The 66,521-nt window shown below is 48.1% G+C and overlaps 13 protein-coding genes across 15 annotated transcripts; 11 read left to right on the forward strand and 2 right to left on the reverse strand.

Annotated features, from left to right (window-relative positions):
- The first annotated feature begins 2,194 nt into the window (after nt 1–2,194).
- Nucleotides 2,195–7,907, forward strand: LOC128723451 (uncharacterized). 2 transcript variants are annotated; one of them, XM_053817193.1, is made up of 4 exons: nt 2,195–2,300; nt 6,870–7,119; nt 7,188–7,321; nt 7,414–7,907. In XM_053817193.1, the coding sequence occupies exons 1-4, from the start codon at nt 2,195–2,197 to the stop codon at nt 7,716–7,718; spliced, it is 795 nt and encodes a 264-aa protein (XP_053673168.1). In that variant the 3' UTR covers nt 7,719–7,907. The 2 variants fall into 2 exon arrangements, with proteins under 2 accessions (XP_053673168.1, XP_053673169.1); XM_053817194.1 differs by lacking the exon at nt 2,195–2,300 and adding an exon at nt 6,123–6,349.
- Nucleotides 7,908–10,495: 2,588 nt separating this feature from the next.
- LOC128723041 (protein takeout-like) lies at nt 10,496–13,132 on the forward strand. The gene is made up of 4 exons (XM_053816746.1): nt 10,496–10,792; nt 12,124–12,361; nt 12,433–12,566; nt 12,658–13,132. The coding sequence occupies exons 1-4, from the start codon at nt 10,735–10,737 to the stop codon at nt 12,957–12,959; spliced, it is 732 nt and encodes a 243-aa protein (XP_053672721.1). The 5' UTR covers nt 10,496–10,734; the 3' UTR covers nt 12,960–13,132.
- A 1,695-nt stretch (nt 13,133–14,827) lies between these two features.
- On the forward strand, nt 14,828–16,964 carry LOC128726524 (uncharacterized). Its single transcript, XM_053820338.1, has 4 exons — nt 14,828–14,903; nt 16,039–16,279; nt 16,347–16,477; nt 16,556–16,964. The coding sequence occupies exons 1-4, from the start codon at nt 14,828–14,830 to the stop codon at nt 16,858–16,860; spliced, it is 753 nt and encodes a 250-aa protein (XP_053676313.1). The 3' UTR covers nt 16,861–16,964.
- A 1,079-nt stretch (nt 16,965–18,043) lies between these two features.
- LOC128727756 (uncharacterized) lies at nt 18,044–19,182 on the forward strand. The gene is made up of 4 exons (XM_053821694.1): nt 18,044–18,140; nt 18,214–18,496; nt 18,606–18,736; nt 18,804–19,182. The coding sequence occupies exons 1-4, from the start codon at nt 18,044–18,046 to the stop codon at nt 19,118–19,120; spliced, it is 828 nt and encodes a 275-aa protein (XP_053677669.1). The 3' UTR covers nt 19,121–19,182.
- A 2,485-nt stretch (nt 19,183–21,667) lies between these two features.
- Nucleotides 21,668–24,665, forward strand: LOC128722965 (clavesin-1-like). Of its 2 annotated transcripts, none has more exons than XM_053816660.1 (4): nt 21,668–22,013; nt 22,897–23,358; nt 23,682–24,261; nt 24,525–24,665. In XM_053816660.1, the coding sequence occupies exons 1-3, from the start codon at nt 21,789–21,791 to the stop codon at nt 23,868–23,870; spliced, it is 876 nt and encodes a 291-aa protein (XP_053672635.1). In that variant the 5' UTR covers nt 21,668–21,788; the 3' UTR covers nt 23,871–24,261; nt 24,525–24,665. The 2 variants fall into 2 exon arrangements, with proteins under 2 accessions (XP_053672635.1, XP_053672636.1); XM_053816661.1 differs by having other exon boundaries at nt 24,486–24,542.
- A 751-nt stretch (nt 24,666–25,416) lies between these two features.
- On the forward strand, nt 25,417–27,420 carry LOC128723028 (clavesin-1-like). Its single transcript, XM_053816731.1, has 3 exons — nt 25,417–25,885; nt 26,250–26,711; nt 26,784–27,420. The coding sequence occupies exons 1-3, from the start codon at nt 25,655–25,657 to the stop codon at nt 26,967–26,969; spliced, it is 879 nt and encodes a 292-aa protein (XP_053672706.1). The 5' UTR covers nt 25,417–25,654; the 3' UTR covers nt 26,970–27,420.
- Nucleotides 27,421–28,998: 1,578 nt separating this feature from the next.
- On the forward strand, nt 28,999–30,491 carry LOC128722528 (retinaldehyde-binding protein 1-like). Its single transcript, XM_053816197.1, has 3 exons — nt 28,999–29,270; nt 29,347–29,808; nt 29,877–30,491. The coding sequence occupies exons 1-3, from the start codon at nt 29,052–29,054 to the stop codon at nt 30,051–30,053; spliced, it is 858 nt and encodes a 285-aa protein (XP_053672172.1). The 5' UTR covers nt 28,999–29,051; the 3' UTR covers nt 30,054–30,491.
- A 587-nt stretch (nt 30,492–31,078) lies between these two features.
- On the reverse strand, nt 31,079–32,091 carry LOC128725501 (retinaldehyde-binding protein 1-like). The gene is made up of 3 exons (XM_053819254.1): nt 31,873–32,091; nt 31,328–31,789; nt 31,079–31,255 (listed from the first exon to the last, which is right to left on the reverse strand). Exons 1-3 carry the CDS (start codon nt 32,089–32,091, stop codon nt 31,079–31,081), a joined length of 858 nt encoding a protein of 285 aa, XP_053675229.1.
- A 2,196-nt stretch (nt 32,092–34,287) lies between these two features.
- LOC128725749 (alpha-tocopherol transfer protein-like) lies at nt 34,288–37,442 on the forward strand. Its single transcript, XM_053819516.1, has 3 exons — nt 34,288–34,723; nt 36,128–36,583; nt 36,690–37,442. Exons 1-3 carry the CDS (start codon nt 34,288–34,290, stop codon nt 36,728–36,730), a joined length of 933 nt encoding a protein of 310 aa, XP_053675491.1. The 3' UTR covers nt 36,731–37,442.
- Nucleotides 37,443–37,565: 123 nt separating this feature from the next.
- LOC128726953 (clavesin-1-like) lies at nt 37,566–38,906 on the reverse strand. The gene is made up of 6 exons (XM_053820803.1): nt 38,726–38,906; nt 38,539–38,633; nt 38,318–38,471; nt 37,937–38,241; nt 37,668–37,818; nt 37,566–37,609 (listed from the first exon to the last, which is right to left on the reverse strand). Exons 1-6 carry the CDS (start codon nt 38,904–38,906, stop codon nt 37,566–37,568), a joined length of 930 nt encoding a protein of 309 aa, XP_053676778.1.
- Nucleotides 38,907–39,936: 1,030 nt separating this feature from the next.
- LOC128725851 (alpha-tocopherol transfer protein-like) lies at nt 39,937–46,450 on the forward strand. The gene is made up of 6 exons (XM_053819620.1): nt 39,937–40,120; nt 42,554–42,648; nt 42,719–42,872; nt 45,570–45,874; nt 45,943–46,093; nt 46,163–46,450. Exons 1-6 carry the CDS (start codon nt 39,937–39,939, stop codon nt 46,198–46,200), a joined length of 927 nt encoding a protein of 308 aa, XP_053675595.1. The 3' UTR covers nt 46,201–46,450.
- Nucleotides 43,676–45,382, forward strand: LOC128725850 (cytochrome P450 9e2-like). The gene has a single exon (XM_053819619.1). It carries the CDS (start codon nt 43,676–43,678, stop codon nt 45,260–45,262), a length of 1,587 nt encoding a protein of 528 aa, XP_053675594.1. The 3' UTR covers nt 45,263–45,382.
- Nucleotides 46,451–47,216: 766 nt separating the features above from the next.
- LOC128726686 (probable cytochrome P450 9f2) lies at nt 47,217–49,044 on the forward strand. The gene has a single exon (XM_053820506.1). The coding sequence runs from the start codon at nt 47,217–47,219 to the stop codon at nt 48,810–48,812; it is 1,596 nt and encodes a 531-aa protein (XP_053676481.1). The 3' UTR covers nt 48,813–49,044.
- The last annotated feature ends 17,477 nt before the right edge of the window (nt 49,045–66,521 follow it).

Raw genomic sequence — 66,521 nt, forward strand, 5'->3', positions numbered from 1 at the left:
TTTTGGAAACAGGTCCTACTATCAAATTTAGCTAAGTGTTTGTAACTAATGTATTCTCGTTCTGTACGTACTAGTACACATTCTAACCCGGTGTACTATTCTCTGTTCATGGATAAAAGTTAAGTGGCCTTGTAATAAGTGACGGACCCATCTTACTTTCGTTCGCTCTGTCTTGGAAGACATTCTCGTCCTCAGTTCATTCCTTGCTTTCGATTGTTTGTGCACAAAGAATCGACAGATAGGAAATAAGGCATTGTTTTTAAGAAGCAACCCGCAACCGCGTTACTTCCGGTACACTAATGGCCAAGAGTAGAGAGTTTATTTTTGCGCTAGCTTGTAAGTAATGGAAGGCGTATCAAATTAACCCGTTCAATAGCGTAAGGAAGAGAAATGAGTTTTTTTCCTTTTTCTACTACTTTTTTCGGGTCCTCCTCCGTCTAAGGAAGTCTAAGACAAATGCAATAAAAATACACACATACAATACAAATGGACGGAAGACGGAACCGAACGGAGATGCAAAAGAGGAATAAATTTTTACATTTTCCTACAAAGCAGAGCGTCCATTTGACCGCATTTCGGTCACCAGAAGCTTAACGTCCGAATGTAGCCAACAGATTGCTCGACTTCATACCGATAATGATCGCTCCGCAACAATACTCTTCGTCATTTGCAGGTTCAAATTTTCTACGGCATCCAAACCGGAATGTCATTGGCCGCGCTGCTCCTGCGAAAACGTTGCGGATCGTCTGACCCCGGGCAAGGTGCCACCAGCGCAACAAAGCAGTCGTGAAGGTCGCCAACAATAATTGCACATCCATCTACACCGGCAGGTCGCTTCGAGAACGATCGACCGAAGATGCCTTGACGACCTCGGAACGGTTCTGAAGCGTCATGCCCGTCATTGAGACGACCTAGCCCGGTTGGCCGGAACCACAAGGCGGCTCGTGGGCCGTTTTGCGGATTCGATCGCAGGTACGTACGCCTGCGAAATAATTGTAACTCCTCACCTCGCGATCGATTCAACCAACGCGCTGCCAATCGCTACCAATCGCCAACGTGCCAATGGGTTTTTCAAACAAATGTTTGCTCTCCTTCGGTCTTCCGGATGCTGTAGGTCCATGTTTGCATAATTGCCAACGTGGCCCCGATTTGGTGGAACGTGGCGATCGTGGCCAGAGAGATTGTGCGTGATCCATCCGTGGCACGTGCTGGCACTTAGATACTAGGGAATGGAGCCCTTTTTGACGCATATTATACGCGAGCCCTCGCACGCCTCCCGGGTCCAGTTCGTTAATGAATCGCCTATTCTCCTCTGGCTAATGATGCACCGGTTCCTCCCTTCTGCCCTGGCCGGAGTAGCAACCTGCGGGGTGGAGTGTGTGTGTGACGTTAAATGGGTTCTTTTTTTTTTCAAACACCCGAGGCCAGTTTTGAAAACTATAATTCACTGCGCACCCTCGAGGTGGGGGGATAACATTCTTTACGTGCTTCTGGGAACGGGATGAGTACCGGCGTTATCTCGCGTCCAAATCATTCGATTGCGCAATCCGTGTAATCGTGTACGCATCGCTATTTCGATTACCCTTGTTAGCTCAATGCGCCCTAAAATTCATCCGCGATGGGAAACCGGTAACAATGTCCGGGTTTGGCCAATTAATGGCTGTGTTTGAACTGTTTAACTGCCAGCGTATCAGCGTGTCAGAGGATCTTTTTCAAAGAACTTCTCATACCCATCCAAAAAAGCCATCCTTCAAAAGCTCACGCAAGGCGCATTTTATGGACGAGTCCTTTGGTCAACTCTTACCTTGCTTGGGGTTGAAATCTTTGCAATGAAATAAGTACGATGCACGCAACCAACCTCAAGCAATAACTTCCTCCCACCGGACTTCGGGGTGTTCTCCTCCGCACTCCTGCCTTCACCCTCAACGAGCCAATCACACCCGTACACTATAGATAAATAGAGTAGTCGACCGGCTAGAAGGCGTTAGTTCGTGCTCAGAACTCCACCGGTGCTGTTCTAAGGTTTCGTCTAGTTGTCTGTCCTTCACGCCGGCGCTAGCACACACGTTGCAGGCCAAGTTCAAATCAGCCTCAGCTCGAACAGCTCCTGCAGCTCCAACTCGAGAGTCGTCTCCAAACGGCACCTGACACTGGAGATCGTGTACCGGATCGAGGCCACATTGTAGGCATCGGAATGAGAGCGAGTGCGGTGAACAAGGCCACGATGGATCGGGCTCTGACGGTGGTCTACATTCTGGTCACTGTCGGGGCCATGCTGGGTCTGGTCGGTGCCGGTTTGCGTGAGTACTAAACCCCTCCTCATATAGGTGTCTCTGCTAATTGGTACCGCGTGTGGCGCAAGGTGATGGGGAGGGTTTTGTCGGGTGACATTTAGTTAGTGATTTTAGTCGTCGTATCGGTCACATCTCTTCGTTGGCTGGCTGGCTTATCGTCAGAATGAAAGTTCAAATGAGGAGATTTCTTTGAACAAAGACCCATTAATCGTAGGGGTTAGTGTCGTTTTGATGCCCTAAGATGGAGGCACTTAGGGGTGGTTTTTGTGGAGCATAATTTCATTCGAGAACTCGTTGTACTTTGAGTGCTGGGAAAAAGATTTTGAAAAAAGGATAGCCCAGAATCAGCCACAAACCTATGCCAGTTCTAAAAAGAATACAAAAAAGGGATAAGAATGAACTTACGTCACAGACGACATGATTGACGATTATCGCTTCTGACAACCGTTTTGTTGGGGTAACCTTTGACCTAGTTCGACCGGTTTTAAGGTAGGTGGTGTTGATTGATCGATGTTCGAATATGAATGCCATTTTCCATACCGGCTCTTCGTACATCACTTAATTGCTGTCGCAAAATTACACCCGTCTGGTGCTTCCACTCGACCTTCCCATCCATAGCTGGTTCCATCACATAACGTGCTAAATATCTGTTAGAAATAATATTTAAATAATCAACATGGGATGGGTGTGACGGCGCTCTCGTTGCGGTACGCGTGGTAAAAAGATGACTAAGCCCGGCTAAATGCCACTTGCACTCCGTCCGTATTATTTCAACTCACTCGGAACTTCATACATCTAATTGTGCCCCATTCGCTTATTATCCCGGGACAAGTCTATCGTCTCCCTGCTGATGAAAAGTCAACTCAATTACGGCCCAATCAGTCACACGGATCAATGGGGATAATTTCTTATCCGCAAGATCACGATCACACACCCACATGGGCTCGTGCATTCAAAGGCAATGCCAGCGAACGAGCGCGTTTGTCGGGAAAACCGCATTTCCACAGGAACTGCCCGTTCGGGCCACAGGGTAATAAAAAGGTTCAATTTGTGGCCGATTAGAGGGTCATCGGGCAGGTGGCTTTCGGAACGATGGCGAACGCATATCATCCACCGCTACTACCGTTTGTCTAAGCTGCACGTTCACGAGAAGGCAAGGCCTAACAAGCCAACAGACCTCGTCGGCTTCCCAGCATGATTTGGAGCTCGTTATTATTAGGTGCACGTCAGCGAGAGCAGGGTTGGCGCATTTGCAAACCAAACATTAGCGAAACCGTTGCTTCATCATTGTTATTCGCGATCGCGATCGTGGGCATGTGCGGTGGAACAGTTTTGAGAAGATGTTCCTCCCTATGGGGTGCTCTCTCGATCTTGATCGTTAGTGATGAATTTCACACGGTGAAGCTGATAATAACCGCAGTTCCTGGTTCGATAAAAAGGGCTCGCGCTTAATTGGAACGGCAATACTTTCGATGTTTGCCGCTCGGTTTAGGGTGAGGTGTGAGTCTCGATCATCATCATCAACATCGTCGTCAACAGGGGCACTATTCCAGCACTATTTGAGACCGGCTCGTGTAGCTTTAGTTTCACGTAACGCAGGCACATGTCCGCTGCTCGTGTGTCTTATTTTTGTTGCGTTTTTGCAACCCACCGATGTTTCACCGGCGCATCCGGTTGACGTGATGCTTGTGGTGGGCTTTTTTTTCGGGGGGCATGCTTGTTACAAGAGAGGGATATATATATATAGGCTTGATTTTCGTTTCCAGGAAGACCAAAGTCAATGCCAACATGTTCGTCCGAGCACGTCGGCGTTCTGACGTAAGGCGCATATCTGTCCGCTCAAGATAGACAAGCAAAAAATCCAACCGGGATTTATATAGTCCCAAAAACCGTCGAGTCAGTCGTAATAAGCGCAAAAACTAGATCATGTTTGTTTAGTACAGACCTACACGTTTTCCATCGTACTTAAGCGGTGCGGGAATCCCACAACACCGAAGTGGCATTGGAGCACATAAGCACGGTTGACATGATCATACAAATGCCATGAAAAGCTCAGCAGAATGGCGAGCAACAATTTGTTATCAAACCCGTCCCACCTGTCGATCGTCCTGGAACGGGTTTTTGCTCTCCTTGTAGCTAATCCCCTGTCGTCGTCGTCGTCGTTGCCGTCGACGTTGGGGATAATCTAAAATGCGAAATTAACCATTAGGTGAAATACCTGTCTGATCAGGCTCGTCGAGGGGAATTCTCACTGATTATGCTATAAACTGGTTGCATTCCGGTGAATTCCTAAACTGCAACCGATACGATAGCAAAGCCGGCAAAGCGAACGCATTCGAGTTAATAGAAGCGCAAATTGTGGAAGCAAAACAAAAACCATATCCTCCTCGATATCGGACCGCGGGTTCGTCGCTTGCTGCGGCGTTGAAGTCTTTTGTATATTTTTGAACACACAGCGCCCGAAACGCTCTATTCGTCTATTTCGACGAAAATCAGTCAAGTTCAAGGGCACCTAACACAATTTTCCTTCCAACCACCTCCACCTCCCCGGCGGCGGAATTTGAGCGAAACCGTCGGAGTTGGCTTTTCCGCGAGCACTAGCGCCCAATTAATCGATCTTACAGGCGGAAGAGACTGCCCGGTGATACCGCGCGAGTATTTTGCTTCCTCCCATCTCTTGATTCACATGCACGAGTGGCGGGGTTTGGCGGTCATAATCGCTAGCAAAAACCCACCCCTGTTCGGTTCTCTGGCTTCTCTCGTGATTGACGCCCGGAAACAAACCACACCACCGGTGGGCAGATGTGTTAGAAATTGCTGTACGATAATCGATCGTCGGCTCACGGGGCAATATCCATCATGTGCTGCTGCTGCTGCTGCTGCTCGTTTGCTCGTTCTCACGGATCATAACAGCCTCCTCCCAGGGTGTCGCTTCCCGGTTCGTTGCTTTCCCCGTCTGCAAAATGAGAAATGAAAAAGGAAACGAGGCGTCACAAACAAAAGCTCGACGGGTCAATCGCTTTTCTGGAAAGAAGGTGCGATCATTGCGGCTCGAGAATTCCGCGATCGTTCCCGGAAGGGGTTGACATAAAAGGAGAAAATTAAATAAAACCCGCATCAACAACAGCAGAGAGACGTGAAACCCCTGAAGAGACCCGATGGAGCTTCTTTTTGTCTTCGTAGGGCTGTGCAAATCATTACCAAGCATAAAGCAAGCTAACGCGATGTACAAACAAACGCTCCGGCTTCCGTGGAAGAACCACCAGAATGTCGCACGTTTCTTCCTAGGCTGGTTATTTACCCATTTTCGCCCAGAATCCCAGCAGGGGAAGATTCTTTCTTTCAATCATGACACATGAAACCGGTTCCTTTGGTGCGGCTTCTTTTGTCTCTCCTCTGTCGGGTGTCCTGACCAGGATGGCTTCGCCCGTTTCCACCCACTAATGGACACACACACGATCGACGAATAAAAAAAAGGGCACAAACTCGTTCCAAACGACACTTAAACCCAGGCGCCAACTGATTAGCACCACTCGGACGTGACCTTTGCGACGTTTCATCCTTTGATCGGTCACCGAAACGGCTTCTAATGTGATTCCTTCCCTCGGTAAAAAACAGATCGCTCGGTCAGTGGGTTGGTGGTTTCTTGACTTCGGGGTGATTCACGCGAATTGCGATTAGCCCAGCATGAGCGCTCGGTTTGCGTGCGTGTGCGCGAAAAACCTGCGAGACGGAATATTTAAACCATCATCATCATCCCCCCTGTGGGGTGGTTTGCGAGCCACCATTTGTCTATAAATTGATGAGAACGCGCGTACGATGCGCAACATTCGTTCGGTGGGCGCGTGACGGGCAAGTTCTGGTGTTTTCCTTTTTGTGTGCGTAAAGCGCCGCTCGCTCGTTCTCAACACCTCGTTCGGTCAACGTGCACAAGTTTCGGTAGGCGGCTTTTGGGTCCCTTTTTTCGTCCCTGATGGATAGCTTGCGGTTGGTTCCGGTGGCTTTAGCGGCCGTTTTCGTCCTGCTAGCGATCAACTACAGTGATGCCCTGTTTCGTACGTATCCTTACCGTGGTGTGTGTGTGTGTGATTTTTCCGAACCTTTTACAATGCGGAAATGTGTGCCCTTTAACCCTGAAACGCTGTGTCGATCAACGTTTGAAACAATCGTGCAATCGAGCGACCTTTTCCCCATTGTTTGCCATTCCGAGATGGTAGGGTGGTTGGTTTGTTCTCGACCAACCCTCGTCGAAGGGTCGATTAGGTGTTAATGGTGTAATAGGTCCAACGGGTTTGAGCTAGAATTAGGAGCCGATTATCGGCCCAAAAATTACGCCTCATAAAAACCCAGTGTGTGGTGATGAAACAAAAAAACACATGCATTTAGGAAATTTAGGAAAAACAAATTTCCTTCACTTCCGTGACGTGAGGGGCTAATAAATATTCATCCACGCGAGGTGTTAAGCGTGTGCGAGTTGCATTCATTTGCCATTAATTAGTGTTGTTGGGAGGGAAAATCACAACAAAAATGGGAGCCTCCATTGTAATTCTCCTTTCTCGTTCCTCGTCGTTAAAGCGTCGGTTTTGCGCGCATGCCCACGAAACTCGACCGATCTGGACCAGTGCATCATCGATGTTGTAAACGAGCTGCGGCCACGTCTCGCGACCGGTGATTTTGGTGAAAACTTTACCATCACCTCGCTGGAACCCATCAAAATCGATCGGTTGACGATCGAGCGGGGTGAAAACTTTAAGGCGAACTTTACAAACTTCCGGATCAGCGGTGCGACGCACGAGAAGACGGGTTTCATCGTGAAAAAGCTGAAGTAAGTCACGAGTGGGTGTTTTGGGGTGATTTTTCCGAATGTAATGGTTTGATTTTCCTTCCTCCCAGGACCGATCTGAAGACGCGTCAGATCAACGCCACACTGCTGCTGCCGAAGCTGCAGGTCAACTCGAAGTATTCGCTGAAGATGAGCATCCTGGTGTTGCAGATCAACGGTGATGGAAACCTGCAGGTGAACTTAAGTGAGTATCCTTTCGGCTTGCACAAAATTCGTTGATCTGGTTGGTGGTTTTACTCACACACGCTTCCTCTCTCTCGCTATCGTTCCTCACAGCCGACACGAAAGTGAGCCTGAAGTTGACGTTCTTCACGGAGATGATTGACGGAGAGGAGTACTTCCGGTTCAACCCGATCGTGCTGCGGGTTAAGTTCGGCAAGGCGCGGTTCTACCTGAAGAATCTGTTCAACGGTGACCCCACGCTCGAGATGATTGGCAACCAGGCGATCAACGAGAACCCGGACGTGCTGCTGGACGAGGTGAAGGGCGGTATCGAGGAAAATCTGGCCAAGCTGTTCACGAAAATCGCCACCGAGGTGGTGAAGGACGCGCTGTTCGAGGAGGTGTTCCCTTGGAGTTGAGAAGCGTTCTCAGGTCGCGTGATAATGCAACGAAATGATAGGAAAAACCACGATTCAAAACAAACGGTTGATATTTGAGAGGGTTTATGTTTAAAATGCGTTTGGTTGATGTTCCTTGAGATCTGTTGCGGTTGTTGTATCGATTCGAGTGCAAGAAAGCAAAGCAATAAATATGAACATCATTTTTCTACTAAATATCAGCTCTTATTTTCGTGTTTTATTCATTACATTCGAAAGAAAATTTCGGTCGTTTTTTATACAGATGAATTTACAAAAGAATAACAAATCATTCAAAACAAGCAATTTCAATCGTAAATAGTCAATACAAAACATCCCCATTGAAAGAGCATCCGTCGCAGCGAACGACAAAAAATTAAGCAGATCGAAGAAATTTGGTCGCGCACAGGTCGGCCAAAACAGCGAAAATTTTTCACAAAAGTAACAGGAGAACATACCAGTCAGGAGGTAGCACCAGGCGCGAGCGATCGCATACAACTTTTTCGCTCAACATTGCGTAATATGTCAGCGCTCAAAAAATCCCCGTCTGAAAAACTCACTCATAGATGGCGCTAACAAAAATAACATGCCATAATTTGATTTTTCGTTTGCATTAGCGCCATCTGTTTGTCAAAGTTTGAATAATTGTTAAACAGCGCCATCTATGAGTGAACTTTTCAAACTTGGATTTTCAAATCGCGACTAAACATGCGGCATTATACAAAATATTTTTTGTAACACAATTTGCGCCTGGTGCTACCTCCTGACTAGTATGTTCTCCTGTTACTTTTGTGAAAAATTTTCGCTGTTTTGGCCGACCTGTGCGCGACCAAATTTCTTCGATCTCCTTAATTTTTTGTCGTTCGCTGTGACGGATGCTTTGCCCGTGCTGGCCGCGACCAGGTTTTTCATCCGGTTTTACCTCTTGATTAGTATGTTCTCCCGTTACTTTTGTTAACAATTTTCGCTGTTTTAGCCGTGCATTTCACGACCAAAATTTATTCTCTTTTTTAACTATGCTTGCTTTTGCTAATTTGCTCTAAATAAGCATGCTCTTTGCATATATTTTTGCTCGTGCTATCTACTGCTTGAATTGAGCACCTATTGCTCGACCAATTCGCAATAACATCATCGATTTGTTTACAGCTTTCTGAGTGAATAGGCATGCTTACACTTACTGTAGTAGCACGTGTTATGTAGTAACTGAACTTATATAAAAACTAACGGCTGTAGTAAAAGCTCTAGGCATTATTATTGACATAAATTCATCTAAAACGATAGATTTTGAATTGAAATGAGGTTAAAGACTATTTATAAAGTAAACTTTTGACTATTTTTGGTATACTCATGTTAAAATCGTTGTTTTTCCATTACACAGATAAACAAAAAGTAAACAAAAGCCAAGGATGCTCTATCATTTAGTAGTTTCTTCGCTTCGCAGGATCGTGAGAAATGAAATATTCTCCTAATCAGCTGTTTAAGGGATTAAGTGATCTTCGTTGATGTTTTTAACGAAAAAAATAAATACCGCATGGTAATAGAGATGTGATCGTGCCAATCCAGGAGAGTGTGTAGTTCTAACTCTCTATAACTCTCTTTAAGCATGAAATTATCTGCTCTACAAGCATGGAATCATATCGATTCCTCATCAGTGAGAAGGATAAAACATCCCTAAAAAATGGCACTGGTTTGGCATTAAAAAACAAAAAAACTTGCACTGTGCATGGAAAATAAATGCTACTCACAAAATCTAGAAGCCTACGTTTCCGCCTCAAGGTATTTGAGCAAGTGGCAACATTAATTTAAGATAATTTGGGTGATTTTTTCGTTCCAGCGATGTGAACCTCTGGCATTTATGGACAGTCCAGAAACTAAAGGGTTTCCCACCTTCAAATCGATCGCACCATTGTCACGATCGAAGTCTTTCCTTTCACTTTAAGCGGGAAAAACCTCGATCAACGTGTCAAAGATGGAAAACTTACCCCAGAACTACCCCACATCATTCCAATAGGGACTTTACGTCGCTGCAGGGATATTCAGAAGCCACCGTCGCGGCAAAAATGCGGCAGTCTTTTCTGTGTGCTGATATTTACAAATTCCTTCATGCCATCTTAAGCTACCGGCACGAATTTGTTTGTCCACAACCGCCGTTGACATAAAAATACAAACAACTTCCAACGCTCGTCCAAACTCGTCCGAAAACAACCCAAAAAACTACCAGTTTGGGTGCGATTCTTGCCCAAACTCATAGGGCGTCATCACCTGTCTCGATATTCCTCCAATCGGACGTCCGGAAAACTCCACCCCAAACATGCACCCTAGACAGAAGCAACAGCAACAACAATAAAACCACTTCAAACCGCGATCGCGAAAACGAAGGGTAGAAGAAAACGATCACTTGGAACGAATCGAAGATCACCTCCAGGTGTTGGAGCTGGCGCCCGGAACTGAGCGCGTCCTCCCTGTGGGTTTCAGACCACTCGTTGACCTACCCCAGGAACCGGTGGTAGAGGGCGCTGCAACAACGATCGCACACGCACGAGTGTGGGTGCGTGTGTGTGTGTGTGTGTGTGTGTGTGTGTGTGTGTGTGTGTGTGTGTGAAGCGTCGTCTATAAAAGCCGGCCGGTTGACGATCGCACCTAACAGTAGCGATCGTTGTGCGTTCGATTTCGCAGCCACCTCTCTCAGTCAGGCCTCTCTCGTTCTTTGTGCTTTGTGTGTTTGGGTTTTTATTTCTCCCACCCAAACCCCCCCCCCACACCCAGAAGGAGTCATCCCACCCCTGCGGGAAGGACTCCCCAACGAAAGGAAGCGAGCAAAAGAAAAGTGAGAGCGCCTTTCTCGAAACGTCGCGTGAAGTTGGAATCGAAATCGAACCGAGGATCGCATTTTGTGCAAGTTCACGGTCAAGGCTAACGGTGTGCGAGTGTGCGTACGTACGTGTGTGTGTGTGTGCAAGTCGCAACTGGTGAAAAGAAAGTGAAACGAGCCCCCCAAAATACGCATTGCTCGATCGCAATGTTGCCAATTGTGGTGATGATCGTTTGTCTGATCGGTGGAAGCTTCGCGGATATCGGTAAGTACTCCTGCACTGGTCGTTTGGTGTTACCTTCAGCTCATCAGACATTCAGGACGTGTCACATAACGTCGCTGAGCGATTGGGTAATCCGATCAGTCTGTAACGTAACGAGAGAGAGACTCCCACGGACGGTAAATGGCAGCTTCCGAGCTTCCGAGAGGGCGGAAATATTTCTCGACCCAATTTGCTCGGCCCCGAGGGTGGAATGCATTCGGGAAAATCGCAACCCATCTAGGTGGGAATGTGCATTTAATTTCACGATTGCGCAAAAGATACGATCACACAGGCCCACTTACGATCGTATCGGCGCACGGTGGTTTGCATCAGAAAAGGAACCGTGGCGCAGTTGCATAAGCGCGATGCATTGATTGATTTTTCTTTGTGTATGTGTGCATCACTTTAGAATGGAGATGCACTTAGGGATGGGCTTTCTAAGGGCACGTGAGCCTAATTTCAACCAGAGAAGGCTTTCAATCACACAAGTCATCACTCAATTAGCGACTGGCAATTGGTTTCTAAAATATACGCCTCGATCTCGATAATGATGCACAATTTCATCGGCAGGTAGATCACCTGAGCTCCTCAGTTCTAGAGGGTTGAATATCGGCCCTAACTCCCCAAAAAACGTGACTCCAATCTCATGCCACAAGAGACAATAATCCACTCCGCTAAACTCGAGCTTGCGCACTATAATCGGACGCCCCCTTCGGCAGGTCGAAAGGTCGTGTTTATTTTGCATGATCGCGAGTAAACGGGTTCCTGCCACGGGGTGTTTAGGCTTCAACATCCACCCCCTAACGGCATCCTTAAACCCGGTAGAGCTCTATTAACCCACCGAAGGGCCCCGTCATTAGGGCGTTAGGAAGTCCTGAGCTTCTGAACGCTCGGAATTAGTCCGGGGCATTTGGACCGGTTCACCAGCTGATCGATTGACGTCAGGGTCACACGATTGTCTAATTATCGGGCAGGTCGGGAAGCACACTTAGGGCCCTGCCCAAGGTCAGGCGCGCGTAGGCTCGAGCAATTTCTACGCTTTTCACCTTGGCACGTGCGGTAAAGTGGTTGGAGCTGGTGGATGCGCCATTCCGAGCACGCTCGACGACGTCCTCGATGGTGTACGCGGCAGAACCTTCCACACGATCGCGATCGTGAAGGTCTTTAGTATTCCTGGAGCATCCTCTTCGATGATGGAACACCTCCAAAGCTGGACCGTCATTGTCTGGGTGGCATTCGATGAATGGAATTAGACTTGCCTTTTAAGGGCACTCCGGTTCCGGTGGACATTTTCTTACTCTCTCACTCTCTCTCTCTCTCTCGCTCTATCACAGCGTCTTCCATCAAGGTGTGCTCACGAAATGACCCCGACTTGAGCCGTTGTATCATCGATTCGGTGAACGATTTGCGGCCTCGATTGGCTACGGGGAAAATCTCTGATGAGTTCCGGATTCCGCCATTAGAGCCACTTGCCCTATCCACAGTGAACATGGACCGAGGTGCTGAGTTTAAGGCCACCTTTAGCGAGCTACTTGTGACGGGACCGAGCAAGTTCAAGATCGACAACCTTAAGTGAGTCCACAGCACCACCTAGAACGCGTCCTACTGACAGATCAGCTCACTTATCTACTTCTCATCCGTAGGGTTAACATCGAGAAGCTGATCTTCGACTTCAACATCTTCCTGCCGAAGCTGTCGTTCAAGGGCAAGTACGATCTGAAGATCAAGCTGTTGTTGTTGAACATCGCTGGCGTAGGCGATCTCACTGGCGTCGTCGGTAAGAGTCAACTCTTAGGACCCTCTAAGGGTCTTAGAGCTCGAGTTCCTCATTCCGCGACATTAACTCCTTTCCATCATTTCACCCGCAGAGAACAATCACGCACGTGTGAAGCTGATGTGCGAGAAATATATGCGAGATGGCGTCGAGTATATGCGCGTGAAGAAGATGCTCGTGCGCATCCAGATCGAAAAGGGTCGGTTCGATATGAAGGACCTGTTCCGTGGTGATCCCGTGCTCAGTCAGGCCGGCAATCAGTTCATCAACGAGAACTCGCGGCTTTTCCTCGACGAGCTGACGCCTGGATTGGAGCGTAGCCTGTCCGATACCTTCAAGGCGACCTCAAACGAGATCATGCAGCAGGCCACCTTCGATGAAATCTTCCCGGCGTAGGCCAAACGACCCGTAAAGGACCTCCCGAAGGGCATCCCGGGAAACGATCTGTGATGTGGCTGAGCGTCGAGTGGCGTACGTCAGCGGTTGTAGCGTTTAGTTGACGATGGTACCTTCTTTAAGTAGCTCTAGCTCTCGGTCAGAGGGAAAATATACGGTTGTTTGCAAATAAACTCTTGATCCGGAGACCAATAGGGTGATCGGAACTCGGAAGCGGAAGTAGTGAAACTCGGAGTCATCAGTGTGTCATCAGGTCTGTCATCAGCCGGACATCACGGGAAAATGGTTGAGAAATCTTCCCATCAAGTTGCGGGTGCCGGAGTCGTTTCCGTCTGTCGGATGGATGATGATCGCGATGATCATGATGATGATGATGATGATGCGGCACTTATACCGATTAGCGTACGGCGCCATAAGGAAGGAAGATCAGTCGGAGAACCTGCCAAGGCGCAATTCCACGCGGTCAGAACATTCCAGACAGCGGCCAAAGAGCGGCCTAAGTGGTCCTCGATCGGTCGGCATTAATTATATTGATCTCTCGGGAAGCTCCCAACCCCGTGGAGTTGGGAGTTGAGAGAGCGAAAAAAAAGGCCCGTCTCGAATACGATCACCTTGCGGCTACGTTGGCGGCGTTATGGCCTGGGAATTATTCTCACTCTATTTGCGTAAGAAAGCAGCCTCGTTGAGGGTGGATCATAAACGTGTTACAATCCATACAAACGCACGTCACGATCGGGAGAAACGAGCGAGCATTTAGATGCAGCTAATTCAATTTCCAACCTGATTGCGTACCGATCCCGATCTCAGGTTCAGGAGTAGATTCACGACTGACAGCGAAAGGCACACACGCACGCATTAGGGATGATTCACCAGGATGGTCACGTGTCTCGTGTGCCAAAAGAAAATGAACACGAACGTCGGAATGTTCCTGGAATTCGTGAATTTCCTTGAACCGCTGATAAGATTGGTGTGTGCACGCGTGTGCCTTCGAACATCGCCTTATCTGTTTTATCTCTTTGCAAGGCCATTCTGAAACTCCACTCACCCGGTGTCACGGTAAAGTGTCGTTCCATGAAAATGGCATCATCTCCTCTCCCCCCCCTCTCTCTCTCTCTCTCTCTCTCTCTCTCTCTCTCTCTCTCTCTCTCTCTCACTAGCTCTTTTGCACGCAAGATCATCTTGTGTCTTGTGGCCCTTGACCATTGTCTCGGCGATGATCGCCACCCGCGGGTGAAGGGTGTCATCGTAACAATTTGCACATCAATTTTAATTTACCCCACGCTTCCATCGCACCCTTTTGCCCACGGCCCGGAAAGTCGTCTGAGCCACCCTTATCAAAGGCCCATGCACGAGCGCTTCTGACTCACGTTCCCGGGCTTCGTTCTGACCACTCGTGCGTGTCTTTCGTATGGGAGGGAGCGAGAGAAAAGCGGCGAACACCGATTGAGAGAAAGCAAGAAAGAAAGCCACAACAAAACCCACCCACACACCCTGTACATTTAGGGGTTGCTGCGAGGGTGAGAATTCACCGCGAGTTTGTTCTGTTCGTTCTCTCTCTTTCTCTCGCACGCTCACTCTCCTACAAGGGTAAGAGTTTGGCATGGTATTTTTCCACCCACCCAACGGGGGTGACCAAGGGGTGCGGAGAAAAACATTCCACGCAGACGGAACTGCCGGGAGCGAAAGAAAAGAAAGAAAGAAAGAAAGAAAACTGCGCGCATTGAAATCGGAAACCCAAACTCTCACTCGCTCGCGAACGCAGCGAAAATGGCGTTAGTTCTCTTTCCCGTGTGGACTTGAGCGGTTCGGTTTTCCAGTCACCGCTAGAAGTCACTCCGTAGGCCGCTAGGAATCGTGTGGCGTGAAAAATGACGCCCATAGTACTGCTGGTGATCGTCGTCGCCGTTGCCGGCGTTGTGCCGAATCAGGCCGCAGGATACACACGTAAGTCGAAGGGCGTGACCTCCCACTCGGCCACCCAAGGGTCCTCCGGTTGCTCGCGTTGTTAATTTAATACGTTAAACGAGTTCGCACCACTCTGGCCTTGGGAGCCTTCGACACGCTTCCTGTTTCCTTCGCGTCACGTGGATTTATGATCACGACGATCGCGCGCGCGCGTGGGTCAATCGACTCAGGTGAAGGTCGCCAATTTGTGCAGCCTCAGTGATCGGTTCAGTGATCGGTGTTGAAGAAGGCCGGAGAAATGATCGCGAGAAGTGAATGAGAACACCTTCCAGGGTCCTGGCGGCGTCTTATCGTTGCGGAAGTATCGTTTTATTGCCGCGCCTTGTGACCTTTTCGTAGCTCGAGATTCTTCGTCTTCGTCACCGGCGAACGTTGCCTCCTGTGTGAGGGAATATCGGGTTATTACATGGTGTGCTTGGTGCAATATATGTTTTTTTTCTCTCCCATCATCCTCTACTACGCGGTGGCAACACGCCAGCCTAGTTAAAGGGACTGCTGATCGCGGCCGGCGATGTGACGTTTCGTTTCCGACACGCCGCGATAAGACGCGAGAAGTCACGCGCTGTTCGTGGCCTAGTACAAGTGCTTACATGTTCGCCCTTTTTTTTTTCTTTCGTGCACAACCAACTGCACGCAAAACTCCATCCCTGCCGGCATGGGGTGTGTGTGTGTGTGTGTTTTGTGAACCTCTCGAAGAAGAGCAAACATGATGTCGTCCTCGACCTCGGGAGGCGTCCGAAATCGGCGTATTTGTTTTTTTTTTTCATTCATCCCCGACCAGCCCAAGGTTAATTGATTGCGAACGGTTAATTGAGCTGGCGCGTGCTCTGAAACATGCTCCAGCGAAAATCGGTAGCCACCCGCGCGTTCGAGACGCCGTTAGGTGGAATTGAATTAGCGGCTCAGACATGCGGAACTGCTGCTGAACTCGCGGCTAAGAACGCTTCAAGAAGGTGTGATAGTTAGATGGCCTGTATGTGCCGAATTCCCGTTAAGGGGACGTTGTTTGCGAAATGCTTCGTTGCAATTTCAACGAAGGGTTTTGTTTTTGATGACGACGCGTCATTTTTTGTTCTGATGCATCGTGTTTTTATGCTTCTTTTCCGCTATGTAGAACCAGGGTACGAGACCTCAGGATGTCCTCGGAATCGTTTGTTGAACAGCTGCATCGAGAATGCGACCCAGTACTACATCCGCTACTTGTACTCGGGCAGTATAACGGACAGGACATCGGTGACATCTTTGGACCCATTGGCTCTTCCTGACGCCACTCTCATTCACACCAACGATGTCCTGTCGACGTTTTCCTCTCGCTCGACGACCGGCTTCCGAAACATGTACATCACCGACGTGCGGTAAGTCTGCGGCCTCTCGATGACTCTCGATCACCTGCTCACGATCACGACCTTCTCCTCTCCACAGGGCGGACATCACCCGGTTGGAGTTCTATCTTCAGTTCCACGTTGCGGCCATCGACACAAGAGGTTCGTATCACGCGCGACTTCTACGCCGACCCGAGATCGCCGAGTGGTCCCACATGACTTACTCGATCCGTAAGTATCCTTAGTCAATGCTTCCGGTATTCATCCTCCGTCATGATCTCACTCCTACACGTTCGATCGCTTCCGTAGGGAACTGCTCTATCCAGCTACAGCTGAAAGGTGTCAACTACGAGAGCGACGACCGGGTCTATCTGAAGGTGAACGTGACGGATTTCAGCCAGCAGTTTGGCGACCACACCGTCGGTTTCCAGTGGTTCACGATGAGCGGGAACTACAGCCAGTTTAGCGACCAGTTCGAGCAGATACGTGGCCGCGACATCCTGCCGGTGGTCGAGCGTGATTTGAAGCAAAGCCTGCAGGACCGGTTCCAGCTGCTGTTGAACGAGATCCTGCGGTTGGCTCCGTTCGAGCGGTTCTTCCCGACGGGCTACTAGCACTAACTGGCTGACCGGCTCGTTTTGTACATACACGATGAGATTAGGCGCTGTCGAGCGTGATATTTTACTTTTTTTGTTTTGTTTTATAATAAACGAATCGAATGCGCGAAACCAAGCTAAACCTGTGTACGGGAGTTTGATGAGAATACGCGAAAGCACGCGGTTGCTAACGGGTCATTGGTGCGATTTAAAAATAGAACAACGATCATGCTCGTTTGCGTGCAATGTTGTGTTGTGACGATCGTGCACCGTTGCATGCAAGGCAAGGAAGTTGCATGCGATCCAGCTCATCAGAAGACTTACTTTACTGCCTTCAACAGGTTTGAGGGTTCAAAATTCGGTACGCACTTTGTCACGATCACTCGCACGCAAGCACACGCATTGCTCACTCTCTCTCTCTCTTTCTCCCCCCCCTCCCTCTCCCCTGGGGTCACCCATCCATCCCAGCACCAGCCGTGACCTAGGCCAACGCGGGTGGAACGCACCTCGGTCACGTCCCGCACGCGTTAGGCGCCACAACACAACAGCACCCCAAGCAACTCCTCCATCAACACCCAACGGTGGCGCTTCATTGAGCCAAATTCTCTCAATGAATTTTGATTGTCCCGCATCGAGTAGGATCCGCTCGGGAACAGGACAGCCAACCTAAAATAGCCACCGATCGGTGGCCGATTTCGCTAATGGTGATCAATTTTTGGGATCGCTGGACTCGATCTGGCGTCCAAGATGCATTGGGGTGCATGGGCCAATTGGGCACACCGGCCACGAAGGCTGCAGTTGGTTGCGTTGTAGGCCGTGATCGTGGCGACCTGCGGACATGGCGACCCGTGGTATGGCGTGAAGCCGGCCGGACCGGCCAGTTAATTAAATCAGCGCGAATTTCAATTGATCGAATGCTGCGTTTGTTTTCGTTCGGCCCTCTGGCGGTCAGTTCGCTGAAACCGTTGAAACTGTCGACGTTATCGTCGTGGTGTGAGTCGTTGGAGTTCGCACACACGATCACGAAGACAGCCAGGGTTCGGGCCCAGAGACAGGACACTTTTCGCGACAATTCCCAGCGCCACAGTCGCACATGCGCCCGGCCACTTGTGCTCGATCGATCGTGGCGTGCAGTAGTACCGTTCTCGATCTCGCCATCAGTCCAGATCTCGCGATCTCCAACAACTGCTGCTGTCACATCATGGTGTCTGCATTTGAGCGCGTCCGGGCGTCGTTGGTGCCGCTGCTAACGGTGATCGTTGGTCTTTGGTTAGAAGGCGTCGGTGGAGCTCCAACGCGTAAGTTCATCGCTTCGTTTGGCTTATCCGTGGTCCAGATCTTTACGCGCTTTTCCGCCCACAATTTCCGCAGGAATGGCAGCATTCGAGGGAGGTGGTGGTGTTGGAATTGTGGAGCTGTTTCCACCAGCCGGTTGCCACCGAAATTCTCCACAGCTCCGAGAATGCGTTGGCTCAGCCGTGCAGCAGTTCGCCAACTTCATGTCCAGTGGACGCATCACTCCCGGACACACGATCACGCCATTCGATCCTCTACATCTGCCTAACATGACCATTCTTCAGGATCGGCGTGTGAAGGCCGTACTCGTGAATCGATACCTTGTGGGGCTCAAAAAATCGTTCATCCAGGACGTGAGGTATGTTTTAGAGAGTACCAGATAGTCTAGTGATGACCGCGATCACCACAATGATCGTTGATCGCGACGGGATAAAGTGAATGATCACGTCTATCACTCTCTTCAATAGGATGAACCTAGACCGGCTGGAGTTCAACGTAACCGTATTACTGCCAGCACTTGAAATGTTAGGCCTCTTCTCCTCGGCTCGGCCACACATTTCCCACGCGACCGATCACTCGATTCTCACATTTTCCCTCCGTAAGTATGCTTGTCACCAGCGATCGCGCGATCGTTTGCAGAAGGTCTAATAGACACCTGATTCCAGGCAACACCGTGGTGCAGTTTGCGGCCAAAGGGAGCCTGTACAGCGGACGAGTGGATCCTTCAGGACCACCAGCCAAACACCTGCGGTTGCGACTCGGCGTTGAATCCATGTCGATCGGAAGCTGCATCCTCGACGAGAGCCTGGACCTTGACCAGCGGTTGGCAGGAGCGAGAACCAGCTGGAACCAACCCGTGGCGCCCACTAAGTTCACAAAGCTCATCCGGAAGGACCTGCGAGTGCAGCTGGCAAAACGGATGCAGCACGTTGCCAACGAGGCGTTGGCACTGACACCATTCGTTCGGCTATTCCCAGTTTGACCCGGGGCCGGAAAATGCCTCCGAGATCTGCCTTGTTTGCTGTTTTAGCTGTTAGTGGTGTGCCGAGGGCGAATAAATGTTTTAATCGTGCGTATTCGTGTGTTTGTGTGATCGCTGTCGCGAAACTCCTGCATGTGTCTCATTCGCTCTCCGTCGAGGTCCGTCTGGTCTCTGTCTTTCGTTCTGTCAGCGAGGAGAAGATATCGATCAGCAGCAGTAGAAACAGCAGCAGCAGTAGAAGTAGCAGTAGAAGCAGCAGTGGTGCCGGTGCAATTTGACGCGGGCCGTTTTGGGGCCGAGAAGTCGGGCCTGGCAAGGGCCATCAATTATCACTCCCATTCGGTTGCTGCGAACCGCGAACAAAGCGAGCGCGAGAAACCGCCACCGCGAGCGTGTGGCCGAGAGCGCGAAAGTTTTGATTGGTTTCAATCAAAATGGCATTGATGCAGTTCAAAGCCTCCCCAATCGGAATACCGCTCCGAACACCGGCGCACTTCGAACCATCCTGACGATGCGTTCGGCTCACATGCGCCTGCTCCTGCAAGTGCACCGGCCCGGGAGCCTCGGTCTAGGGGGTGTCGAAAGGGGTTGATAATTTCTCACCCCTACCTTGCGCGTGTGCAGGCGGTTGGCGTTGTTTTCGGCGGTTCAATGAATCGTCGCGATCGCGCGCGGTTCGTCTATCGGCGTCTGGACGGCAATTTATGATATGGGCCGGTCGGTGACCTGTCCACTTGTTGCACAGCTTGGCAGCGGTGTTGTCGGTCCGGTGGAGTGTCTTTACCAACTAGCCAAACGACGCCATCGTGCAGCTCATCTAGTCCTAGCCAACAATTGCCCAAAGTGGCCTGCACTATGGGACTTTTCGTTGGTGATCGCAGCCAAAACTAATCGCGCGACGTCGAGGAGTTTTTTGGGCAACCGATCTACGGGAGACCTCGTGTAATTAAGCGCATTGGCTTTTATGTAGGTACACTTCAAGGTGAGATGTCTCACGAAGAGCCAGCGTGAGTGCACGCGCTTTGATTAAGGCGTGGGTAATTAGCAATTTTGACGGATTGCCCGCTGATTGCATCCGAGGACACATCATTTTTTGTTCGCAGACAATCTATGTTTAGTGTGATGAGTAAAAATCATCAGCTCATTGGCGTCATTGAAATGCCTTTTCATACACTAGAGCTACATGAACTGATGAAGAAGAGGCTAAATGATCACCAAAATACTCGCATTATTGAAATTGCTCGAAATAGCCAACCGTTGCCGATCATTTAAAATCTCGTGCCATGCGAATTGCATACTTTACAGCGCAAAACTGTTAACGGATCACCCCTCGATCGAAGGCCATTTGCTCGCTTTCATACGCTCATCATCGCGCATTATCAACGGTTATCGCCTCTGTTCCTCCCATTTAAATATATGTCACCCATTCAAGAGACCGCTTCGATGCCACTTCCGAGCTACCCGGCAGCTTCAGGAGTCCTCGATGCGGATACAATTTAATCATAAAGCACCCACCGCTGGAGTAGCTCTCCACCAGAGTGGCGATACGAGACGAACGATGAAAAGCGTACCACTTCATGTCCAAACACTTCACACGGGACCCATTTCCCCTTTTGAACTTTGCAACGTGCAAGTCCTGCGGCCGGGGATTTGCATTCTGGGCCGAGCTTCGTGGAAACGCCATTGCCGAATGACGTATGCGCAGGGCATGCGCGTAAATCGGTACGCATCGCTGATACGCGCCACCCTAGAGGGGGTTGTTTTCTTCGTTGTTTGTTATCGCGACCGCTGGTCACCCTCCCGGGACAGGGTAGACGATCCACGCCGAGATTTCATTCTTCCCTTGTCGATCGCGATCGTGCGCTGGTGAAGAGACGCCCTAGAAAGGGGTTGGGGCAGGAAGACAGTACGGTGGGTCACGGTCGGGGAAGGGTGCCACCCCAAACGTGTCGTCACAGCCTATCTGATGTGATAATCCAGAAGAAAGGGCCCACTAGTGGCCCCGAAACGGACAGCTACAGGGCACTCACACGGCTCGTCCTGGCGCCAAACAACGACCGGTGCAAGTGCAAAACCCGCACGTTCGAGTGCACCCGCCGTGGAAAGTGATAAGGGGTGTTCGTGCGCGGCCAGACTCGTCGGCGGAACAAAGGATTCTCCCCGGTCGCGTTAAGGGTTGATGCTTTGCCGATCGCGAGGGGTGTCTTTTTTGTGGCGAAACTAAGCGAATCGAGGGAATGAGAGTGAGAGTGTGTGAGAGAGGGAGAGAGAAAGAGAGTATGTAAGTTGAAAGAAAAAAAAAAAAGGCATATTGCACCCTACGTGACGTGGAGGAGCAGTAGTTCATGTGCTACCGTTTCTTAGAGCCGTTCGCTCGAGTGGCTGATACTCGCGATTGTGTGTGATAAACGCGAGCATCGGCGATTCCAGGTCGATCGGGCGGGGGTAATGAGCTGGGTGGCAAGAAGGGGATTCATTAGTCAGAGGGATCCTCTTCGGTCCTTTATGTAATATACTAACGCGCGCAAGGGCCTACCGATCGGCAGTAGTTGATCGATCGTTCTAGTGGTCGGACGGTGGCAGGTCGTCTTCGTTGAGCCGGCTTAAGCGTGTGATTAACGAGTGCTTCAGTCAGTGTGCGTGCGTGTGTGTGTGTGTGCGCTGGAAAATGTCGCTTCAACCCTTCGACATCGAGGTGGACCCACCGGGTTCGGAGTTGATGGAGATCGCACGTCGGGAGCTTCGTGAAACGCCAGAAACACGTGCCGCAGCCGTGGAGGAACTACGGGCTCTTCTTCAGGAGGCTAAGGACATGCACTTCAGCGATGAGGAAGCATTCCTGCTGATTTTCCTGCGCCCGTGTCATTTCTACGCCGAAAGTGCACTGAAAATGGTGAGCGAGCCATCGTGATCGATGAGGGATTAGTGACAAAAGGATGGATGAGTCAAAGGGTTTCTTTCTTTCGATCGTCACGGCGTGACTTATCGGCGAGCTAGACGACGAACGTTTGTCCAGTGTCGTGGATCTTCCACGAGGCCATTGTTGCGGTAGCACAAACGAGTGCATTGTCTTAGCGTGTCTGAGTTGTGTTCTTTTTGTGTCGATCCTCACCGGCAGTAAGTGCGTCTGGTTAATGATCGTTGTCTCTAAGCTTGGCAGAAAAACCTGGGTGGACAAAAAATCTCCACCGAATTTAAAGGCAGCCTTGCGTCAGTCGAACCCAACGCAGGTCGTGTAATTAGCGCATCATTTTCGGATGCCCGGAACGAGGTGATTTATTTTTTGCGAGATCGTCCACTTCTGACGTACACGAGCCACCTGAAATTGTAGTCAGACCTCACACGAGCCCACCGAACGATAGGCAATACATTCCTCACTCCAGCACTATCTCGGGAGAAGATGATTGGATTAGATAAGCTACCAGCTCGCTTTCTCGGTCGTGGCTAACATTTTGTCATGGGACTATGACTCCACCCTCGGGGAACCAATCGAACCTACAATCAGTCCTCTCGTCGTTGCACTGTTAAGATAAGGGATATCGCGCTTAGCCACCGCGTGGAATTGAGATCTTGCAATGCGAGACAAGCTGTTTCAATCTGGAACACCCGATACCTGAACTTTGGTCCCGTGACGTCAGTCGTCAGAGGCTCTTTAACCGATCGATCACTGGGCATAAACGAACAACGTACCACAGCCATTACCGTTGGGAACGATTGCCGTGATACGAGGTACTAACGTTCCCTCTTTTTTTTCTCACACTCAATGCGCCTGATAGATGCGTCGAATCGCAGAGTTCAAGAGGACGAACCACCCTTTGCTACATGCGCTTAAGCCAGAGGAGGAAAAGCTTGCCTTTATCGACCACAACGTGGTGAACGTGCTGACGAACCGCGATCAGAAAGGCCGCCGGGTGTTGCTGGTCAACTGCGGCTCGGCTTGGGATCCAAAGGCGGTCAGCTCAGAGCAGTTGTTCCGGCTGTTCTTCCTTATTCACCTAGTAGCGCAGCTTGAGCCGGCCACTCAGATCAACGGTGTCGTCGTTGTGCTCGACTTCGACGGCCTCTCGCTCAAACAGGTGAAGGCCCTTTCGCCATCCTTCTCGCGTCGACTGATCACGTTCATCCAGGATGCGATGCCACTTCGCCTGAAGGAGGTCCACATTCTGAAGCAGCCGTACATTTTCAACATGGTGTGGGCCCTCTTCAAGCCATTCATCCGCGAGAAGCTGAAGAATCGCGTAAGTATGCTCCTACGGTGTATCCCGGGTGTGACCTTGGGTTCCGCCTTCATTCCCTGTTAGCCTCCCATTCTTCAACCCCCTATGTTCGATGGTCCGTGACCTCGAAACCAGACTTTGGTCGACGCGTTATCAACGCACGATTCGGCTCGATTGTTAGTAAACAGAGGCGATTGGAGGAGCACTTGTTTGCGATCTGGAGACGGACAAGAACCGACAAAAAATTGGCCTCCATCACGCCTCGCAGGAGTGTTTCGTAATGCCGAATCACAGCCCACTTCCTTCCCGGTTCCGGTGTTTAATGCCTTGTGTACATCCTGCAGATCTTCTTCCACGGTATGGACATGCGGAAGCTGCACAAGCACATCGATCCGTGCCATCTGCCGGCCAACTACGGTGGTGATCGGCCACGGCTGGACTATGGTGGTAGGGAGTGGTACCCCTGCGTCTACAACTACATCGATCACATTGACCAGTGGAATACGTTCGGGTATCTTCCGGTTTCTCAGTGACGAAACCGAGCCCCCATCTCAAAGTAGAACTTCACCCTCCGAATACACTATCGAATGCATACTTATCTAGGTATTAGGTTAGTTTAGGGTGGCTTATAGCGCACCGGCAGAGAGCAAGGAAGGATACACTGACTTAAACCGTTCATCAACTGAACGAGAGAACCCTCCCACATGACTTCAGAACCTGCAGTAGTTAGAGAATGTTTTCATTCAGCGTAGTTTCATAGAAGTAGACCTGTTTTTTGTTGTCTGTAGATTGTTAGACCCATTTCCACTAGAGACAAGACCACGTAAACGTATTAATTGGGTGAATGGGCACGCGCATTCCATCGATGGCAATACAAATCCACACTGTACATTTCGATGGCAGAGTCGTAATGGGCCTCAGGAGGTGAGTATCGCGTTCAAATCAGCGAAAGTGTTGCATGTCGTGTTGTCTATCGCCGTGTTGTCGTGTCCATCGCAACCTGCACGTTTGAAGTACTCCTGCATGACTCTGACCGTCCCGAGATCACTAACACAACCGATCGCAGCATCATTCACTAACCACTGACGAGTTTTTGTGGCATAATCGCACGATCGTGATCTAAACCGATGCAACCGTTCAACTTGCAGTAGCTCATGCCCTACGTTGGCTTTTCGCTTTCATCACAGATCTTCTTCCATGGCAACGACTTGGCAAAATTCCACCAGTTCATCAGCGTAGATCGTCTACCGGCGGACTACGGAGGCAGTCTCCCACCGATCGACTATACCGGTCTCGATTGGTACCCTTGTGTAGCGGCTCAGGAAGATCACATCCAGAAGTACCTTCGATGCGGTTTCGTCGATTAGTAGCCCGCCTCCAAAGGTGTCCTTGAAGGATCAAGCGCTCATCCAGTACGGTGCTGTAATTATGTGCAGAGTAGAGTGAAACATACTGGTGGCTGCCTAAACGGAGGCAGAATGTGTTGCAAACAACTCAATAAATTAAATACCCGATTCAAAACATCCCCCCCGTGGGCAAGGGGTCGCTTTAGCTGATAACAGGCGATGATGACCGACACAGGGCAAGGGATAGTGCGGGTTATAAAGTGTAGGGAAATATGAGCGTTTTTGTAGCAGAAACAAAAAAAAGTGGAAAACACACGTTGAACAGTTCATTGCCACATCGGCGATTGATGGTGAAACGGGATAGGGTTTCGTGTTTTCCAAACCCCTAAGGATTAGGAAAATGAAGGCATACGACTCCGCCCACAGGAAGTCTGGAGCAGAGGTGACGAAGGCCACCGTGTTTTCACCACACGACCAACGTCCATCGATGCCATATCAGCTGTTTGGTGACACGTCCAAAGGCTCCGTCCTATCTTTAAACCTCGTACAGTGTAGATCGGGCCAAGTGGCAGCGAGAGGGTTGGTTTCTTCGCGATTAAATGCGCGAGCGCAATTTTCGTGCGCGACGAGGGTGGTGCTGGTGACGCAGAAAACCGATTCAAACCCCCCGAAACATTGGAACATCGAGTAGGGTGGAAAGACGGTGAAGACTCGAGCTCCAGAGGGTGGAATAGATTGTGCGACTAGAGGAGACCAGGGCGGGTGGGCAATGCGCGAACGATTTCGCTCATAGCCGATGAGTGGCGTTCGCGGTTTTGTGTGGTTCCATTCGCGAGTTGACCACGCAACGCAGCGGTTTGGTGTTTTTTGGGGTGCTAGAATTGTGGCGCGATCAGTTCTTCGAACGGTTCTAACGAGCAGTGAGAAGAAGGATCCAGGACCCAGTGTTGAGAAAACCCTACACATACACAATGAAGGGTGCCGTGCCTCCGTTCGATATCGTGACAGAACCGGCGTCAGCTGAGCTGCTCGAGGTGTCACGCCGTGAGCTACGCGAAACACCGGAAGTCCGCGAGGAAGCCATCCAGCGATTGCGTGAACTACTGCACAATGCCACCGACCTGCACTACGCCGATGACGACGACTTCCTGCTCATCTTTCTGCGCCCGTGCCATTTCTACCCGGAGAGTGCCCTCAAAATGGTAAGTGTCAGCGCCATTTCGACGCTTGCGTCCTCTTCGATGGGCTGGTTAAGGGCCTCGGCAGCAGAAACCCGATCGCGCGTGTTTTTGCGCGCAATAATCAGTTTTTGAGCTTCCGAGCGTGCGCGGGCCGATTTTCAATCGCGTTCATGGTGGCGGGTGCCAAATTTAGGTGCCTTCTGCGTTATCTGCTCAGCGGTTTGGCGATAAGAGCCAAGAGAAGAGCCAAGGAGGGCTAGGGCGCATCAGCAGGGTGGCTGATGCCAACATGCAACTCTTATCGATCGTACGACTGCAGAAGCATAATAGGTATTGTTTTTCTCTCTCTGTCTCTCTCTCTCTCTATCCTCCTAACGCGCGCCAGATGCGAAGAATCGCCGATTTCAAGAAAAATAACTACCCTCTCATGCACAACCTGTCACCGGAGGATGAGAAGGTGTCGTTCGTTGATCACAAGATCGTGAACGTACTGACGAACCGCGATCAGAAGGGCCGTCGCATACTGATCGTCAGCTGTGGTGCCGTTTGGGACCCAAAAGCGGTCACGGCCGAGAAGCTGTTCCGGATGTTTTACTTGGTACACCTGGTAGCGCAGCTCGAGCCAGCCACACAGGTCAACGGTGTCGTGATCGTGATGGACTTCGAGGGCCTGTCGCTTAAGCAGGTCCGTGGACTTTCGCCCTCTTTCTCGAGGCTGCTACTAACGTTCCTGCAGGAGGCCGTACCACTGCGCATGAAGGAGTTCCACATCGTGAAGCAGCCGTACATTTTCAACATGGTCTGGACGCTGTTTAAGCCCTTCATCGGAGACAAGCTTAAGAAGAGGGTAAGTGCGTCTTTACTCAACCCAGCTAACCAACCGATCAACTGCAACGACTTTTTCCTTCTAATTCTCCAGCTCTACTTCCACGGAAGCGACATGAAGAAGTTGCACAAACACATCGATCCGGCAGATCTTCCGAAGAACTACGGTGGCACGCGACCTGCGCTGGATTACGGTTCTCGCGAGTGGTATCCTTGCATCGAGAAGTACACCGAACATTTCCAGCGCTGGAACGGGTATGGATACGCGGCCGGACCTTGAGCCTTGCGTGTTTCATCCCACACCTTGCCATCTTGCCATCCAAAGAGAGGCCAAACACTACTTATACACCTCCTCCTCCATCAAGTAGCATTAAGCGACGTGGCCGCTGTACGGAACCACCAGCACTTCTAAGTGCGAAGTTCGATAGGCCGTGCGATAAGCAATCGAGCCTCTACAAATCATGAGATAAGCTCACTTCGGGGTGGCCGCTCGAAGGACGAACGGACGCCATCACTTACAAGGCTCCACAATGGAGCGCAACGGGATCAAACGGGACACTATTAGCGATTAGGGAATTAGGGCCGCATGATTCGGGATACGATCGCCGATGTTGCCGGTGTGACCTTCGCGAATTACCTATGCCGACATGCGGGATTTGGGCGTAATCCTTTTTCACGCATGTGCGTGCTTCGTGCGGTGGTATAGTTATAAATTAAATATATTGACTTCGATTGAACGCGATGAGTCTGTGATTTTCTTATCCGCTTGGGCAGGGATTATGGAGGATCAGTGCGAAATTCCAATCGAATAATGCGACTCGATGACGCAAGTAATCACCCGTGGGGTTTTCCTGATAAACACCATTGCATTTGTTGTTGGCTAGAGTGTTTTTATATCACATTGATAACGTATGCTGTGCAGATACGCCAATCGTACAATTGGTTCTAGGCGGTGTTTATGATCAATTCGGTACTGTGCATGAAATTTTAATACGTTTAAGCGAATCCTTGAGATACTTCCATTGCATGTGTCATATGTATTATTTTAGAAGGACAATAATGTTGAACAGGTAAAACAAACTCATCGTTAAAAAATACCATTTCCACTACATTTGAATTGTATCGTTGATTTTGCGCCTAAAGGCAGGCAATATGCATCACATGCTGCTCTCACAAGAGTGATCATCCCTTATCTAAGAAACAATGCACAACATTCATGGTTTTGCAAATTAGTGGAAATAACGGGCAAAAAGCTGAATGGGGCAATGTTCAAATTATACTTCTATACAGGTAGGTGGGTAGATCGATAAAATATAAAAAATCTTCAATCAAGTATTCTCGCGTAGTGTACAGATCGATTGTTGATGTCAGAATGTCCATCTGATGATCGTCAATAAGAAACACTATGAAACGTTATGTAACAGTCGGATTGATTTATAAATACGATAGATTTGCTAATCAGGTTATCAATGGCACATGTTTAGGTTAGAGCTTTAAGCTATGTGTGTTTAAACTATGTTTTCCCTGAGCCATTCACCCCGCTCGGAATCATAGCGCAGAAAGAATCCCACAGATTATGCGTTGTAAACACATCAATCAAACAAAGTATTTGAAGCGTGGTTTTATAAAAAAGCAATAATTTTAACGCTTTTATTATAAGCCGTTTATAGTTTACAAATCTCCATGCACTTACCGCACAGGTGTCAAGTTTCTTTCTGAGTGACTAAGTCAACAGCCGAGTATTGACGATTGGTGCCCTATGATCGGTGCACACGGAGTTTCATCGTTACTTGACAATATTCCCTCTAGGAGCTAGCTTACCAAGCCAAAGTCCACGATGATCCTTCCCATCGCTCTCGCTTTCCCCGTCTCGAAATCTGTCACCAATCGGCGAACACGCGGCCGGCTGATAAGCAACGTTCCTGAATCGACTGCGTTTATCAATCGCAAGCAACAGTCCGCTTCTTCCGAGTGTTAAGGGTATGTTCGCACGTTCGTTTGTTTTCGAATTACGAGGGTCCAATTGATTTTCGAGCGTTTCCTCAGGCCGGTTACTCGTTTATCTCCATTTCTCCGGAGTGACACTTTGCCCTGGCTAACGGTGCCTTAAGATGAGCCGCACCACCAGCAAAGGCGCTTCCAAACCTTAGGGTCTTTGCCTCCAAGGCACTGGCTCTAATCTAACGAAACGCCACAAATCGATGCGCCGAGGGTATCAGTGCACATAAACATTTGAGCTAGCCAGCTGATAACGGCTGGCAACGTTGGAAGAACGCGTCAGAAACGACTGAGTTCGCTGTCCACCACTGGTCACAGTGAAGTGCTGATCGTTGTAGTGCACGGACCAGACGTGAAGTAGACGATGGGAAAGTTCGAACTGGAGACAGCGCCTCCGAGCGCCGAGTTGCTAGAGGTTGCAAAGCAGGAGCTCCGTGAGACGCCAGAAGTCCGTGCGGCTGCCGTCGAGGAGCTGCGCAAGCTACTGCAGGCGGCAACAGACCTCAACTATCCGGAAGATGAGGACTTCCTGGTTATTTTTCTTCGTCCAACAAAGTTCTATGCCGAAAGCGCCCTCAAGCTGGTATGTACTGCAGCAAAGCGAGCCGTTTAACGTTGGAAAACAGCGTAATGTATATTGAAACCTTTTCTTACTATAGATGCGCAACATCGCGGAATTCAACAAGACGTACAAGGAGGCGCTATTCAACCTGCTGCCAAGCGATGTAGAGAACGTGTTCATTGATCACAATATCATCAACGTACTGACGAACCGGGACCAGAAAGGTCGCCGTATGATGATCGTGAATATGGGCGAGACCTGGGATCCTAAGACAGTCTCTGAAGAGCAGGTCTTCCGTGTCCTGTACACCATCCACAAGCTGGCCATGCTCGAGCCAGCCACTCAGATCAACGGTGTCGTGGTGATCTACGACTTCAAGGGCATGGGTATGAAGCACGTTAGATCGATGTCTCCAAGTGGTGCCAAACGCCTGCTGACCTTCATCCAGGAGGCGAGCCCATTACGCGTGAAAGGCATCCATTTCATCAACCAGCCGATGATCTTCAGCATGGTGTGGTCACTGTTCAAACCCTTCGTCAAGGAGAAGCTGAACAAACGCGTAAGTAAATGGAAACCTGGCTATGATGATTAAGATCACTCACTGAGTGTCCTTTCCGGACGTTGTAGATGTTCTTCCACGGTGACAAGCTGTCCAAGCTGCACGAGCACGTCGACAAGGAGTGTCTGCCGTCCAACTACGGAGGAAGCCTGCCCGCGCTGGACTATGGCGGCAAGGAATGGTATCCGGTGGCAGAACAACACCTCGACTTCATCAAGAAGTTCAACTCATGTGGATTCAAATGAGCCACTGACTAACGTCCAACAACTCCAGGAAAGCAGGCGCGTCTTTATCATACCCAGAAGGTCTCGCTTGTCTCCGAAACCCGAACACCACAGAGCTCCCTTGACCGTGACCAGCAAGAGGTCGCCACCAAGCCGTTCCTATACCCAATCCATTATCAATTCGGTCGCAGGGCGCCGAACTCTGTTCGCTTATCATGCATCTCGTGGGCAATATGGCTACTAACTCGTGTGTGTTATTTTTAGTTTCAAACGTTCGCCTGTTGTCGTTTTGGGATGCAACAAGTGTTCGTCGTGGTGGAACAAGCGTGTTTCGATACAGTGGCCCGAATCCCGAACGAAAACTCGATTATTACATACTGCCCTGCGATTCCGGCTTCATTCTTTTCGTTGTGTATTTGTTATCAATTGTTACAAGCGCATAAATAAACAAACATTTTACATCAACTCATGAGCGAGCTTCTTCTGAGGAACAAGCGGTGTGAGCTATATTACTTCCCTACTATGTGTAACTGTGAATCATTTCAAGCTTCTAATCACGAGTCTGTAAGGATTCAGTCCAATTGTGATATGACTCGTAAAATTTCGCTCATTTTGTGGATCATAAGTCTAATGTGTTTATGTTTCAAGTTTTGATTCCAAATTAGATTTGACTTTCAATTATAAAGGTCCACCGACGATTACATATCCTATCAACGATCACTCGGCTTCCATGAAATCCGCTCGTTAACCTCTCACTCCCTTCCTCTACTATAAGGGATTTAGCCTACAGTAGCGATAACCGTACCACGTTGACTTTGAAACAAAAACCCTCCCACTGGGTGCACCCTTTAGCAGCTAATCTTATCGAGCTTTGTCGAAGGATTTCATCGTCTTCCAGTGCAAAGGTCATCGGTGATAGCGACCACGCCGAAATGAGACAGCAAAAGATACGTAATGGCTATAGCAATGGTGTGTATGTCAAAAATTTAAAAACAATCGTCTAAAATTTAGCTCTAACGAACGGATTGGCTTCTCAAACAGCCCGCTTATTTGAATCCACATGTGTTCCACTTCTGGATGAAGTCAATGTACTTCTCAGCAGTCGGATACCAGTCCTTGCCGCCGTAGTCCAGAGCGGGAAGAGTGCCTCCGTAGTTCGCTGGCAAGTACTCCTTGTTGATGTGCTCGTGCAGCTTGGCCATCTTCTCTCCATGGAAGAACATCTAAAAACGAACCAGATTGGCATTGGTACGAGAAGGACCCTAAAGAATCAGAACTCCAAGCATTCTACTCACGCGTTTGTTCAGCTTCTCCTTAACAAAAGGCTTGAACAGCGACCACACCATGTTGAAGATCATCGGTTCGTTGACGAAGTGGACAGCCTTCATGCGCAATGGACAGGCCTCCTGGATGAAGGTCAGCAGACGCTTGGCACCGCTCGTCGACATCGCCTTGACGTGGCCCATACCCATGCCCTTGAAGTCGTAGATCACGACGGCACCGTTAATCTGGGTGGCCGCTTCCAGCACTGCCATCTTTTGGATGGTGTACAGAGCACGGAAGATCTGATCCTCGGTCACAAGCTTCGTGTTCCAAGCCTCGCCCATGTGCACCACCATCACGCGGCGGCCCTTCTGGTCGCGGTTGGTGAAGATGTTGATCAGTCCATGATCGACGAAGACCGGCTTCGTGTCAACCGGCATCAGGTTGTGCAGCAGATCTTTGTACGTCTTGTTGAACTCGGCCACATTGCGCATCTATTACCAAGAGGCACCACCAAAACCGCACAGTTAATCAGCCACAAAGAAAAGCCAGGACTTTCGCGGTGTCGAAAACTTACCAGCTTAAGGGCGCTCTCAGGATAGAACTTAGTAGGGCGCAGGTAGATTAGCAGGAACTCATCGTCGTCCGGGAAGCTGAGGTCGCTTGCTTTGAGCAACTTGCGCAACTCCTCGATGGCGGCGGCACGGACTTCTGGTGTCTCGCGGAGTTCTTGTTTCGCGATCTCCAGCAGCTCAGCGCTCGGTGGCGAGCGATCGATATCGAACGGACCAGACATGTTTAGGCAGAAGGGCAGCTCAAGATCTCCAAGCACAAGCACTGAACCGTCGGAGTCGTAAAGACGCCAGCGAAAGTAGACGCTCCTGACCGATTGGCGCGATTTAAGTACTCGAACCGGGATCAAGCCGCTTATCGTGGCATTATGGCTTACAGATACGATGCAACCCGCTGCTGCAGTACCTCCGATTAAGCTACTCGGTGTGAAACCCCCCACGGAATGGACGATTATCGGGACCTTATCGGAGCGGCTTATATAACGTATGTTTTTGAGTGAAATCGAGATTGTTGATACAGCTGAACCGTGAGGGTTCAAATTTGGCACTCCGACAGGGTGGAGAAACCTGGTTAGTGAACTGCTTCATTGCATGGTGAGGGTTCTTCGAATTTTTCCTACAAACCAGCTGAACAAAAACTTATGATACCATTTGCGCTACCGTAAAAGCTCCCGAAAACCAGAGTCAAAGCTCCTACATGCCCGTGATCCAGTGTTCTAGTCGATTGTACCTCGCTTGAAATGAGCTTGACGCAAAACGTGATCACTGGCACGATTGTAGCTTTCGCAAACAAATCCTCCCCACTGACGATGAAATAATAATTTTTTGCATCGTGTGCTTCACTCCACCGAGCCCTAACAACAACACAAGCGAGCTCGAGATTGATGGTTGCCGCTGTGGAGTTGTGCTCGTTTCCGGCTCCAGTAGCCGACTCACATGTTCGTTTGGATCATCATTTCAACCCCTTCCAAGTTGACGATGGCACACAGCAGCTGTTGCTGCTTTGCGGTAGCTCAAAGACCATTTGAAGTATTGGGTAATATGAAGAAGACACCGACATACAGCTATTACTCGGTACAAGACACTCGTGTCGGTGCGCTATGTGATGCAAACGAAATTATCCGCAAGGAAGGAGATGATTTCCTCCTTCCTTAGGCGCCCCATTCGATAAAGTGTTCGAGAGGAAATCTTCGAAAAGGTTCATCGTTTACGTAACCAAAAAAGCGGCTATGAATTGATCAAATGGAAATCAAAATCTTCCTCATCGATTTTGTAGCCATTCGACTGGCTGGTCACCTTGTGGAAGGAAAAACGTAGTAAAAATATATTTCTGTTCATTTATTACATCCAACAGGGTAGTGTGATTCATTCAACTGCGGAAACTCGCACGAGCCCGGACATTTTCTCAGCAAAGCCGTGCTGCAGTGAAGCGTTCAACCGGTGCCATTATCACCTATGCGATTGTTTCGCGGATGTGTGCGGAAGGACGTTCGGAATTCTGCACACCACAATGGCACTGTGACCACCCTATCAGACATCTCCCAGCTGGCACACTGCCCTCCAACACCCTCTCACAAACCAGTGAAACCAGTTGGCCGGAAAAACACACCAACTCGGGCCGGGAGCGGTCAAAACGCGCCGGGCGTTCCTTTCCTTTACGAAGGTTCGTCGCTTGTCGGCACGGCAGTCTTTCGTTTCGGCAGCCTTGCGGCAATGGTGCAGTCAATAAACAAATAAAACTCACACGCAGACATGGGTTCAGGCAACCCCTGGGGTGGAAGGGGAGGTCAGAATCAGCAAAAAGGTCACAGAATGGGGCACTTGGCACCAACACTGGCACAATACCGATGGCGCCCGTGGGGCGATCGCACAACGACGATCGCGCCACAGCGATGACGATCGTTAATAGAATAGCTCCCATGAAAATCTATAAAGCGAATGGTGAGATGATCGAGTGGTTTCTTTCATTCGCTGCGTTCATTCAGAGAGGATCGTTCGTGCGCTCGTGAGGTTCGACAAGACAGCGAACCGTTGTGCAACTTCAACTCCATTCAAACAGCGCCTTCCGTGCGTGCGTGTGGCCGTGAACAGTCGGCTGGGATCGGGTGATCGAGCCGTCTACTGCCGTGGTGTAGGGTGAACAATCGTATCTCTGCTCGAAGCGAGAAGACCTCCGAAAAAAAGAAGATAAATACCAGAAACCGAGAAACGACGCAAACGGGCCCAAGGTCATCGGGCTGTGCGGTAGTGTGTCAGTCATTTTCCGACCCACCTATTTGGAAGCGCGTGCTCCGTGCCACGCGTCCCTGGTTCACATTAGTGTCGACGGTTGAAAGTGAAACAAACCTTGGGATAGTAGCTTGTTTTTGTGTGGATTCCGTCGATTTTTTAGTAGCAGTGTAGTGCGCGCTTGCTCCACCATGTCGATCAAGTACAACGAGAAAAATTTCCCCTACATCGATCTCGGGCAGGGCTACATCATCTACCTCGAGGATGAGGACTACACGGACCCGCGCTGGGTCGTAAAGGCAGAACAGGAGCTACAAGAAACACCTGAACATAAGGCTCGCTCGTTAGAACAGCTGCGTGAGTTGCTTCGTGGTGAGAAAAAGCTCACCGTACCGCTAGATGACGAGAAGTACCTGCTGAAGTTCCTGCGGCCGCTGGCGTACGATGTCCAGAAGGCATTCGACTGCATCCGGCACACGTACACGATGAAGCGCTCCTACGGCAAGGATTACTACGAAGGACGTATCAAACCATCGCACATCCGGCATATCTACGACGCGGGCATGGTGAACTTCCTGCCACTCCGTGATGACGACGGTTGCGGCATTTGCGTGACGCAGCTTGGCCGTAAGTACCCCAGCGATGTATGCATTGCCCGGCGCATTTATTGCACTCACGTACCTGAGCCACAAACTGGCTCCGTTGCCGAAACAACCACCCACACCCAAAGGTCTGGCGTGCGATGACCCGATTTCAATGACACAAGCGACTCCCCGAAGGGTAGTCGCACCGACTTTCAGGGTTCCACCAAAAACCAGTTTCCAAATTGAGTTTAGGCGCTAATCAGATGGCGCAGAGTGGCTGTCGCTGGTACCGGTTTGCAGAGATGAAACACATTCCACCGCGGCGAAATCGCTCGACCTCCAAACAAATGGACTGATTGATAAAAACGTAGGCCAAAAATTCTACATCCCCTCAGTCTGCCTGATTGATTTTTGCAACGGTTCGTCTGGTGCGTCTTCTCGATCCTCTCGTACCGTCATCATGTCCCAGTTTAAAGGCAATGGCGCTCGTTTCATCGTGCTCAGTTGATGGTTATAATTTTCTGATGAAATGGAAGCTGTTTTGTGCAAATGTTCACCCAACCCAAGCTCCTCTGACAGAAGGGCAATGGAAAGCAGCGAACCCTTCCATTGTGTTGCGATCACTCTGTGTGATTGATGTTGCTTCATCACGGTGCAGCAAACCATGGGGCTTGAACAAAAAAAAAGACTAAACCACATTGTAGCTCGTACGTACTCTACGCGTACTTTTTGTGATGAACGAAGCGTGATCGTCCACATTTTTAATGATCGCACCACTATCGCCAACGGGTCGATCTTGACCTATATTTCAGTCTTCCGTTGAAGCGGCATGTCGTCGTTGCATAATGTGCTTCCAGAGTGTGCTATAATGGTGCTCGTACAGCGTTATTACTTTCATCAGATCAGTGACGCACTGAAACCGGTCACTTTCTGTCCAGGAAACCGTTCTCGTACGTAAGCGCAACCCAGATTGCAAATCGTAACAATTAATAATGTAGAATCATATCGTCGTATCGATCATGTCGCCGATCGGGATTGTTGAATATTAACAGGATGGTTCCTGTTACTGTTGGTGCAAAATCACCGACGTAGTTAAGTGATTTTGCGCTTGTGGAATAGAATATTCGATCAACATCAACCTGGGATATTTTTGGCATAGCGCCCGTGTGGATGGTTTCGCTTTTATTAAACCATTTCCTGCTGCAGTGAATGAATCACACGGTTCGCGAAGCACATACATCAAACACATCATTAGCAGGTCACACTAGCGTGGCGTCCACGCGTGAGAAAGATTCAATCGCATCCACAAATAACCGGCCACTTCCTGGTGTCGGTGCCACGTCACATTTACCAAAACCATCAGACTGGCCTTGGAGCTTTTCAGCAAGCAACCACATTATGTAAAGCACGCTTTGAATGATTATTTCCTTCGCGCTTCCTTTTGCAGGCAAGTGGAACACGTCGAAGATCTCGATGTATGACGTTGTGGCCCTGTTCCGCATCAACATTGAGGCCTCGCTGATGGATCCATTGGTGCAACTGAACGGCATACGGATCATCTTTGACTTCGACGGCTTGTCCATGTCACACGTTGCGCAGGCGTCACCAAAACACGCCATGGTGAGCCTGCAATGGATCCAGAAGTGCTGCCCGCTGCAGCTCAAGAGCATCCACATCGTCAACAACTCGATGCTGTTCAACGTACTGTTCACCATCTTCAAGCCGTTCATTTCGAAGGAACTGCGCGACAAGATGCACTTCCACAACCGAGACTACAGCTCGCTGAACAAGTGCATTAGCCCAAAATGTCTGCCACCGGCGTACGGTGGCACGCTTGACGCGGCTGAGTGCGAAGGTCAACTGCTTGGGGACTTCATGCAGCTCTACGACAAGCACTACGAAGGTGAGTCTCGAGGCTGCTGGGGTCTCGAGAAAGATCGAACGCCTCGAAGCAGATCGCAACAGATCGCCACTAACACGTGCGTGCTTTTTTTCTCTCCTCACCACAGCCATGGACACGTTTGGCTACGACGAAAGCAGTTCCAACTAATGGCAGCACTCGTCAGCCGGGTGCTGAGTCAGCGATCGAATCTACCGCCGGCTAATCTGTGATCGACGTCGTATCGGACCCCTGTGAGCGCTGAACGTGCCCCTGCACGTTCAGTTTTTGCCTAATAAATACTGGAGCGGAGACTGCTCGTGTCCTTGACCGGAGGGTGACAGGTGATGCATCGCGACCGGAATGGACGCTGAACGGATGTTCGCTCCTCGATCCACAAGACTTCTTCCCAGGCGAATCCAACACCTGACGAACTGGGCACACAATTATGTAAGTGGTAGCGGGAGCATATAGCATAGTTTGGGGATTAACGGTAGGATACAAAGCAGTCAATACGTCAGCGACATTGAAACGTGAGCTGGAACCACGCATTGTTCACGGTCTCGTGTAGACATTATTTCACACGGGCATAAATTAAAGTTCAAGTACCGCGCGAAAGTGAGCCTTTGTGACGTGAAACGAAGAATGACCGTCTATTTATTCGTTTCATTAGCCACGTGCAGCATTGCGTGTTAAAAAGCTTCGGTTTGTTTTAGGAAGGTTGTTGCAACCACAGAGCGTATAGGGCGTGTGAAGTCAAACTAAATTCATACAGTTAAGTACAGCTAAACACAAAATCAAACACCGATGAAACGACTTAGGTGAAGTGTAAGATGAATTTTATATTCACTAATAGCTATTTTTAATAAAAAATAAATTTTAATTATTATAATTGTGCTTTTAGATGCCAATATTATGCAAAACTTTATTGAAAGAAAACAAACTATTTTAGTCATGGGATTTCAATTGCAGTTATCTCGCAGGCGTGCCATTCTCGCATGTGATGTTATGATTGCTTTACTTCAGGAAGATATCCGTACTGGTCCTCTTCTACAATAGAGGTACATGCGTGAGTGCATTAAATAGTATTTATTTATAGCTTACGTACCTTCAAATTGTTCTTTATAACAATCCAGCAACTCTCCGATTACAGCTCCATCATACTCCGGTATCTCATAAGTTCCTCCCAGAAATGAGGGCAACAGACTTTCATCAACGTGTTCGTGCAGCTTCTTGAACTCAATCCCGTGAAGGAATATCTAAAGGATGTCGCCAAACAATCAATATTCAATCAATTGCTAATTTAATTCTTTCTCCCAGAGACAGACTCCTGCTCGCTCCCATTCTGAATCGTTTCATTGCGTCTGGATCACTTACCCGTTGGCTCCACTTTTTTCCCATGAATTGCTTGAATATTTTAAACATAATGTTAAACATCCGTGCGTTGTTGACAATATGTATGCCCTTGACGCGATAGGGCGAGTTCTTCTGGCCGTGATCGACGATACTTTTCACGAACATAGGTGGAAACTGGCTAATGTGGGAGAGCGATAGCTTGTCGAAGTTGATGATGAAAACTATGCCGTTTAGCTGAGTTTCCGGCTCTCGGCCAACCGCCTCCATGAGCATGTTAGTCGCTCGAATCACTTCCAGTGACGGCACTTTCGAGCAATTCCACTTTGCTGTTTAAAGTTCAACACGAGGTTTTGTTAAAATAAGCACTAAATCACACAAAACGGTATAAGCGATTGCGCCTACCTCCCATTTCCATGAACAAAATTCGCCGTCCGTGTTGGTCTCGCTTTGGCAAAATCTGCACCACCCGATCATCAAGTGCACGCTTGATTGATTCCGTAGTCAAATGATCCAGAATAAAGTTGTCCTTCGATTTCATTTTATAGAACGCCTTCATCTTATGTAGAGCAAGCAAAAAGAGCTTTGATCATGAGTTCCGTCCAAATATTTTCCCCAAAACTTACCATTTCCATGGTACTGGTTGGATAATATTTCTTTGGGCGTAGAAAGCGTCTCAAAAAGGCGTCATTATCCACTGGCACATGCAGGCGCTTTTCCTCTGCAACGTCACGGAAAAAAAAACACTAATCAGCTGTTCGGCCCACGCGAAGTTTCGCCAAGTACACTGAACTCGTGACCTTGCATACTTACGGCGAATCAGCTCGCGAAGCTCGTTCATGCTCGCCTCGACCACATCCGGTGTTTCGCGAAGCTCTTTTGCGGCCTTTTCCTTTGCAGCCTCGACCGTGAACTCCTCCAGGTTGAAGCGAAGCTCGATACCATTTCCAAAATCAACACACGGCGCTTTCAGTTCATCCAATCGTAAAGCCATGGCAAGCAATCTCCGAGATGCGTTCCTTCCGACACTACAGCAGAATGAGAATGGAAATGAAAGAAAAGAATTTCGCGGCTTGCCATGGCCGGGAATCGCCACACAACACACACTGCTATAGGAACGGTGACTGGAAACATGTTTGAAAGGGAAAATAAGAACCGGCACACTGCGATCTGTTTTACACGACGCGGCTACGATGCTTTAGCACGGTTAGGATCATATTCGTTCCTTGGCAACCGCCGGTGTTCGCTGACTTCGCGGTTATTTTTCACGGCAGCCCTACAGCGTGTTAAATTGTAAACGCATGTGTGGTTTGCGTAGTAGTAGTCCAATACCGACTGCCTTTATCATTTATCGTTCTGATACCGGTGGATAACATTAGGATGAATATTGTTGAAGGTAATGGTCTTATTTTTAGTGATCATTTTCATCGCCCTTGCTTCTTCTCGATCGTCATTTTCATCCCTCTTTTAGTTCTCAACTATAGCTTAATAGATTATAGAGAATTTGCCAAGCAATGAACCAAGTGCTACAATTGCATAACTTCAGGCTTGCTGTTCGTCGAGCTTACTTGTCGATGAATGGTTATTTCACCTAGGCTGGGGTGTCAAATGAACTAGCTAATATAAATTCAATTTTAATCACTGGAGATCATTCTAGCCCTGCTCTTATAAAACCTGAACTCAAAAAACTTCTGCAAATATATCAAATACACCCGGACGAAAATTAATTTTGTTTTAAAACGGAAATGTTTGCGCTTTTCCATATGGCGCATGTTTGACACCCTTTGCACGAGAAAACAAAACAGACTCGCTCGTTTTGCGCCAGACTCATTCGGATTCTGCGCCTTCCACCTGCGATTCGCGAGTTCGCGAGTTCTGAACGTATCCGTCGAGTGGAGATCGCGTGTTATCGAGCGCACAGAGAAACGAGTGGTACAACAGGTGCACGTTTTTTGAACATTCGAGGATTTCGGTGACATTCGATAGTGTGAACTTCTTTCTGTAACCCACAACAGCCAGCCAACATGGCAGCGCTGAAGTTTGACGATAATAAAGTTCCATACCTCGACCTTGGTGACGGCTATAGGATCGCACTCGAAGGTGACGAGTACACCGATGCCAAGGCGAAGGAAAAGGCCGCCCGCGAGCTTCGCGAGACGCCGGACGTGGTTGAGAAGTCGTTGCAGGAGTTACGCGCCCTGCTAGAAGGTACGTACGTGGAACTGTCGTAGCGCGATATCGTGCGTGCGTGATCAGAATGCGTTTCAGCGGCCAGCTGGAACACCATAAATTAAACGATCGGGTGGATGCCACCCACAATAAATAGGTAAACGTCGTAATAGTAGATCCGTGATATTGAAATAGTGTCGATTTAACCCATGCAGACGAAGGAGCCGGTGAAAACCCAAATCATGGTCGATCTGGGCTGTTCTTACCGCTGTGTCACTGTTTAGAGAATGATTTACACTGCGGGATAGTCGTTCGCTGGGCTCGATCAACGATTCGCGTAGACGCTAGAATTCCCCACCCATGGGTTCGGCAGCCAAACTTGTTTGACAACATTTCGGAACCCAGCTCGTTGACCAATTTCTTCGCATTTTAACGGTTTAACGGGTTGAGACACGTCCACGGCCGGAAACTGTTCTTTAGCAGATAACCACTGAATGAAGGAGAACTTTTGTGAACTTGAGAATTTGGAGTTAATATTTATCGGTGGAAATTCACTAGATAATTCGCGCTTCTTCGTTCTCTGTCGGGCGATAGTATAGCATTGCGTCATAAGAAAACAGTTTCAAATGTTGGTGAATAAATTAGCTAACAATTACAAAACTGACATTACTCATAACATTTTGATTGATTGTGGTAGGGTATCAGGTTGAAATTTTGCATTGATGTTTGACAAAAACCAGTTGTTAAATAGGCTACCAGGCCTTTGGGCTCAACCTTGCGAGAGAAAATGAAAGTTGTCGTGAAACAGGGAAGAGAAAAATAGCATAACGATCTAATCGAGTTTTAACTATCCACCAAAAATATCCTATTCGATGAACAGTTCCCTTTCACTCGCGAAACAAACAACCCAAACCAATTGCATCCAACCTATGGCGAAGAAATAAATCAATAAACAAGTCATAAATCGTACAGCTCACGTTAAGTACTCGAGTTCGAACTTGAACTTGAGCAACTCGTCTGGCCGCAGTGGTGGTGTAATTAGTCATTAGGATCATACCAGTTCTGAAACCAACTTGCCGCAAACGATGCCGCTTGCTTCATCACTCAAGGCAGACGACAAAATGTCTAACGCAATGCTGCTGTAAAATCGGCACAAATCGCGTCTCTAAGTGTGACCCTTGCGTGCGGCCGGAAATGCAACACCTGATGGCCGCAACATCAAAGGGCATCGACACTGGTTCGCGAGTTTTAGTTACAGCTTAGATACTCCAAAATTCATCCGCCCATCCCTGCTCGATCAGTTCGACGATCGCGTCCGTCAAGGTCAGCGAAAGGACGCCGGTTGTTGATACTATCGAATGACGCACACGATCCGATCGATTTCTGCATCTCATGCTTCCGTAGGCTCACAGCACCTTTCTTCTGCGAACAATCGGTCTCGCGTTCGAGCAATCTGCTGTTTTAACCAATTCTGAGAGGCTCGTTGGTGGGTCACGAGCAGTCTGGATGGCGTGTGTTAAAGTGAGATTCTCCATTTGCGAAGGGACGAGGAGTTGTGATGGTTGCGGGGTGTAATGAAGTTTGTGACGCTCCGAAAACAACAACTGCGTGAGTTGCAGCTTTTTTCTCTCATCACAGTAAAACAATAATCGTGGCTCACCTTCTATACGGCGTGTGATTGATGGCACACGAGATTTACTAACCCGTAAATAGCTGGAGACGTTTTGCGCGGTTTCAGCAACTAGTTTAGTTTGAATCAGACGCTTCGTTAAAACGAGGCTGTTTTTGAACTTCGCTTCGATGGCGTGTATAGTGCGCCATTTCGTAGCACGCTGTTCCTGAGAATCTCAATGATTAGCTTAACGATCGTTAAAGGCAAAATGGTTGATGAACTAGCCGCGTACAGAGCGTGCGGGGGTCAAAGAAGTCGTTCTTGTAAAACCGGTGTCGCAATGCCTTGATATGCGACTACTTATCCCGTCGTAGAAAGGAAACTGATGGCAAATCACAGAGGCGACATCAGCTCGATTTTCATAATCAATTATTAGCACCGTTGACCTGTGTGATCTAGAGTCTACAATCGCAGCTTAGCATGACGTAGATCGGCATACCTTTAAGCGCCAGTTGACCTCCACAGGACCGGCACACATGCACGTTCGGGTTTAAGCCAGCGTTCTAGCACTCGTCAAGGAGACTCTCTCACGGCGTGTTCTAATGACAGCTACTGGGTTGCAAAATTGCTAACCTCTGCCGCGACACGTGCACTTGACATAGACCGAGCCTGAGACAGAATGCGGGGGAAGTAGATCACCTGAGTCAAGTGGTAACTAATTAAATGCTGACACGTCGCTGGACTTCGATCCAGCACTATTGCGAGGGTTTGGTTCCGAGTCACTAGTAATTACCCTTCCCTATAATAATATCCACGTTTCTTTCACACTGGACTTCTCCCCCATTTGTACACCATTTCAGAGGAAAAGTCTCTATACGTCCCGATGGATAATGATGCCTTCATGATCAAGTTCCTGCGGCCCTGCAAGTACTACGCAAAAAGTGCGTTTGAATTGGTGAGGAAAGATTAATCCCAATGCTACCAACGATCGACGCTTACAACTGCGATGCTTTGTTTGGTTTCAGATTCAACGCTACTACCGCTTCCGGAACAAACACCCCGACCTGTGCGATGAACTGTACCCATCATCGGTAAAGCATGTATACGCTGAGGGATTGGTCCATTTTCTACCACTTCGCGATCAGCATGGATCGCGTATTCTCGTCCTCGAGTGCGGAAGTAAGTAACAAAGCGCAAAAGCAACCAGTAAATGTGAAAAAATCGCTCGCAACTCGTTAGATGGAGACGCGCGCGATTATCCATTCAAAGAACTTCACTAATCCACAAGCGACGAACCTTTCCTACAATCGAGCGCTGGTGCGTCAGAGTGTACGAGAGTGATTTGCTGCTCGCTTTGGAAAGCTAGTTCGATGCTCCCATGTATCTCCCACGCGTCTCACGCGTCAATTGCGGAGGAAAAAATCCCCAGTGATGTGTGCTCATGCATGAGAAAATCACAAGATGATAATGAAATCCAATTGTTTGCATAGCTGCGTGTTTATTTTGTAGAGATGATCTCTTATCCATGTATTGCGTAAACGCCATGCTTGGTTAAGATATGAACGCCTCTTCATCGAACGAAGCACGGCAAAATTGGAATGTAGGTAAGAACACCTCTATATTTTTACTAGCTCAATTTTACATCCCAGAAGCTTAATTTGGACTGCACTGTACCATTCTATTTCACAAGCGTGTCACACATACCACAAGCGGCATTAGATTGAACGTTTGAACTTGAATGTGCAAATCATGCAAGCTATTTTTTACGAGTCATCACAACAAATCCCCCTTAATTAGTACTTGCCGGTGGTGGTGGAATTTTTCAAATATGATTGGTTTTGTGCCAAGCACCACTGAAGATGTGGTGGTAATTTTTCGGTACTATACTACGGGTTTACAACGCGATTTCGATTTAGTTCCTTACGCCTTGGTGAAGACAGAACAACGAGCTTCAAGTTTTGTAGACGCGTTGAACAAACAAAATGTTTCTCCTCTGGGCGTTGCCCGTAGCATTGTACCTCTTTTATCGATGGGGTGTTGCGACTTACGATTACTTCGAGAAGCGAAACATCCCCTTCGTTAAACCTGTGCCATTTTTGGGTCAAGTGTGGTCATTCTTCACGCAGGATAAACATGCTGTCGATATCGCCTCTGAAGGATACTATCAGTTTCCGAACTCGCGCATCTCGGGTGTGTTCAGCTTGAGAACTCCAGGATACGTGGTGCACGATCCTGCCCTGTACAAGCAGATGGCCATCAAGGACTTCGACCACTTTACCGATCACGTGACGGACATATCTGTGGAAAACGATCCTCTACTGGCGCGTTCGCTTTTCTTCACCAACGGATCACACTGGCGTCAGCATCGGTCGGGTCTGAGTCCAGCATTCACTGGTAGCAAGATGCGTAGTATGTTCGTATTACTTTCCAAGAGTGCCAGTGATGCCATGCAGCGACTAAATGCCCATTATGGTGGAAAGAATTTTACAATGGAACTGCGGGATCTGTACTCGCGACTTGGCAATGACCTTATGACGTCGATTTCGTTTGGAGTCGAGGTGGACTCGCTAACCGACCGTGACAACGAGTTCTTTGTTCAGGGCAAGCGCCTAGCAAAAGTGGATGGTATACCAGGATTGAAGTTTCTTTTATCCGCCATCCTACCGGAAGTGTTTAAACGGCTTAACATCGGTCTCATGTACAAGGATGTGAACGAATTCTATCTGGAAGCAGTGTCGAAAAACATTCGCTATCGAGAGACCACAAACACAACGAGACCAGACTTTATCCATCTCTTGCTGCAGGCACGCAAAAACATCCTCAGCTCAGAAAAACACGACGATGAAGCACTCCAAGACGCTGGTTTTTCCACTGCTGAGACCCATGCAGTCGAACAAAAGGAGGGTGATAAGTTGACCTGGGATGACGTCGACATTACAGGAGCATCCGCTTCGTTCTTCTTTGGCGGCATTGAAACCACAACCACGTTGCTCTGTTTCGCCAGCTACGAGTTGGCCGTTAACCCCGAGATCCAGGACCGGCTACGGACGGAAATTGATGAGACTCGCGAGAGTTTGCCCGATGGAAAAACCCCAACTTATGAGGTCTTGCAAAAAATGAAGTACATGGACATGGTCGTATCAGAGACACTCCGTCGATGGACTCCTCTTGGGCTTACCAATCGCAAATGCACTAAGGACTACACCTTCACCAACACCGATGGAACTCGGATCACCATCGAGCGTGGAATGAACATTTCGATTCCCCTGAAGTCCTTCCATCTGGATGAGAAGTTTTTCCCGGATCCTCTGCGGTTCTATCCGGAACGCTTTGAGGACTCCAGCAAAATCAACTCGGATGCCTTCGTGCCGTTTGGAACGGGCCTGCGGAACTGCATTGGATCCCGATTGGCGTTGATGCAGGCGAAATGCATCCTGTTCAATATGCTGTCGAATTTCATCATCGAGCCAAACACGAAACTGACCATCCCCATTGAAATCGACAAAAAGACAGCGGGTCTGAACTCCAAGCGCGGATTTTGGATGAATTTAACTCCTCGAGGAACATAAGCTCCATCGCAGCTATCGCGATAAGATAGCAGTCCCGTGATAACCGATTTCCGCTGTGAATTGGAACATTGTGTGGATTGATGCATGTGTGTGGATGTATAATAATATTTCACTGAAACCAACCGCCTTTTAATTGTATTTCTGATCAACTACCGAAATGCTGTCTCCAAGATTGATGAAATAAAGCAACGAAGACCACAACTCAAGCATTGCGCTATCTTTTGTTGAGTCTTGCAATTTCAGACAATTTTTTATCTCATATGTCGCTTATCAGAAATTGCATCCGTTTTTTTTCCTTTCTTTGCAGAAAAATGGAAACCCGCTAAGGTGTCACTCACCGACCTGTTTCGAGCGGTTCAGGTCGCGTTAGAGGCGGGAATGTACGAACCAAATACGCAGCTGAACGGAGCCATTGTCATCCTAGACATGGAAGGCTTGTCGCTGTCACAGATCATGCAATTTACACCCAGATTCGCTGCGATGGCACTGGACTGGATCCAGCAGTGTACCGCCATGCGACTTAAGTCGGTACACATCGTGAACAACTCGTACCTGTTCAACATGCTGTTCTCCATTTTCAAGCCGTTCCTCACGGAAAAGCTGCGCAAACGGGTGAGCATGCGATGCTGTTGTGCCTGAGCCGTATTCTCTAGCTAACACTCGGTTTTTCCTACGTTTAGCTATTCTTCCACCAGAAGGATTGGAGTTCATTGATGTCGCACGTCGATGCCAAATGCCTGCGCCCGAAGTACGGAGGAACGCTCGAGTGCCTCGAAACCGATGGCCAACTGTTAGGAGAATTGTTTGAGCTTTACCACAAGGAATTCGAGCGTAAGACATTTCACAGTTTGATATCGAACTAAAGTAGTTGATTGTGCCCTGTTTTGCTTTCCGTTTCAGTTGCCAACTCGTACGGTTACCTCCAGAAGCAGAATTAGATTAGAGCGAGGATGAATCGCATCACGGATAATCTCTTGTCGTTGCTTAAAGCTACGTTATGTTTTATGTTTTATTTAGGATATACTGCAATACGATTGCGTGCACTGTGGGATTTCCCGTTGGAAGCAGTCTTCATACAATGGGACGTTTTTTCGGGGGTTTGTGTTTTGGATTAGCTAGCACACCATAGCGAGGTGATTCTCGCTATGGAATCAATATCTAAGTCAACGGAGGTATAATAAACGCTACAAAGATGCGTTACATTGGTCATACTTATTTTATTTCGAAAACAAAAGCTATAGTGTGCCTAATTTTAAGCCTCACTGTCTGCCGATCGCTGGTTAGCAAACAAATGAATGGTTGAAATTCAAATACAACCCTGAGCACTAACGATTGCCAAACATTCTCATAGCGCCCCCAAACATTGTCGTTTGCTATCTATGTTATCTATGAAATTTCAGCTTCTCTCACTTACACACGCCATATCTTCTACTGATTACATAACACACCGTCGTGGTTATTGCCGCGGCGATCATATGTTTCTCTCCTATAAGGTCAGGAGCTGTTATCAAGGGCCATGAATCCCCCTAGCCTGCTTTCGACGAGCAATCTAGTGCGGAAAATAAATTCAACACCTCAAACGGAAAAGCTTGCGTTCCAGCTTGCAGCACGTTTCCTAGCACAAGCCAAACCGTTCTCGCTGAGAAACATGATCACTTCCAGCTAGACCAACTGCACTATCGTTCGCGTCGCAGATAGCGCTCGATTGCGTGCAGGTCCACTTACACTTCGCTCGAACGGGCGTTTAAATTTACTTTTCGTTGGTCGATTCGATCAATCCAACCGCTCGAGTGTCACGGTGTTGCTGTGTAGTGGTGTCGAGATGCGAGAGCAGCATCGGGCTGTTAGCTCGCGAAGATCAAGTCGCGATTGTGTTGTTGGTGCGAGTGGGCGCGTTTCGGTCGCGAGCGCGGTTTGTGTCGTTTGCCTCGGTTGGAGCTAGGTCTAGGTCAAAATGTTCCTCTTCTGGGCGTTGCCTGTGGTGCTCTATCTGATCTACCGCTGGAGTACGTCCACGTACGACTACTTCGAGAAGCGAAACATCCCTTTCGTGAAACCCGTGCCATTCTTCGGTCAGGTGTGGTCGTTTTTCTCACAGGAAAAGCACGCCACCGATGTCGCCTCTGAGGGTTATTACTTGTTCCCAAACACGCGCATCTCGGGTGCTTTCATCTTAAGGACTCCGGCGTATCTGGTCCACGATCCTGTCCTGTACAAGCAGATGGCCATCAAAGATTTCGATCACTTCACCGACCACGTCTCGGAGATAACGATCGAGAACGATCCTCTGCTAGCACGATCGCTTTTCTTCACCAACGGAGCAACCTGGCATCATCACCGGTCTGGGCTGAGTCCAGCATTCACCGGTAGTAAGATGAAGAATATGTTCGGACTACTCTCCAAGAGTGCAGGTGATGCCATGCAGCGCTTGGTGCTGTATGCTCGCCGAAAGCCTTTCACGATGGAACTGCGTGATTTGTACTCACGATTAGGCAATGATGCGATGACGTCGATTTCGTTTGGAGTCGAGGTGGACTCGCTGACAGATCGTGACAACGAATTCTTCCATAAAGGCAAGCGACTGGCGAAGGTGGACGGACTTACGGGGCTTAAACTGCTGATGTCGACCATTCTGCCGGGCATGCTTAGGTTATTTCGGCTAGGCATCTTGTACAAGGATGTGAACGAGTTCTATCTGGAAGCGGTGTCGACGAACATTCGCCACCGCGAGCAGCACAATATCAACAGGCCGGACTTCATTCATCTCCTGTTACAGGCACGCAAGAACGAGCTGAACTCCGAGCTCGAGGTCGAGGATGATGCGCTTCAAAGTGCAGGGTTTTCCACTGCTAAAACGCACACTTTCGCGCAGAAAAATGGACTCGAAAAGAGGTTGGAATGGCAAGATATCGACATCACGGCAGCTGCAGCTTCGTTCTTCTTTGGAGGTATCGAAACTACGACCACGTTGCTCTGTTTCGCTAGCTACGAGTTGGCTGTTAATCCCGGGATTCAAGCCCGTCTAAGAGCCGAGATCGACAATGTACGCGATGAGCTAATAGATGGCATTACACCGACCTATGAGGTCCTGCAGAAAATGAAATACATGGACATGGTTGTGTCAGAAACGTTGCGGCGTTGGGCGCCATTTGGTCTCACAAATCGCCGGTGCACCAAAGATTACACCTTCACTAATACCGACGGCACTCGGATCACCATCGAGCGAGGGATGAACATTTCAATCCCCCTGAAGTCCTTCCATCTGGACGAAAAGTTCTTCCCCGATCCTCTGCAGTTCGATCCAGATCGTTTCACGGACTCCAGCAAAATAAACTCGGACGCGTTTGTGCCATTTGGAACAGGCCTACGGAACTGTATTGGATCCCGATTGGCGTTGATGCAAGCCAAATGCTTTCTGTTCTACATGCTGTCCAATTTCCGATTCGAGCCAGGCTCGAAACTGACCATCCCTATCGAGCTCGACGAAACATCAGCCGGTCTAAACGCCAAATACGGTTTCTGGATGAATTTAGTCCCGCTCAACATTTAGGCGAGCCCTCACTGTGAGTGATTAGATAAGAATTGTGCGTTTCGTAGAAGTAGTATCGATGTGATACGTGATGTTGTGAGAACAACCATGCCTTGACTGATGCGTTTCAGTCTGGTACAATTGTAAAAGTGCTCCACTAAATTGAAAATCCAGATGTAATAATGTTCCTCTAGAATACGATATTGTAGAATAATAATTAAGTTAGTTTCGTGTCATGAAGAAAATAAAAAGAATATATTGTATCGCCATGAAGAAGAATGGGACTTTATCGTTATCATTAACAAGCTGGCTGTGAATGGCAACGTTTGTATTGACAATTTCCTTCCCTGCTTCAACCACCTACACTGGCATCGTGGTAGCGTGTAAAGCACTACAAAACGCTTTTTTATCGCTCATAGTGAACTAAAAATAGCTACTTTTTTTTGCATGGTTGTCCCACATACAAAAAGCTCGAGATCGTTCGCCTGATAGAAACATAGAGGGGATGAAAAACAAGATGTTTTAGACAGGTCGTCAATTTTCCACGCACCAAAATCACTTCCTTGATGCGGCTCTCGTCCAAGCGCGATCTGCTTCACCACAATCGGAAACCACATGAACAATCATGATTTGTGTGCCAAAATAACATCCATTGGCTTCTCCCACTCAAAATGGTGACTACAACACGTACAGCCCATTTTTTATGGCTATAGTATAATCAACCGCTTGTATAAAGCAAAATGAATGTAATGAATAAAAAATGTTTACAATTTTAACGATCTATATATCATGAAAAAATGTTGAGCAAACAGGTGAATGAGGTGTTACGCCGAAAATTGTTACTCTAAGTGTTTCTTGATTGTTTTTAATTTACATTGACCGCGAAGTTGATAAATACTAAGGAAATTTGTGTAACTAGTTAAGGTTAAAAATTAATTTGTACTATTTTATAAATCTTTTTTAAAATATCACTGAAAAGCTTTGCCGTGTGCATTGAAACTTTCCCCAAACTTTGAGCACTCACGCTTCGCACATTCAAACATAGAGGGCGCTGCAAATCATGTTTTCCGCCACGCATGGAATCATGCACAGAAATGAAAATCTAACACGTATAGTCCATCAATCGCAGGGAAGCATATAAATATGTATTTATGTATATGGATTATTATTAACCGAGTCAGCCCGGGATAAGGCTATTTGCGGCTGTTGGGAGGAAATGCCTTTCAGCTTACAAAAAATTATTCAAATCTAAGTACGGCCAGGCCGTTCTTAAATGAATAACAATAACAATATGTATTAATATGTATTTTGATAACTAGAACATAGTAAATTTGTCCCATGATCTATAATGTAACTTAACATTGCAATTCCCCGATCGAGAACATACTATCCTTCAGATTAACACACATGTTTTAGCTCACCGATCTTCTCCTTCCGCTCGAGACCTCCATTGGAGACAGCATAACTCTGGCCCAGAATCGAATAGAGCGAAGAGAGATGAACTTCCACAGCTCGTGTCGCGTCCCCTGCGAACTCCTCACGATTCCTTCACCCACCAGACGCCGTCCGTCAGCGCTGTATGATGAAAATTGATAAATTGTAGCATGTGTTCCGCGGGCATGAGATGCGGCCATTGCGTACGGATGGTGACCGCGGCCGGTTGGAGCCGGGCGTTAATATTGCGTTTCGTTTTGTTTCGTTTCGCTTTTGTGATCTCGTTTCCTTTCCGTCTCCCGCCTAGCCAGTCTGCCCCCTCGAGTCCGAAGGGCCCAATTGGTCCCGTGTTTGTTCCTGTTTAGTCTAAGGCGAGCCGGTCGTCCCTCCGGGGCGTCAGGTCGCTCCAACTCCGATCTCATTCGTTCTAGTCTTGGCTTCCGTCGACTTTCTGTGCACCGGCGATCGGATTCGGGATCGAATCGTTCTCAACTGCAGCATCTTCTTGCGAGCCCTGCACTGGGCAGGTCCTGGGTGTCTTCACAGGTGATGATGACTTTTCGTTCATTTTCCACCCAGCTAGGCGTGTATGTGTGTCCAATTGGAGCTGGAGGCCGCGATTAGGGCTCCAATAAAATATGCTTCGCTTCCTCGTCCTACAGCGTTAGTCAGTAAAAGTTGATTAACCTCCACTCGGCTGCACGAAAGGGCTTAAAGTACCCCGGGAGCTCAAAACGCCGCCACCGTGGAGCCGTAATCTGGTGTTGTAATGGAAGAAAAGTCGATTCCGCTGGTCAGCCTCACAAAGAAGCCTTTTGGAAGGGCCTGCAAGAGCTCGAGCCGGTTAGTGCGCATTCTCGCCACGCTACTTTTTATTCTATTCTATTAACCCAACCTCCGCAGATGCGCACGTAATCGAAGGAAGATTAATTGATTTTCTAGTTCACAGATCCGGGGTTCGATTGCGAGACCGCTTTCCGCATGCCAGTGTGCCATAAACCCGTCGAACTGCAGTTCTATTGTTATTCCATTTCACCGTGGCCCGATCGGATCGCGCCTCCATCGCGTGGTGCAATCCGTTCGGCGCTACCGGAATCGATCGATCGATGGCCGGGCATCGATTCCGCTCACGTTCGACTTGTAAATTAAATGTTTGAAATTGCATTACGGTCACCCGATCGACCCGATCCAGGGAGGGAGAGCTCGCGCCCGTTTAGAACCCTTCCACTGACCGCACAAACGGATTGACCGTGTCCGGGAGACTTGTTCGTCCTCACGTGACGTGTCCCGTTCCTGGTCGCGGACTTGGTGTGGAGTTTTTCTCGTTCCACCGGCATATTAACCCGTCTAATTGGCCGGCACGGGTGCACGGGCAAGACGCTCGGTGAAGAAATTTATTCATATCTTCCCCACCGAACGTCGATTGGTATGCGCAGAACTTATGCGATTTCGATGTCCGTTCTACCGCGTTTGGCCATTTCATATTCCGAGCTCGTGCCGGCCAACCGAGGAGTCAATTCTTTATGCTTTTTTTACGCTGCCTGCTGCCGTCGACCGCGTGCGCTTGTCACACTTTCCAGCGAATCGATCACCGGTGTTGCCATCGTGGGTATGGTTTATTGATTTAAATGACCAAACGAGCGAACGGAACGAAAAGGATTTAGGAACGAACCATCGTTGCTCATCGTCGTAAGGTGCAATTTTAGAGAACCGACAGCGCTGTTTGGTCGAGTGATATATTTTCCCTCGTCAGCTCGATACATGATTGGTTTCGTTAATTATACTTCGTCTCAGGGGTGGCCGAGAAAAAGCAGACCTATTTCACCTTAGAACCTACTGAGCCTGGTCCTAAAGGAGCCCAGCATCGACTGAAACCACCACCGAACGTTCGTAACATCGCCCAATTTGCATACGCGCGCGTATTATGAGATTCGGTTTCCGTTCGTGGAATAATAAAGACGCGCTTATGGTGATTTCCCAGTCGGACGCCATTTTCGATGGGTGCAATGACACCGCAAACTGGACGAATCCACATAACTCATGTGCGCCTCGAACAGCCCACCGAGAAGCGATCGAAGAAAATCCAAAGCCTATGCGATCGATCACGGATGAAATCGCATTCCTTCACATCCCAGCGCCGCAGTTGCCACACATCGTGCCCATTTCAAAACCGTCGATTCGATCGTCACTTCCTGCCGTACAAACACCCACGCGATGGGGGAAAATTTCCCATCCCGGGGGACGAAAATTCTCAGAACTTTTCCACACGTGTCCGCGGGTGTGTCCGCGCGATCGATCGCGGACCAGTTGGTGTGGAATTCGTATGCAACCGGCGTCACTTCCTGTGCGGTCAATCGCGCTTGGTACGATCTCGCAGGTGCTTCGGCCACGCGATGAATATTCTACTTTCGTGCGCGAGCTGTTGCGCCACACATTTGGCCGGTGCGCAGTCAGGGTTTTACGGCTTTTTTTCTGGTGGGAAAGTTAAACAGAACCCCGGGTGCTCGGGTTTTGGAGCGGGATTTCCAGCCAGGCCATCGCAAATATTCACACTGCGTCGCCGGCCCCGGGCTAAGCGGGTCGGCTGATTTCCGCACGCTTTCGCATCGCTTCAGCCGCTAAGGGAATGACCTCATCAGGGCAGCGAAAGGAGATGTTCAGGTCTCTGGTCTCTTGAGATCGTCAGTTGTTTTGAGGATGTTCCTGGGCTTCGTCGCTGAGATAACATTTTCGGCCAAAATTGACGTGCCGTGGAAATCTGTCACGTCCTGCAGAAAATCGACGATCGAGAGCAAAGGGAATGGGAAGTGTTTATGTCTGTGTGGATGCCCTCTCGCAGCGATGAAAATGAGCCACTCGGTTTAAGTCGTTTTAGCGAGCTCGCATTACAACATTTAATTAAAAAACGCCTCCCAACCGCATTTGCAAACAAACACAAGATCGTGTCGCCCATTTCACGATCAACTCCGCCTCGGTGGGTGGAAGGTTTGAGTTCCTTTGGGTGGGAGGTGGCACAAAATACACCCCACTAAAGTGTTGCGCCGATGATTATCTTGTTCGGTATATTTGTTTTAAAATTTATAGTGTTTATTTCGGAACTTCGGGCTCGCGTATTTATTTATCCCTCATCTCGCCAATATGTGTATGGATTTTTCTCTCACTCTATGTTCTCTCACTCTCTCTCTCTCTCCTTCTCACTCTTTTGGTTCTATTGCGCGGTTGTCGCTGCTTTGGCATGCCCGCAGATATTACATACATGCCGTCAAGGGACGTCAAGGAGACTGGAGTGACGAGCGAACCGCGAGCGTACACAAACATTGCACACACACACATAGATACACAAACACGCCAGCACAACGCACGTCTCAAGAATGTCGGAAAGGTTTATTCAATTTCCTTATTCAGCGAGCGCGCGTGAGTTTTTTTTTCCTGTGTTTCTCTCGTCCACTGCTGCCCTTCTGGCCTTTTCCAGGCTTCATCATGCTTCCTTCTCATCGGTTACACATGTTCCTCCCGGGCGATTCCCTTCACCCTTCTAGCCCACCCTTCCCAAGCCCGGACCGAACCTTATGGATTCTTGAACATTTTCGCTTCTTTTCCGCTGTCTCGAGCCTCCTCAGCACAGCCACCAGTTTTCCTAATGCCTCCCGTTGGTCCGACGACGAGCAAACGGGCAGGAAGGGTTTTTCATATTTTTCCTCCATTTCCCTCCGCGCAGGGGCACTTCTCAAATTACCGAGCAAATGTAAACAGCCCGTGAAAGTGTCGGCGAAGGCGAACGGGTGCGTCGCGATGCACGGAAGATGCAACCGAGCCGCAGCATAACAGTGGCGGGCTTTGTTCCTTCGATGCGCTCCCGAATGCGACGCCCCGGACACACATGCAGGCCCTTTCGGTAGGGCCTGGGGCGTGCGTGTTTGATTTGATAGCGGTCCTCGAAACAGCTGTACCAAGACGCAGTGTTCGGTAGCATCGATTGCACGCTGCCGGCAACATGCGTGATCGAACGCAAACATCGCGCGACGTAGCTCCGTTCTAGTGCGTTTAAAAAGCTGGTTCAATTAAGATGCCATCATTAGCGGCTCCTTCTGGCTGGATGACAAACTGCCAGAGCTTCTAATCGACGTTTTATCGATCAACCGTTCAAATTATGCTACTGAGCGATCGTCCAGAACGCGTGCCATATTCTGCAGTGGCGATCCTCATCCTCCACGATCTAATCACGATCGCCTCTTGCCCTGCATCGGATGTTTATGTTTTTTTTGGTACTTGTATTGCGTTTGTTTTATCTTTCCGAAATTTCTCCACCAACCAAAGATCGGGGACGCACATGCAACCGTTTCCGATGCTGGCCGGAAGCAGGCGGATTCGTACACGAGATGCACGATCGAGAGGACTTGTGCTTGCCACACGTCCGACGTGCGTCGTCAATTTTTGGAGTTAACTTTGAAAATTACTCGCCCTATGGTGTGCCCTTCGAGCCTAGAACCCCTACGCAAAGCGTAGAGACAAATTGAATATGATTTCGTAGCGCGCGTCGGGAGTGACTAATATGATCGGGAACCCTTTGCACGACGAGCGGGTGGCGGGTTTATGATTTTCATATTTCAAAACATCATCATTTTCCGGCTCGAAGATAAACGCGGCCGCCTCGCATTCCCGTTTTTCCGTTGTACCACCGGGGCTCATGATTTACGAGCGACGGCATTACTCAAGGAACATCCCCTCGACGACGATGCTGGGGGTGTTGCGCTTGTGTTTGTTTACCCATCAAAGGAAACAGCAACATCGCAAGTGTCGCAACGCGAGGATCTTCTCCCAAGGGGGCCCAAAGCCATAGGTCGTTCCTTCCGCAGCGATCGCCACCTGATGGCGCTGAAATAACTGCTCGAACAAGCCCTTAATCGGTAAGAACGTTTCATAAATTCCCACCTCTACGATCTCGCAAGGGCTTCTCACTCTCGTTAGCCGGTATTAATTATCTCCCACCTTGTCTGCTTCCCACCCAACAGGCGGAATGTGCGGGTTCTTCCAGTGAAGGGCACAAAGAACGCGTTTCGAGCGAAGATCACGCTTGGTGCCACTTGAAAATCTCTGCTGGGGATCGTCAGCTCCGGTTCGTTGACGTGCTGATCGCATTTTCCGAAAACCCACTCGAACACATCTGGCGGTGGATCTCAAGGACCGCTGACATCGAGAAGTCCGCTCTCCATGCTGCGGCTTCCGCCTCCCTGTTGGAGACGTCTCGCTGGGTTCTGTTGGCCACAAAATTTGACCCTCCGCGAAGACACGATGATCCTCTTCTTCCTGCCAGGATGCGGATGATCGGACGAGCGAGATCATTGGTTAGGCTCCCCAGAAAGCTGCATACCTCCCGGAAGACCTACAACGCACTGGATGCACCTCGGTTACTCGGCCTGCAGTCGAATGGAAATTTGGATGGAAGTATCGAACGGTGCATCGTCCCAAAAATATGCACCTTCCGCAGAGTCCATCCGGTTTTGAGGTCGAAATCATGTTTCAGCACACTTTCCACCAACAAGAGGTCCAATTTCTCGCTCGCCTTTTGGGTCCTCAAATTATGCAAACCTCAGCTGAAAGACCCCGAACTCATACGACGCATCGAGCGTTAACCAAAAAGGATCGCATTCTTGTACCTTGATCGGGATGTTAATACGATACTGAAGCACTAGGAAGCACTCCTGCTGACTACCAACCGATCTTTGCTAGATCGCTCGCCACAGACATAAGACGCAGACGAAGCTCATACCTCGCCACGGATGTTGAATGGCTTCTGTAAGTGTTGGGACTCGTCCAAAACAAACTAGATTCGGTGGAAACACCTGGGACAGCTACCGGACCCGGCTAACGGAGCCAACTCATAAAAGGTTCGATTATTAGGAGCAACAAAAAAAAAAATTCAACATGTGGAACGTTACCCGACCCTCCAGATCTCCATTTTTCTCGTCGAAGCGTGAGCCTTAGAGATTTTTTTCGGCTTTCAGAAATGTTCTAAAAAATCACCGATCGACAACACCGCTAGGCGTACCGTTCGGCAAAGTACAGCTAGAACACACAAGACGAGTCCTTGAGCAGTAACCTTGAGCACCGTTTTCCCGGTACTGCTCCCGGGGCTTCGCTTTCGCTGCTTTCGTACTTAATTGAGCCTCAATCTGACCACCGCAGTTGCCGAGATTATCAAATTGCTCTTCGGGTTTCTGTACCGCGAGCAAAAAAAGAAATCCCTGCTGTTTGCAAACATCTGACACTCATCATTGTTCTCTAATCGACACCGAATGGGATTCCACTTATTTCGTGTGTGCTAGCGAAACAAAGAACGCCCAGCTCCGTTAGGCTTGAATTTCGCATCCCACCAATGCAATAATTCCATTCCAATCGATGCGCCCGTCCGTCCGTTTCTGCATGGTTGAAATTTGATTTTGCACCCTCGAGAGGCTCGTTTCCGCATCTCGTTTGGCATCGATCGATCTCGAGTGCTCGATCCGTGCCGCTTCGATCCTGATTCCGGGAAGGTCCGAACCCGAAAAGGAAGCCCACTGGTGAAATAGAATCCACGAGGTTTCGGGAACGGGAGAAATTGCAACATTCCGAAACCGGTGGGCGAAAGTCACTCGAAGGAAGCGGGAAACAAAGCCCGAAAACTGACCCAAGAACAACGCACCGATGCATTCGCGTCCGGCTTCAAAGGGACGCCCAATACCTGGCCCTTTGGACCGGACAAATGACACCACTGGCGAGCGATAAATCAGGCGTACGGCTCGCAACACCTCGTGAGGAGGAAAATGAAACTGATTTCATGAACTTCCTCCCGATTGTTTCGGTGCGTGGTGTCGGATAGAAAGTTAGGGTGAACAAAAAATCGTCCTGCTCGGATCTCAATACCATTAAAAAATCAACTCAACAATGGGCGTCCTTCCAGAGCAGCTCGTGTAGCCATCGGCAAGGACCACAAGCTCGGGAGGGGTTCCTTGTTCACGCTCGGACATCCTTCGAAACTACAAGAAACTCTCGGATGCGTCTATTTGTCAATTACTTTGTGGGGCAGGTTTGAGAAGTAAAAAAAATAACGTTCAATAAAAAATGAACCCGACAGGATGTATTCGATCATGCTTTTCGAAAGTGACACCTTAGAAGACGTCGAAGCATGTGAGGTGCTCATTGTGTTCGTGATTGTGTGCCACTTTTCACATTCGAAACAATCCGCCTGAAAGTTACATCAAGGCGAGTCTCGGCCTGCCGTTGAACCGTTCGAACATTCCACAGAATCACTCATCCGTCAGAGAGGAGAAAAAAATCCTTTGCGGAGAAAACGAAAAAAGTAAAACAACGCGCGATCCTTCGACCCCGTTTCCCATCATCATTAATAACTGCAGAAAAGACCCAGGAACCCAGTCAGACAGGAAATGGTTTCGGTTTTTGGCCGAAAAGTCCTCGAGAGACCAGCGCCTGGGTCCATCCTTGGTTGGCACGCTATCCGGCACCGCCGTCATCGTCTTTCGTCCCGAACCGAAAGGAGTCAAATTTCCAGCCGCCTGCCCCGCTGCACCACCCATTGCTACACCCGTTCGCTTCATCCTGTTTCAGGCTGCGTGCAGCTCGAACATTGCCCATTCCAGCATGCATCTCTCCAACCAACCTCGGACGAGCCGGCGCTCGTATGTTTCTCATAATTTTCATGTCACCTCCACTCCAGCGGCGTCCCAGGCGTGTATGTAAATCTCGCCACGGCCGAAACGAAGTCAAGTGTTGCGCATTAAGTGAAACCGAAACCCGGCCCGAGGAGGAAATTATCACGATAATAACAAGCCAACTAATAAGCCGGGCACCCGGGTCCTCCCAGTGCCGGCCGATGAGACGTCCCCAGATGGGTTCGTCTTCGGTGGCTTCAAAACGATGATGGATGAACGAGAAGAAGGAGAAAAACAAATGCAGCATACACACACACACGCACACTCATGCACGCGAAGGCGCGGTTTCCAATCACGATCCTCGATAGCGCAGCGAAGGAAGCGAGATGTTACGCCGCCAAGCGAGTCTAAGTGGCGGATAATGCCGAATTTCCTGGATACCGTCGACGCGCAGGATCCTTAATCACTTCAGAGGTTCAAGTGGAAAGTGTGAAAAAACCCGTGCGTGGGAAAGCTGCGTGAGTTTTCCTTTTTTTTTGACGAACCAAACGATGCCGAACGATTGGAAACTGAACGCGGTGTTGGAGGAAATTCCTACGTATGGTAATATTGATTTATACAAGCCCTCCACGTTAGCGGTCCTCGGGGAATGCCCGACCAAAGGGCGTAATTTATAACCCAAACAGCTATAGCGCGCTCTGCCCTCAATTCCGTGCGCTATTAACAATGCATTTGCCTGCAGCGGTTGCATCCAGCCGGTTAATTAAACTTCTACCAGCGATCGAGGCGGGATTCATTAAATACAATCACCAATAATGCGGCCCGGGCGATTTAAACCATTTAAGCAAAGCGCGACGTCAAGCGAACGCTTAAAGGGGAGAAAGCCCAATCGGATACAAATTTCCGCCCACCATCAATTAAGCGCCTCATCGTGCGTTCTTAGCTCGTTTCCTATGCGCGAATGCACCAACCAATGTAACAAGCTAGCTGCTTTCGGCGCCCTACGAGACGACAATTGAAGTGCGCTTCTAATCAGCCTCGTTCGAGCGACGCAATTGGCTTTCCTGCGTTCAATCTCGGGGGCTACCGTTTCCGACCGGGAAACGAACCACTGATGAGTCCCAATTTGTTGCTCGTTAGGGAGTTGCCTGAGCCGTCGTCTAAATCTCCGGGAATGCTCCTGTTGAATGCACGTTACAAACAATCAGAACCTAAGCTTAGCATAATCCGTTGTAAAACGCAAATTTAACAACCCAAGAGGGCAAAAATCTTGTAACCGATCCGACTCGATGGCTTCCTCGGGCTACGGCGTTTTCCCTCATTCGGCCACCGGCGGTGTCAGATCCAGATTCGAGAGCCTTGCTTATCAAGTGTCACCACAAAGATGGCGGATGTTTGAAATTTGATTTTTCTCATCCACACTGCCCACAATGACTTCCTCTCCCAGGGGCCACGCACGAACCGTTCCACAAGGGAACCGCTTCTGCCAAACATATGACATCCGATGCTGAGCCGGATCGGACCCCTGGCATATGTCGCGGGCGAAAGCAACACCGAAAAAGACGATCCCAACGTCCGAACCTTCTGCCCCATCAACCCTGCTAGACCGATTGCAATGGTATCGGTTCTGAGGAGCTTCACAATTTTATTATTGAGCCAACAAGCCACAGTGGGGCAGCCAAACATGCGCACAAACACACACACACATACACTTATCCATGTGGCGGAGGAAAACCATAAAGTTGTTTGAAAAATTGCACTACCGTTCGGATCGAATTTCATACGGTGATGGAATGTTAACTTTCGGACCTGTCGTCAAGCTCTTGTGCGATCTGCGTGTTTTCGCATTCTACGCTTTCCTTCTCGGTGCGGTGTAACAATTTCCCACGAGTCCGCTTGGAATGGTTTCGGGGTGGTTTTAACGGATTCTTTCGAGAAATTTACAGCAATCCCGTCGTTTTTGTTTTGTGAAGAATCTTACTTTTTTGACAAATTTGATCTTTCATTCCTTGACGATGAGCTTGCCTTGGCAACGTGCTCTGAGGTTTTAATATTGGACGACCGATGAGGAAAGGTTTTTATTTTGCGCAATCAGATCGGTGTTAACATGTGGCTTAGTTTATCAACAGAGTAAACGTGGAACATAGCCAGGAACGTGAGACTAATCGTAGCGAAAAGCCACTGCTTGTGGGCGAACATTTATGGGGGATGAATGTGGAATAGCTATCGTAGATCGTGTTGTGCAGGCAACATCATCGATTCATATACAACGTGCTAGATTCAGCAGAGCAATGAAAGTTGTCGTCGTTTGGCTGTGCATAGTAGGTAATGATCTCAGTGTTGATGATTATTGAATAGTTTCGAAATTGCAACTAATTTTCCGTTCATTTTAGGAGCAGTTCTGCCGGCAAAGGCCTTGGGAGATGATGGCGCAGAGCAAGAACAACAATCCGTCCAAACTTCCCAACGTAAAGCTGCTGAAAATCTGTCATATTCCTCAGCTGGGGCCGCCTCAGTTCAACTCCCAGTCAGGCGAATGCAAATCCAGAATCCCATTTTAAGCACACCCATACCTTCAGTGCCGGTTGCCACAGAACCTTCCCAACAGCTATCTAAGGACATTTCCCTAGGAAGCCCCGTGGGCAAAGCTGAACCGTACATATTACCGGTACCCATTACGTTGAACTTACTTCTCCCGCAACAGGCAACAGCTCCGAATCCTTCGTTGAAAGCTGGGTATCGTGGCAGACAGGATGATGATGAGATTCCATGCCCGCTCTCTCCCCCTTCCTCACTTCCCCCGATGACAAGAACAGCACCGAATCTTTCGTTGAGAGCTGGGTGTCGTGGCAGACAGGATGAACAGGTTCTATGCCCACTCTCTCCCTCTTCCTCACTTCCCCCGATGATGGCAACAGAACCCAATCTTTCTTTGAAAGCTGGGTATCGTGGCAGACAGGATGAACAGGTTGTATGCCCAAACCCTCCCCCGACTGAAGGGAAAAGGCGGTCTCAAAAGATTCGATCTGCAAAGCAAACAAACTATCGCTGCAACAATCAGGATGAATTGTCTGATTGGTAGTGATAATGGTACATGAATAAAGTTTCATCGGTCGTGCTAATGATTTTCAAAAAACATAAAATTCAGAAAACTCTATTTGCAGCGGTTTAAGAGATTGTAAGACATTGTAATAAATGTAATAAACTGGCATATTTCCAGCCAATAATAAGATATTTGCATTTTTCTTCTCTGCTCTCATGTTTTTCAAGAATCTGCGACTTCAAAAAAGGATCAAAATTTAAGTTGCATGCGATCACGCCTAACATTTTTTCGTTGCATATACACCGGTCTAATTTTCCTAACATTCGTTGGTCTGTTCGACATTTATTCGCTCATAGAAATTAATCGCTGGTTTATTTGAAAACAATTAAGCAATCGATTTGCTTAGCAGTGGCTAGTAAATGCGTTTCACTTCATGCTTGACGTTTAAAATCTCTTTCTCAAACATGTTTTAATCCTTACAAAAAACTTTTGATGCAATTCTATATTTAGTACGGTTTAGTGCGTCACACAATGTTGCTCGATTTCATATTTAATCATTTGCTTTGCTTCTATGGATCTTAGCTGATTTACAATCGATTTTATTGTCCTAAAACAAAGAAGTATAAATGATTATTTGCAAATTTTTGTGATTATAACAGATTTTTCCTGGCTTACTTAAATCCCATTCCTGTTTGTAGTTGGAAAGTTATTCGAATCAAATACAATTAGCTGTTTACATAATTCCACAAAGAGAATTCGGTACGCCTAATTTAATTGTACTAAATGGAACATTCTAGTATTTCAATACAGATTTAGTGATAGTGATGGTGTAGAATAACTATAAAAACTTTACTTCCAACCATTTCTAGCTCAGTTGAGATCGGTTTTGTTCTGAGATCTACTAATTTTTGTAAATCATGAAAATCCTTCTGATCTTATTCAGCCTGTTTGCGATTGGTAAGTATGAATTCAACAGTATATTTTGTGGTATTTTAACTGATAGGTATGGTGACATTTCCATTCATCCTTAGTCAGCGTAGGGCTAGCCCACGTTCATTATGTGAAACCACTGGAACCTATGCAGACCACACCAAAAAATTTAAAGCGAACGTATGTACAAGCGATGGGAACCAGTACGCCTGCTAGTAGGAAGCTCGCCTTTTAGTAGAGTAGCAGTACGCCATAGACGCTTTTGGAAAAAAGCGTGCAGAAATGAATATAATGCAACCATCGACCAGTGTCCTCCGGCCTCTATCCCAATTCCAATCGATCATTCTCAGGATTCTTTAAAAATCATCATCCAAAGCATACATATGTTCTGAAACATTAATAAAATGTGAAGCAATATAAAAATAAATATTTTGTTATTTACTCAATAGCCATCGTTATTTGCTCCTACTTTGAAACATACATCACTGTGAAACTAAATATAAATCTACACCATAGGATTTCTTTCATTTCATTTCATTTATTGAACATGCGCAATTGTACCCAAAAAAGTTTGCAATAACTATGCAACATTCAGACCGCCAGTGACACATATACCATATGCATTAATGTTTAAATCAAAACCATATCTATGTAGTAATCTGTAAAACTCCAACCATAAATTGAAGTGCGACAATTGATGACCATAACATCTATATATCGTCGATCGTGTGGTTCTTGGCACTCAGTCCATCCTATTCCTCGGTTATAAACATAAAGATCGCGATGTTTCTATAAATATTCTGCTTGATTGGTAAATTCCATCGAAAAACCACAAAAAAAAATCACAAACACACTTTTGTAAATTAACTACCGCTAGCTCTGGCTCTATTGGGCTAAAGGGTTCAGTCCGTTAGTTTTCTCCACAACCTGCTGTCTGCGCCCCTCAAAGTACAAATATTACTATTATCCTTGAGGTTCCCACCCCTACCCCTCCCCCTCAGAATGCCTCAAAGAATGATAGTAATGAAAAGGAATATGATAGCTGTAACCTAGGCTCTAATGCTGCCTATCCTTATGGCGACGCCACAGAGATGCAAACGCCGAAGTGTTTTTAATCATAAAAGTCAAGAAGCATTAGTACCAAATTTCACAGTCTCAGCAGCACTTGCAACACAGTGACATTAAAAATCAAAAACCTTCTAAAGATGACGAAACAGTAGAGTGTAATTCGCCACCGTTTGATTTTAGATATCAATCGGGAGGTCAGCAATGCAATCAGAGAATGAATTTTGCAGACTTCCTACGGGTTACTTCAGATTCCAGGATGATATAAATTCGGAGACAAACAAGACGCAGCCATCATCTGCCTAAGGCTTGTCACACATATCTACACCTTTCACATCATGTACGTGAACAATAAAATGACAAGAATAAAATGGAAGAAGAATATCACCCAGTATGGCTCAGGTCTGAAAAAGTATCCCAAAGGCTCTACTGTTAAAGAAACATAAACAATATGAGAAAGTCGAAAACACCAATACTTCACATCGTTTAATTTTTTCAATGCCAAAATTTTAATTCATAATGACGAATGATGACGAATGCATGCGATACTCACATCCGTTGAAACCTATAAAACAACAGAAATCAGTATCAAATCCAAGCGGTCAAAAATTAGCTACTTCAATTTCATGCTTTCATGAAAAATCATTTCTGCTTCAACCCTCTTTACCCGCTGTAAACAATCACTCCGATAGCCGTTCCCAACTACAAAATCCCTATATAAGCCTAGCTCACCTAATAGTTGCCATAAGTACAGGGTTTTTGTTGCACGAATATTGCATTCGAGCATCAGGATGAAACATACTGTGGCAATTTTGAGTCTAGCAATCTGCGGTAAGCAATGTAGAACATCAAAATGTCTCAAACTCAATTGTCATCTATTTCTTCTACATACCTTTTCACTGGGAATGTTTCAGCATGCATCTGCTTGTTCCCGTCATCGGCAAACAGTAGAAATGTAATCGTCAATACAGATATTCCACCGTGCGGCGACGAGAATATACGGTGTTTACCCCAAGACGATGGTCAAGTTAGTCGTCGCCGAGGACAGCGTCGTCATAAATGGACATGGAGGCCGGCCATGGACGATCAAAACGATGGTCTTCAGGATGATGCTGTATTCTATGAAGAAGGAGACCACGGCCGTCGTGATCTAGACGATCAATACAATGATGTTCAAGACGATGCTCGAATGAGTCCTCGCCGTGGCCACCGTCGCCATCGCCATGGCGAACAACTCGATGATCTTCAGCAAGATGCTGCAATCGGTGATGAAGGAGACTATGGTCGTCGTCAAATTGACGATCACACCGAAGAACCGCAAGACGACGGTCAACTTGGTCGTCGTCGTGGACATCGTCGCCATCGACGTGGTGAACAAATCGATGATCTTCAGCAAGATGCTGGAATCGGTGATGAAGGAGACTACGGTCGTCGCCAAATGGACGATCACACCGAAGCACCTCAAGACGATGATATAATTGGTCGTCGTCGTGGACACCGTCGCCATCGACATGGTGGCCCATTGGATGGTCTTCGGGATGATCATCCAGTCCTAGAAGGCTAGTTTCGGCGCCAACAGGATGATAACACACTAGCGCCTCAAGACGATGTTCCAATGGATGGTTCTCGTCACCGTCAGTCTTACCGTCTTACCATCAGTCATCATTAATAGGAAAAAAAATTGCTCGAATCCAAAGGAAATGTTCATGAAGGTTACCCTCTACGCAAACAACTTATACGCTGATAACGATCGCAAATGAAACTTCTTAATATTAACGAGGAATATTCTCACAGATGAACCAAAGTGAAGTTATGAATAAAAATTGTACTATTTTTGGATTGCATATTGTTGATTACAGAGTTTTAATTGATTTTATTCATAACAGTTATGCCACACGAAAAATTTGAAATGTTATTTAATGTTTAAGTTAAAAACCTCTTGTTAAGACTAGCTATTTTATCTTATTTAACTTATGTAATATTTATTGCGCCGACCATTTTGCAAGAAATCAAAAAACTACTAATGTTTTAAAAATATTTATTCTGTATTGGGTCAAAACTCAATCATGACAAGCAAGTATCCGACAAAAAACTTACTTCCCCACTCAAACTGCCAGTTTCGACTATTGACGTTAGTGTTATACATTACAATTACAGATATATTGTTGACATACACCTCTGAGATAAGGACTCAGTACAAAGCTGATGAAATCCTCTTTGCTGGGTTTCAAGAGAGGAGGCTCAAACGTATTTTTATTTGTGAACGGACGAGTTTTAGCAAGTGATCCTCCTAGTCACCAACATCTCTTTTGTAGGTATCAATGAAAAAAAAACAATTCGGTGAATTTCATGATATGGATAATAAAAAACACAAACATGAATCTTGTGATAACAACCTAGAAGATTAGTTTCTTCAATTGGAGTCTAAATCAGATAAAATATCGCAAGGGCGCTAAAGGGTACATGGGCTAAATTAAATGGTGAAAAACTTAGCTATTGGTCAACATGTTTCTTACTACAACCATGCTGATATCAATCAAACATTCTGAACAACAAAAACGTTTGGATCAATCATAAATTCATGTTGCGAGAGTAACATGAACGAAATAAATCAAAAATCACAATTACTTGATTCGAGCTGATCGTCGATATATAGCCTCATAATTTAACTCCTAACAAATCCTCAAAAACAATAACGAATGGAATACAGGGAGCGTTTGGTTGCTTCGACCGAATGAATTGTGTGATGAACTGGTTCACGATACTCGCATGCGTTGTAATCTGTAGAACAGCAGTTCAAATGTAGAAATCAGTTTCAAATCCAAGCGGTTAAAAATTAGCCACATCGATTTCACGCTTTCATGAAAAATCATTTCTGCTTCAACCCTCTTTACCCGCTGTAAACAATCACTCCGATAGCCGTTCCCAACTACAAAATCCCTATATAAGCCTAGCTCACCTAATAGTTGCCATAAGTACAGGGTTTTTGTTGCACGAATATTGCATTCGAGCATCAGGATGAAACATACTGTGGCAATTTTGAGTCTGGCAATCTGCGGTAAGCAATGTAGAACATCAAAATGTCTCAAACTCAATTGTCATCTATTTCTCCTACATACCTTTTCACTGGGAATATTTCAGCATGCATCTGCTTGCTCCCGTCATCGGCAAACAGTAGACATGTAAGCGTCAATACAGATATTCCACCGTGCGGCGACGAGAATGTACGGTGTTTACCCCAAGACGATGGTCAAATTAGTGGTCACCGTGGACTGCGTCGTCATAGATGGACATGGCCGGACATGGACGATCAATCAGATGGTCGTCGTGATCAGGACGATCAACGCCATCAAGTTCAAGACGATGTTCGATTGAGTCGTCGTAGTGGACATCGTCGCCATCGACGTGGTGAACAACTCGATGATCTTCAGCAAAGTGATAACCTCGCTGGTTGGGCAAAATACGGTCGCCAACTAGACGATCAAACCGAAGCACCTCAACACGATGGTACAGTTGGTACTCGTCGTGGTGATTGGGGAAACTACGGTCGTCGCCAAATGGACGATCACACCGAAGCACCTCAAGACGATGATATAATTGGTCGTCGTC

The sequence above is a fragment of the Anopheles nili genome, chromosome 3 (genome assembly GCF_943737925.1).
Source record: "Anopheles nili chromosome 3, idAnoNiliSN_F5_01, whole genome shotgun sequence".
NCBI classification, from domain to species: Eukaryota; Metazoa; Arthropoda; class Insecta; order Diptera; family Culicidae; genus Anopheles; species Anopheles nili.

Bases quoted from the DNA above. Each gene is read 5' to 3' on its own strand.
- LOC128725851 (XM_053819620.1), top strand. From the start codon at position 39,937: ATGGCAGCGCTGAAGTTTGACGATAATAAAGTTCCATACCTCGACCTT. The intron at 42,649-42,718 runs GTGAGGAAAGAT...GTTTGGTTTCAG, and splicing joins CAAAAAGTGCGTTTGAATTG to ATTCAACGCTACTACCGCTT. The intron at 45,875-45,942 runs GTGAGCATGCGA...TCCTACGTTTAG, and splicing joins CGGAAAAGCTGCGCAAACGG to CTATTCTTCCACCAGAAGGA.
- LOC128722528 (XM_053816197.1), top strand. From the start codon at position 29,052: ATGGGAAAGTTCGAACTGGAGACAGCGCCTCCGAGCGCCGAGTTGCTA. The intron at 29,271-29,346 runs GTATGTACTGCA...TTCTTACTATAG, and splicing joins CCGAAAGCGCCCTCAAGCTG to ATGCGCAACATCGCGGAATT. The intron at 29,809-29,876 runs GTAAGTAAATGG...CGGACGTTGTAG, and splicing joins AGGAGAAGCTGAACAAACGC to ATGTTCTTCCACGGTGACAA.
- LOC128726953 (XM_053820803.1), bottom strand. From the start codon at position 38,906: ATGGCTTTACGATTGGATGAACTGAAAGCGCCGTGTGTTGATTTTGGA. The intron at 38,634-38,725 runs GTAAGTATGCAA...GTGACGTTGCAG, and splicing joins GCTTCGCGAGCTGATTCGCC to AGGAAAAGCGCCTGCATGTG. The intron at 37,819-37,936 runs GTAAGTGATCCA...GACATCCTTTAG, and splicing joins GAAAAAAGTGGAGCCAACGG to ATATTCCTTCACGGGATTGA.
- LOC128725850 (XM_053819619.1), top strand. From the start codon at position 43,676: ATGTTTCTCCTCTGGGCGTTGCCCGTAGCATTGTACCTCTTTTATCGA.
- LOC128723028 (XM_053816731.1), top strand. From the start codon at position 25,655: ATGAAGGGTGCCGTGCCTCCGTTCGATATCGTGACAGAACCGGCGTCA. The intron at 25,886-26,249 runs GTAAGTGTCAGC...AACGCGCGCCAG, and splicing joins CGGAGAGTGCCCTCAAAATG to ATGCGAAGAATCGCCGATTT. The intron at 26,712-26,783 runs GTAAGTGCGTCT...CTAATTCTCCAG, and splicing joins GAGACAAGCTTAAGAAGAGG to CTCTACTTCCACGGAAGCGA.
- LOC128723041 (XM_053816746.1), top strand. From the start codon at position 10,735: ATGTTGCCAATTGTGGTGATGATCGTTTGTCTGATCGGTGGAAGCTTC. The intron at 10,793-12,123 runs GTAAGTACTCCT...GCTCTATCACAG, and splicing joins TGGAAGCTTCGCGGATATCG to CGTCTTCCATCAAGGTGTGC. The intron at 12,567-12,657 runs GTAAGAGTCAAC...TTTCACCCGCAG, and splicing joins CGATCTCACTGGCGTCGTCG to AGAACAATCACGCACGTGTG.
- LOC128725501 (XM_053819254.1), bottom strand. From the start codon at position 32,091: ATGTCTGGTCCGTTCGATATCGATCGCTCGCCACCGAGCGCTGAGCTG. The intron at 31,790-31,872 runs GTAAGTTTTCGA...TCTTGGTAATAG, and splicing joins CTGAGAGCGCCCTTAAGCTG to ATGCGCAATGTGGCCGAGTT. The intron at 31,256-31,327 runs GTGAGTAGAATG...GTTCGTTTTTAG, and splicing joins AGGAGAAGCTGAACAAACGC to ATGTTCTTCCATGGAGAGAA.
- LOC128727756 (XM_053821694.1), top strand. From the start codon at position 18,044: ATGGTGTCTGCATTTGAGCGCGTCCGGGCGTCGTTGGTGCCGCTGCTA. The intron at 18,497-18,605 runs GTATGTTTTAGA...TCTCTTCAATAG, and splicing joins TCGTTCATCCAGGACGTGAG to GATGAACCTAGACCGGCTGG. The intron at 18,737-18,803 runs GTAAGTATGCTT...ACCTGATTCCAG, and splicing joins GATTCTCACATTTTCCCTCC to GCAACACCGTGGTGCAGTTT.
- LOC128723451 (XM_053817193.1), top strand. From the start codon at position 2,195: ATGAGAGCGAGTGCGGTGAACAAGGCCACGATGGATCGGGCTCTGACG. The intron at 2,301-6,869 runs GTGAGTACTAAA...TCGTCGTTAAAG, and splicing joins TCTGGTCGGTGCCGGTTTGC to CGTCGGTTTTGCGCGCATGC. The intron at 7,120-7,187 runs GTAAGTCACGAG...CCTTCCTCCCAG, and splicing joins TTCATCGTGAAAAAGCTGAA to GACCGATCTGAAGACGCGTC.
- LOC128722965 (XM_053816660.1), top strand. From the start codon at position 21,789: ATGTCGCTTCAACCCTTCGACATCGAGGTGGACCCACCGGGTTCGGAG. The intron at 22,014-22,896 runs GTGAGCGAGCCA...TGCGCCTGATAG, and splicing joins CCGAAAGTGCACTGAAAATG to ATGCGTCGAATCGCAGAGTT. The intron at 23,359-23,681 runs GTAAGTATGCTC...TACATCCTGCAG, and splicing joins GCGAGAAGCTGAAGAATCGC to ATCTTCTTCCACGGTATGGA.
- LOC128726686 (XM_053820506.1), top strand. From the start codon at position 47,217: ATGTTCCTCTTCTGGGCGTTGCCTGTGGTGCTCTATCTGATCTACCGC.
- LOC128725749 (XM_053819516.1), top strand. From the start codon at position 34,288: ATGTCGATCAAGTACAACGAGAAAAATTTCCCCTACATCGATCTCGGG. The intron at 34,724-36,127 runs GTAAGTACCCCA...TTCCTTTTGCAG, and splicing joins TTGCGTGACGCAGCTTGGCC to GCAAGTGGAACACGTCGAAG. The intron at 36,584-36,689 runs GTGAGTCTCGAG...TCCTCACCACAG, and splicing joins CTACGACAAGCACTACGAAG to CCATGGACACGTTTGGCTAC.
- LOC128726524 (XM_053820338.1), top strand. From the start codon at position 14,828: ATGACGCCCATAGTACTGCTGGTGATCGTCGTCGCCGTTGCCGGCGTT. The intron at 14,904-16,038 runs GTAAGTCGAAGG...TCCGCTATGTAG, and splicing joins TCAGGCCGCAGGATACACAC to AACCAGGGTACGAGACCTCA. The intron at 16,280-16,346 runs GTAAGTCTGCGG...TCCTCTCCACAG, and splicing joins ATGTACATCACCGACGTGCG to GGCGGACATCACCCGGTTGG.